Source organism: Solanum lycopersicum, chromosome 4, assembly GCF_036512215.1.
Source record: "Solanum lycopersicum chromosome 4, SLM_r2.1".
NCBI lineage: Eukaryota > Viridiplantae > Streptophyta > Magnoliopsida > Solanales > Solanaceae > Solanum > Solanum lycopersicum.
This window is the reverse complement of record NC_090803.1, coordinates 62,775,621-62,847,616: the sequence shown is the minus strand read 5'-3', so window position 1 is coordinate 62,847,616 and position 71,996 is coordinate 62,775,621. Positions and strand designations below refer to the sequence as shown.

The window sequence follows — 71,996 nt, the reverse complement described above, 5'->3', positions numbered from 1 at the left end:
TCTATGGGATTTGGTGCTATGCTTATTAAAGAAGTGTAAGTGTAGCCTGTTTCACTTTAATCCTTATCAGTATGGGACTAGTTTTATTTGGCAATGCAATGGGCACAAAAATATTCAATTTTAATAATCTTGAAAAATATATATATATACACATAACTAAAAATTTAGCCTTTTTTCTTCTTTTCTTGTTTAATTATTGTTTGATTAATTTGGTATTATATAGAATAGGACTTTACAATAAAAAGAAGGGGAAAAAAAAAGAAACACTTTCGTGGACAAACAATATACTACAATTTGTCTCAGTTAAGGCACTGCCAGAATTTCAGAAATACTGTATTTGTAAAGTTTTATCATCTTTTAGCCCTTTTAGGTTTGTGGAATATTTTTTTTCCACTTCGGTGTTCGATATTCACATTAGAGTCCAATTAAATTTGAATTCGTGCTGTCAAGTTTCACATCCTCGGATAAAACGCTCCTTATCAATACGATTTCGTATTTAAAGAGACTCAAACATAAAACTTCTGATTAAGAATGAATGAGTGTTTACCAGTTATCACTCCGCCACAACTTTGTTGGTCCTTGGGTTTGTTGTGGAATAAGTTCCCTCAACAAAAAGATATGGGGCTGACATTTAGCCAATTTTCATATAATCAGCCTTGCAAAAGAGTAATAATATTAACTAGGGAAACTTACTTAAATGTATCGATCGATCATCTAGTTTAATCATATGATCGAAATATGTATTACTATATACTCTGACTGTATATATAGAGTATAATATATGTATATTTTGTGTAAATTACAACATGTAGATGCAAAAATGTTAAATGGTATTTGACTCAAATTTTCTTTTAAATTATATTATATGTACTTAGAAGTGTAATGAAACTTAACATAATACTACAATTTTACTTATTAGTTTGTTGTGTTAAAAGAAATAATGAGGTTCCCTTTTAATTTATATTAAATTTGGGGTATCTCAAGCTCTTAATATATATAAAATAACAAATTATGAACAGTTAAAAAAATTGAAAAAGGTGCATAATTATCGACAATTATGGCAGCATTCTTGTACCATACATGTGTTACTGATGAAAAATATAAATTATAAAAGACAAATAGACAATAATAATATTCTTGACCCTTTTTGAAAAAATAATAATTATAATAATTAAAATTTCAGAATGTTAAGTCTTAATCAATAACAAGTATTTATTAATCTTTCAATTTACTATCATTGTCATCTCTGGCTGCTATTAGGTGTAAACTCTCTTAGCAAATTCCACTACTTAGATTTTTAATGGAGGAAATTTATCATTAAAGTAGGCGTTTAATCATGTTTTATCATGTTTTATTCTGAAAATAGAAAAGAAAGAATTATTTTTGAAGTAAAATTAATATTTGAAAATTGGAGTCGTAGTATTAGGCCAAGAAATAAATCAAAAAGTTGTTTTTTTTTTAATTTTCTTTAAAAGTAATTTGGAGTGAAAACATATAAATTGAAAATAGAGAATAAATAAGGGTAATGTAGTTAGATTACTCTCTTTTAGTCATTCTTTTTTTCTTTAGTTTATGACCAAAAATAGAAAAGGTTCATTTAAATTTCATTAGTCGAAAAAATCACATCGTATATGTATTATCTATAATTGAATATTTATTTTGTATTTGGTGAAAATTTTGCGCCTGTCTACTCATGAAAATTAATGAAAATGTTGCTTGTTAGGTTGAGAAAACTTTGGTGATTCGACTCCTTCGATGCTTTTTTCGCCGTATATTTTCATTCATTCAACCAAAAAGTACATCAATTTTAAAATACATTGTAGGACCAATTTTTATTTTTATTTTTATATTATTATTTAGTTCAAAGGAGTAAATGCTCTTTTTTCATAGTTAATGTAATGCAGTAAGTTCTGTGATATAAATGCTTGATTTGTCCCATGGTAGGTCCAAGCCCAATAGCAGTAAGTAGATTTTACAGTTTCTTCTATAATTATTTATGCTTCAATTATTATGTATTTACTGTGCATGACTACTATTCATAGTTGAAATGAAATGAAATTCTTTCATTTAATTAACCATGAAAAGTCCTACAAAAGAACTTCTTGGATTCTATACTTTTATAATGGTACAATAGTTCCGTATAATAGTCTGATGCATGAAATATTACGTAAAAACATTTTTTAATAAAGGCGGATGCACGATTTGAATTTATTGAACTGAATTTTAGTTATCTGAATTATTAGATTCTAATTCCTATCGCATTTATAATTCTTATTTTACTTCTTACACCAACAACTTATTCCAAAATTTATATTTAAATATCTATAATTATATCGTAAATTATAGTTTTACGGTATTTATTTTATTTTTACCAGTGTAACATGTAATTATAACTTTGATTATCCGAGGTAATTAAGCACTAATTAATTTATGTTAAAGTGCAGTAGCACTAACGTACGTAACACGTAATAATGATTAATATGTCCAATTGTCAATTCAAGTTAATTATTCCATAGCGCAGGCTGGTTATTATATAAAAATGTTGCACGTTTAATTATATCTTTCATATTAGTACATTTTTTTCCATTTCATATTATTGCAAAAAATTCCTTAAACTAAGACAATTTACAATATAATATTAAAACAGAAATCACCCAAAAAAAGGAAGTCTAAAATAGTACTTACAAATTAATAAACTTTTAGATAAAATAATTATTATATCAATTTTTGTAAATATGTTCTTTGATTCATAAATTCACACTGACTCAAATATATGAACTACAAAATCAGGACCACATGTGTGGATGAATGTTAAAAAATCGAGATTCTCTCATCCAATATATGAAGGTATCCAAAATGTCTTTATAAGAGCCATAAACCTCGAGTATTTTAATCGTTTAAATTTTCAGACGAGATGATTTATATTGATTTCAAACGGTATATACATGTATTAAATAAAAAAACTACTGATAGTATAAAGAAGTACATAAAGATAAGTTCCAAAGTACAATAATAAATGCATGTATACATGTATAGAACAAGTGTATATAGAGAGCATCAAATTATGATTGTGAATGTTCAAAACAGTCTTTAAATTTTGTCACGGAAATTGAGTGCCTTGAGACTTGAGACTGTTCAGATAGTAATAATATGCCAGCCTCATCCATTCATTTTATTTGTGTCAAATAATAGTAATAAATGTACTCGATTATGGGATGGAGTTAGGTAGAATCAAAAGATTTATATATCATTCGATTTTTGAGATTATATATAGTAGATGTTTAACTTTTTTAGACTTTTTCATGTGTCTACTTTTTTATATTCTAAATTCTGATAGAAAAATTCTGGCTCCGCCACTGCTCGATTGGACCCCTACCCCCAACCCCATTTTGTTTTTTCACTTTGGGAAGCTTCGTTTAAAGTGAATTATTTCAGAAGGAGCGTTTAGTTTTAGAAATGAAAATGGTGGATCATATTACATCACAATCAATGAGTAATATATGGCTTTAATTTACTCATGTGGGACTACTTCATTTTGCCCCTATTCTATTTCCTATTTGATAACAAAAAAGTTAAGATTGTTTTGTTTGTTAATATTACAAAAAATCACATTTCTAACTATTTTATATTCCTTTTGTTTTTCTTTGTTTCTCCTAGGGATTAGCGCTTATCTTACGGGAAAAAATCGAGTATCCTAACTTAAAACCTTTCAATAACTGATAAAATAGCTTATGATCATGATTTAAAAAATTACGTTAATATTGAAATAGAGATTGAGATACACACAAACTAAAATGTGATTATATAGTTGTATATATCTAGAAAATTATATTACGTACATAAAATTATATATGCTTTTTATTTAAATATATAGAGTTTGAGTACTCATGTATCATACTATGTAATGACATTTTTTAGTTATTTCTTTTGTTTTACATTATGTTGATGATTGGCATGTTGACTTTTAATTTAGTCATTTTTAATACAATTACTATAATATAAAAAATGTTGAATATCTTGGTAGGGAAAAAGGAAAAAAAGAAAAGAGAGACTCACTAAGATTTTGTATTATAAGTGCAAGGAACATATATCGATGAGCTTAGCTATCATTTCTTCCTTTATTCATTTACTTGATAGTTTTATTATAAAAAATGAACATTTTAGCACATCAAATCCTCAAGCATTGGGCCATGTCCTCAAGTATTGAAATATAAACTTGGGAGACTCTATATGAAATTAGGGATAAATTATTCAAAGAAATAGCCCACTTACTTATGGTAAAGAGATGGAAAAAAAACATGCTTAATATCATTTAATTGAATAGTTGAGTTAGATCATTGTTATTTCAGTTAGTATTTTTTTTCCTTCGAAAAATAATAGAAGTTTTAAACTCAAGCTAGTCTATGACAATCAAATAATTAACAATTTCAAACTGGTTCGATCAAATTTCACTCCAAAGTTATAACACTTAGTATGAGCATACATATTTCGACTTTTGATGTTCAAAATTAATATCTCGAACAAACTACATGTAATTAATAACTAAACCTAGTTCATACATCACGAGCAACTAAGCTAGGGCCAAAAGGGGGATCACTCAAATCTCCTTTCCTATAAACGCGTAGATAATAAATATTGAACACTAGTTATAAATCAAGCATGGTGCATATAGGGTAGGAAAAATAAATGGTGAAGGGATGTAGGTGGGGGGTTATTTAATTTACAAGACAATGAAATATGGTAGTGATGAATAATTGAAATGAGAAGAATATAGGGCCATTTGAAGGAGCGTAAAATATAGCAAGCATGGTTGTAAATGGGGTTAAGAGGTCAGAGACAAAAGGCCAAAGGGGGTCTATATATATATATATTTATATTATATGAATATTTGATTATAAAACCTTATGATGGAAAATGTTGCAGCGTCTGTGAGATGCTTGTTACAATTTTGCTTTTGAGTCTTACAAAAGAAAATTATTATTTATAGTCTACCTCTCTTTTATCTATGGAAAAAAAAAATCATCATAGCTTTTACTATTACCAACTATACTTTTTATATACTAGCCTTGGGAAGGATGGATACCATTCTTTAATTAAATTCTTATATATATATATATATATATATATATATATATATATATATATATATATATTTGATCTTTGGGAAGTATTGTGTAACGCTAATATTATACGTATGGTAAGGTCTATGAGGGGATATATTGCGCTTGTTTGGTGGGCGAAGTTAAGGGAAAAAAAATTATGTTTTTGCTATCAGTTATGATTTTTGACATGATAATTAGTCGTCTGATTCTAACAAAAAGCTACAAATAGATACTTCTACAATGTCTTTTCGTGAAAAGCCACACTTACCCTCCTACTAGCAACGCTTCTGTTTACTCAATAATTTATTTAAAAACGTAGGCTTTTAACTACATTTTGTTTTATATTTTCAATGTTTAAATTGTGTTTGAGTTAGAGTTTGAATATTATATACTTGATAATATGTATTTTATCGTATAGGACTTTTGATTTTGGAGTTTAAACGAATGAAATGGAGATTTGACATCTTAATAGAAGCCTAACAAAACTATCTTGAGTCAAGACCCACTCATCTTGCTACTTCAAAAAAATTCTAATGATTATGTTTTTGGTGCTTGATATAGGAAGTGTGTTTACATTTGGGCTATATTTAGAACTATATAGTACTATTAAATATTGAAATGACAATACAAAGTTAACATAAAATGTGGCTATTTAAGTGGTGGAACAATTGGTAATCATGAGCAAAATTGTCAAAAATGTCATTTCAATTAATTATAAGTCAACTAAAATTTGAGAGACCAAAACTACTAGTACAACCTTTGTAAAATAGGACTGTCCATTTTGAAACAATGTTGTTTTGAATTGGGCCTTAATTTTGGGAATAAGGCCTCAAGCCCATCAAGATCCATATTTTATCCAAGTCCAACCTAGATCTGCAATGGGTTCACCGATTATGTAAGTTTCATGGGCTCATAACTTTTGAACAAACCACGGGCTCACCAATTTTTCATTATTTTGAAAAAAAAAAAGATTTTTTTTTTGGTAATCATGTATATGATTTAGTATCAACATAGCGAAATTATCAGCCTTGATAGTAATACAGTACTATATGATGTTGATTTAATATCAAAATTATCAGCCTTAATAAATGGGAGTTATGGGCTATAATATTTTTTTGAGAGAATAAGTATTTCTTGAATTACTTTGTAAATGGGTATGAACATGCAATTAATTTGAGTTTTATGACCCATTTATATAGTTTTTTCATAAGAAAGTCGTACTTCGCGATTATAATTTCTCCAAATATCGTTATATTCTGATTTTTTTAAATTCAAAATTCATAAAATTCGTTTTCTGACTATATAAATCTAGAATGTTGTATATGCTTACCCAAGCTATTTGTATATGATTTATGAAAAAAAATCATACTATATTATCCTTTTGGTATATTGGCAAGCGAAATATAAAACGGAGTTTCAAAAAATTCAATGTATAGATACAAAATTTATCTATATTTACTTTATCTGTATATATCGCAAGCAAAATATACAAACTATAACCTCCATAGAAAATGAACTATAGCTATAAAATGTAATTATCGAAATTATAACTACAGAGCGTTATAATATTAGGTAAGTATGTTGTAGTTCATATACTTTTGCTAGATCAATATTTTAGTTCAAGCCCTATCATGGGCTCACCTATGTTTCTCCATATTCTAGTTCGGTTTCATATAAATTCTCGTAGAATAAAGAATGAAAGTTGTATGGGCTCTTAATTTGGGTCCAAGCCCTAGTATTTTCTCACCAATTTTGCTCTGTCCATAAAGTTTGTGGGCTTTTAATTTCTCCAATCAAGCCAGGCCCAACACTTATCAAAGTTATTTTTCGAACGGGCCGGCATGTGTCGAGCCCACGCAGAAGCCTATAAAAATGGTCCATGTAATATTTTCTGATTGTGCTATTGTATTTCCTTTTTTTTAGTAAATAAAAAAAAGAGAAAATTGTATATAATAGCAAACTAATAACCTAAATTAAATGGAATAGCTAGGGTTTGATTTAATTGTGCTCCATAGCAAACATTAGCTAAAATTCTCTCTCCCAAAAATCTCGCTCGTCACTCTCCATTCTCGCTCGCCTCTCTCACTTTATACACAGAAGTGTATAATTCTGTTTCTGTTTTGTATAAAGCGAGAGAAAATTGTATATACACGTGCAGAAATGTATATCTTCGTGATATACACTTAATTATACAATTTACAAACATTTTACTTCAAATATTGCAGAGAAAAAGGCCAACGAATTATACAATTGTGAATTATACAATTGCAGTGAAATACAATTTTCTCTAGCTTTACAACAGAAGTGTATATATTGTGTTTCTGTTTTTGTATAAAGCGAGAAAATCATATATCTTCTTGCTATACACTTACAATTATGCAATATACATACATTTTAATTCGATTCAACTGTATGCAAAATAAATTATACAATTGCAGCGAAATAGGCCATCGAATTATACAATTTAGGCCAGCGAATTATACAATTGTATATGTATAGCAAATTATATAGTTTTATGTTTTTTATGGAGCGCAATTATGCAAAGTTTGCTATAGCATACAAATATGAATTTTTTGTTTGCTATATGTGAAAGTTGCCCTAAAAATAATACTTTATTGGTCCACTTCTAATTGTTATTGTTCTTTTCGAAAGTCAATTTGAATAATTTTTAAAATTAAATTAGATTTCATTAATTCAATTTTTTAAACTAGAAAATTTAAATATTCAAAAACTATACGAGAAATATTATAAAATTGTATTTTTATAAATATAAATATGATGATCATAAAATTTAGTCAAAATTCTTATAATTTGACTCTAAAAAAAATATATTACAATTAAAAGCAAAAATAGACTATATTAGTTTAACTTAATATGTATCATTACATATATAGAAGTGACATAACAGCTTGTCTTAGGATTGTTCTTGGGCTAATATTTTCAACATTTATTTATTATGTTCTTCAATTCTAATAAGATTTTAAAAGATTATGAAAAAAAAATCATAAATTAAACAAGAACATGACAAATTCGATCGAATTGGTCAATGTAATCAATTTCTTATTAGAATTTCATATCTGCAATAAAAGAATATATAATCATATAGTATAAAAGAAGACAAATTAAGAGCAGTGTACAAAATTAATGGGGTCATTTTTGCAATAATGCTGCTACCATAAGAGATTCTTTTCTTACCTTTACAAGTAACCTTGTACTAAAATATTAAATTATTTGATTTCCATTATGATATTTGATTAGCTATTTCCATAAATAGGGGTTAAAGGAAGATATATGAGGCCTCTGCAATATAAATTTTAGTCAAAAAAGTGGAGATGGTCAAGTACCATGCATCATATTGCTATTGTATTCATGATGGGTAGAAAGATTCTTTTATTTACCTATTTAAATGATCAGAAAATTTGATCAGAATTTAGCCAGAAAATTTTAAGAAATATAATAAATTTATTTATTTTAAAATAAATTGATCTTTTTCTCCATTTTTTAGTAAAAGAATTAAAGATAAAACGGTAAAAATATTTTTAAAATTCTCATTCAAGCCAAATTTTCTGGTCAAAAATATTTTCCCTTACCTATACAACTTATTATTTAAATATGAGAAAAAAAAACATAAAATCACCATTAAAGTATAATAGGATGATGACACGTGTTATAAATTAATAGTCCGTTAACGATAACGTTATATATATAGCACTTTTTGGACGGTAGGAATATACGTGTACGCATTATATAACGGAAGGTATATACGCACCTTTTATTAAAGTTCAGGAGTAAATCCGTTCCTTCTCCCTAAAAAGAAATAAAAATCTCTACACCAAACACAACTTTAGTGAAGAATGAAAGTGTTACATATATAGTTGTTTGAGGTAGGAAGCCTCATGTATGCAATTGGTTATTAAAATGTAAGATTCGATTTTGAGATAGAACAATATGTTTGATAATTGAATGATGATAATAATATATACTTATTACTTAAATAATAAGTTAATTGATAAATTCTTTTTTAGTACAAAACTCAGTTTTGTCAAGGTTTTGGACATGAAAAATGTGTATATTTATAGGGATCCTTATAATCTAGAGAAAAGACGAGACTTTCAAACAGTAGTCGTCCATTCATGTATTGAAAATTATTCGTCTATTAATTCGGCCTCGTTGTTCTAATTTTAGCCTTAGAACTAAAATTTGACTTGTTTAAAGATCAAAATAAAAAATATTTACTATCTCAACAACTCGCTCTTGTTATTTGTGCATATAATATATTTCTAAAATGTTTTTGTTGTGCATTATTTTTATCCATGATAAGAAATAGTCAACATCGTTCTAGTGATTGCTGCACTGAAAAGGTTTGACTTTTTTTGTTTTTTTTTTGCAGAAATCGAAAGTTAGGCCATGCTAACGTTTAAAGAGCTTTTGTGTTTCATCAGACTTATAAATAACGCGTGATGCAACTGTAAAATATATGTAAAAATCACTGCAACATCGCAGAAATGTTTCCCTTGCCTTTCCAAAAAATATGGAAAAAAATAATTTTGTTGTTTTGATATTTTATTTATACACAGAATTGAATAGTAAAATTTAAAATTTATGAGCTCTTGCGATATACGTAGTATACAACAAATCAAGATATTTTTAGGCTTATCAAAGTTGCATTTAACTGAAGTATATGTATTAATTTGAATTCGTGTCAGATATACTCACTATAAAGGATAAAATGTTTTAGATAAAACATTTTCTATTTTTAATCTTGGGTACTTAATTGTAGAAAAATTTCAAGTATTTCAATGTGACCGACGTGAATTGTGGTGAGATAGTTAAGTATGATCAAAATTTCCTCTTTCTTAATAAGAAATTCAAAAAAAATTGAATTCTTAAGAATGATCACTCATATAAATGAATTATATAATATATGAATTCAAATTTAATTGAATCATAATACTCGGTATCTAACATGTTGGTAATATCGTTGGGAAAAGGCAGTGCAACAAGTAACAAGACAAAGAGTTGACCATGCGCAATGCTTTGAAAAACTACAAAAGACATTTTTGTTTGCTCTTATTTATTGCCTACATTCGTACAAAAATTTTATTTACGCAGGCACCAATTTCTATATTATTTATTAAGTTTAACTTAATTTAAATTTTTGATAATTATTAGTTCACTTTTTAATTTATAGTTATTTCTAACTATTTGTTTATTTTAATAAATAAAAAAAGAATAATTTTTAAATTTTATTATACGCTTAATTTATTAATTTGAAAAAGGTTTTATTGAAAATGTTAAGTTTTTACTTCATCTGCTTCATAATTAATAGGAGTAATTATTTTCTTTAAAAGGTGTATCAATTTAAAAATAGACAAGTAATTAGGAACAGAGAAACTGAAAAAGTAATATTAAATAACAAGCGTAAAATATGATATAACATGATAAGTTGTTCATTAATTTTATAAATAGATAAATATTATTTGATGTATAGTACTTCCTTATCTACATTTGAACCTTGAAAATAGGTTTAAATGTTTTTTCAAGTTTGTGTTTCGCCATAAAATAAAATAAAAATTAATTCTAAATTAGTATATCATTAAATGCACATAATTTTTTTTCTTAATATAAAAGTTGGGTAAAGGCAAAGTTTTCCCGCTGTCAATTGCGGCTGATGTTTCTCGCGGGGGTTTTTATCGTTCTCTTTTTTGAACTATCGTTTTAATTTAATATAATTATTAATTTAAAATTTTAAAATTAAATTAAATATAATCTTTTTAATCATATTATTTATACTAAAGATACAATTCCTTTAATTATTTTTAAATATCTATAACTAAAGTTAATTTGGTAAATTAATTTTTTTTTAAGTGAACGTGAAAAAAACTAAAGTGAAAATTAAAATTTGAATTTATTCGAAAAGGCCAATTAGGTGTCGGCCGTGACTTTTGCAATATATTAGGGCTGCCGATTAATTAATTTATATTGCCAACGTCGAATTATTTTAATTGAAGTAATTTTTGTCTCATATATTTTTATGTTGTTTTTGACTTCAAAGCTTTGACTAACTTAGATTTTATTGTCTCTTTTAAGTCAAACAAATTTAACAAAGTAAAGATTGTGTAGTCTCTTCTTCTCCCGAGAAAAAATAATCGACTTACCGACCACTTTATTGGGTAAAAATTTTATTAGACTCATTAAATTTGAATTAGCGGAAAGTCGTAAGGTAAACTGCTTCTTAATAAAATGATTTTACACTCAAAAAAATTGAATTTAAACTTTTTGATTAAGAGTAAAGAAATATTTAGCCGTTTCTTTTCTTTCTTTCCTATGCCTTTGAGTAGTTTTTAGTTGACTATTGAAGGAAATTTAAAGGTAAATAATAATAAGATGTGTACCTTGTACGTTATTACAAAAATATTTATTATTTATTCATAAAATAAATTGTTTCAGATCACTCTTTGAATCTCAAGTAAATAAAGATCGATTTTTGTTCATAAATTAAAAATCTTCTTTGAGTGTTTGATTGATTTTCAGTTTCACATGTTTTCTTATCCACTTTTTTTCAGTTTTTTACTCCCACTAGGACTGTTTTAAGAAGAGGTTGAATTAACTATTCTTCTTTATCCTTTTAAAAGAAATTGTTCAATTTAATTAATTAATAATTGAATAGCGTATAAAATAGATCGAATCAAATTGGTCACATGGATGATCCACGTTTCAAAACTCACGACCATGCAGTAAGCAAGGGTGAACGTTCGAATTATATATAAAGTTTTTGATGTAAGTTAAAATTATGATTTAAATCAAATTCAAATAAATGTAAATTGAATTAGATTTTTAAGTTTAATTTTGATTTAACGTCTGAATTGATATTTTAATTTTTTTTTTATCTCAAACTTTTAAATCTTTAAGGTAGGTCATAACAATAATAACTTTAATATTTCTTAGAATGTACAACTCTCTTCTATTAACAAAAAAAAAACAAACAAGGATTTCTTAGAATGTGTAACTTTCTGCTCTTAACGAGGATTGAGGCTAACTTGTTCTTCATGAGGTGAAATTTCATACAGGGTCATAAAATACTAATTTATTGAATCTTTGGAAATCGAATTTATATTTAATAACTGTGATATTATGTTAGCTTTCGCACACCTTAATTAGTTTCATAGATATAATAAGTATACATCACACATATAACATCATCCATAAATTTGATTATTCCTTGCCATGATTAAATTCAGCTCTGAACCTCCAGGATCAATTCAACCACCAAAGCAGCAAATCCCAATTTTAATTATTCTTGCGTAAGAATATGATTTTATATTTTTTGTTGATAGCCTTTGTGCTTTAATTTGTGTATTCATTTTTTTTCAAATGAAAACATAATTACATAACAGTAATTAGGTGTTGTTCTGTGACTTTTATTTTTCCAACAAAAAACTAAACCATGTTCGAACTTATGATGAAAGAATAAGATGTCATATCCAATATCTAAACTCCAATTAAACTTTATTGCACTTTAGAAATTATTAGTGGAGACATGTTTTTTTATGATTATATGTATCGACTTATAAAAGTAGTAAACAAATTTTATAATCGACACACGGTGGTGCCCCCTTAAAATCCGCATGACTTTTGCATAGTACCTTGATTTTATATTTAAACCTTTTTACTAATATTTTCTTTCGTTCGTTTCATATTATTTGATTCAAGTTGATCTCATTTATAATAAATAGCGGCATAGCCTCAACCCTTCCAAAGTGTCCAATTAGACAACCTTCGTCGAAAAATTACGTCACACACACACACATATATATATATATATATATATATATATATATATATATATATATATATATATATATATATATATATATGTTAAATTTATACATTTAGAAGATATATATTATTGGACACTATTGAATAAAGCTATGCCTTTGACGCGGTGCTAATGTGTGTGCATTTGAATAAAGGAGTTTTGAGTTCAAATCACAAATTATACACTATTTTTAAAAAAAAATTATTTTGACACCCACAAATCATAAAGATATCTTTTAATTTATTAAAATAAATAAATAAATATATATTAATTTTTAATATAAAATCAAATGAAATAAAGATGAAATAGTCAAATTCTTCTACTCTTATGTTCTAATTTCATTTATTTTCATAGGAAATAGCATTAGCATGATATTTGATCTATGGACATACTTTGTGCGAAGTACTTATTTGTTGTAAGAATATATGTAAACGTCAACTCATTCGAGGTAGTTATTGCTAAAAATTTATTTGCATCGAATGTTTAAATATGACTAATAGATATCTTATTTATGTTTACTTATAGATTTTATCAGTTAATTAGGATTAACTAGTTTATATTTTTATTTTAAATCACTGAATCATCTTTAAGTTAAAATGATTTATTTAGATCCTATTGATAAATTACATTGTGTTATTATTTTTATACTCGTACAAATAAGTAATTACAATATATACTTCCTAGTATAGTATATTTATATCATACCATGTTAACTAACTCGTTTAGTTCACAATTAAATGAGGTGAAAATATGCATATAAATCAATTATGATTAAATGCTATAACGCGCAAACATATATATACCATACAAATATTGTTTTTATCATCTATTTGAGTTAAATATATTTATCCAATAATATAGAAATAAAAAAATTACACTGGCAGAGATATTTATTTATCGATAAGACTCTTTATAAATATGGCAATTTTAAAATTTTGAAATAAGACGGATTACCTGACCTTAACATATATTGAGACATGTTTCTAACAAAAAAGGAATAAATAAAAATGTGTTGTCATGTCAAGAAAAGAAATAATTAGTGTGAACCATCAAGGGTATAAATAATTAATAAAACAATTGGACAAGACCAATCAAAAATGATATTATTAAGTTTTACTGTTGACTTTGCTTTTTGTGTAATGAAATTCTTGCACGCCAGAATCTCATCAATTTTTTTTATTTTTTTTTTTTAGTTTTTCTGTCTATTTGATATTCACTTAGAATCGCTTCACATTAATTTTTTTTTTTGTCAATCTTAATATAAAAAAGATATGGACATTAGAATAATAATAAATAAATATAAGACTAGGACTTACTGAACAAATTATTGAGACAAATATAATTTTTTTTTGTGTTTACTGCAAATTGCAGGTACTTAAGATCCTGTGGTCGGAATAAAGATTCTTCTTTGTTTATTTTGTACTTTTATTCTTAATTAATCAAATACCACATTATTTAAATATATTACATAGAGGAAATGAGCTTGTTGTTTTCTTTTATGATCTGATTAAACGATGGTTCAAGCTTTTAAAGTTGAATTATATATTTTTTGGATACATCTGAAAGACAATTATCTAATTTATCGATATTCGTAGAATTTTGAGTTACTCGATATTAAATTTTTATGTGTTTATATGTCGTTGATGTTTCTAATAACTAGTATTAGTTATACCAGGAGATATATAAGAGTTAAAGCAGATGCAACATACAAATACTGAGTTAATTTAAATAATTATTTTTAACGCAATATATAAATTCATAGTTAGTAAAATACTAAAGTAATAATACAACTAGTAATAGATTTGAACTCATACTTTTAAAAATGTAATATATTTAATATTACAAACCCTAAAAATGAAACGGATAATAAATATTAAATTTGGGTACATAACACTATATAAGAGGTAATTTATGGGCAAGCTGCCAAAGAGACATCGTGTTATGTACTCATCGAGGGATATACACAAAATGAAACTTTGTTTTATTTTATTTATAAGTTTTACATATTTGGTTAACACAAAGATCACATGCATATTTGTATCATAATTTTAATTTATAATAAAGTTTCCGGTGATGTTTGAATTCTGAAGTTATATTTGAGAAAAACTGATGTGACAAAATCATTAATTAAAAATATATTGACAATTTGACATGAAGCAAACTGAATGATGGAGATCCATGAATTTTCAAATTTTATGATTGAGGAATTGAACCTTAGTTATGAGTGTTGAAAAATAAAAGTACTTTAATTATATGACTAACAAAATTCCATTGTGTCGAAAATTATTGTCTAAGTTCAAAATATCGTTCGAGCAAGAGCAAGTGATTTATCTTCTGATGCGAGTTCATCATATTAAATTTATCTAGTACGATTTATTTCTCTTATGTAATTCTTGATTTATTACATAGTTTTATCTATGCGTATTGTGATAATAATCTCCCTTGTAACAAAAATAATATACAAAAATATATCGCTTTATTACGTTAGCAGCTTAATCTATTATCGACATTTATATAAATATTCATCTAACAGTAATAAATGTTTTTTGATTTTTTTTAAAGGTCGAATATTTGAAAAAGTTTTGTTCCCATTTATATACATGCTGCATAAAATTATTTTTTAGGTTGATTTAGACCTACAAAGCTATTCAAAATTATTTAACTAGGTTTGACTTCACTCTTCTAACTAGGTTTAACTTTATAATTCTATTTTTTCTCGCGATTTTCAATATATATCTATTTTTTTTTAAGACAAATCAGGTTAGGAAAAGGAAAATGGGAAATATTGAGAATTCAAACCCTCATGTAATTATTTTATATAATATCAATTAATAGAGCTAGAAAGATTTTCCTGATTTCTAATATTAATGTCCTTAATCTTGTAATTACTCTAAATGTCATGACAAAGTCGATTGATTTACATATAATGCACCTTTACTCAACCTTAAATATCAAATTAAAGTATTGATATCACTTCAACAACATGTCATTATTATTTTGTAAGAAATGTGATTTAATTAATTTCTTTAATAGCTATTGTCACTTCATTTTTCAAATCAAAACATAATTACTTAACAGCTACATATTGACTTATTTTATTTTACTACCCAATAAAACTATGTGAAAACTAAACCATGTTCAACACCTAATGGTAAAAAGGTTGAAAAATGACTCAAAAAACATGATGTCTAATCCAAACTTTGTTGGACTTAGAAACCAATTGTAGTGATTAGTTTTAATTAGTGGAAGCGTGTTAATAAGTGATATTTATTTAATATTATTAAACAAATTACTACTTTTTTTCCATAATTACTTAGACAATTAATGGACACACACGATGGTGTTCCTTAATATCCGCCCAACTTTCATATCTAGCCTTCATTTTTTAATTTAATACTCCGATGCGTTTGTACATCTATCGCATGATAAATCACCGTCTTTCAGATTTTTGACTGATTTTATCATAGAGATCAACGATAAATAGTAACTATCCCACCTTCCAAACATAGCTTACAATTTTCATCTTACCGTTTGGTGTTGAGTTGGAGTTCCATTCATATGATGATTTTTTTTTGGATCCCGGAGAATTCAACTAAAAGATAACTAGGACTTTTGCTTTTATTTAACTTTGCACAGTTTTTAAGAAAATAATAAGTTATACAATTGATTGATCAATCAATTGAATCGAAAATATTTAATTGAAATACCTTATTGAAATCATGATATGCAATTAGTGAGATGGATCGATGTTGAAATTCGATCAATCTTACCAAATGAACAAAAGTATAATTCCACTATCACAAAGTTATTATTCTAAAAAGTTTTACAATATTTATTGGTCGAACTTTAGTTCAATAAAACCCTGAAATTGAATATGATCTAAGTTGACGAAAGAGAGTTATTCGGACGGTAAACAACCCTCTCTTTCAATTCAAAAATAGCGAGTTCGAATCACTAAGGGAGCAAAAGGAGTGGGAGCTCCTAGGAGAGGGTTAAAAAGAATGATCTGAGTTATAGTATACTATAATTATTGAAGTGTTTGTTAGTCAATATCATTAGTAACTCATCTTTATATTCAATAAATATTCCATCACTCTTTTTGTATTCTTGACAAAAGAAATATGTAGAGATAAAACGATGATCTTCTTTTTTTTTTTTACAGAAAATTATAAAATTGTGGGTGACTTTTAACTATGGTGCATGTCTACATGGAAATTACAAAAGTCCAAATGCAAGCACGTTGTCAAAATGGACAAGGCATGCAAATGTATTTGCATGCTATGTGATGACAACCAATATTTCATTCAACTTTCATATACTCTTATTAATTTTTTAAAAATTATTTTTGTCAATGTGAGGAAGCACAACATGAGAAACACTATGCAAATTGACTTTTAGTGGAAAATAGTGGCATTGCTTTATTTTCCACCTAAATACTATCTGATTGAACCCATAATGTATATAGTTGGGTTGACACAAGCGAAACTAGATTAATTTATTTTTCCTTTCCCATCGTATCTCTTTCGTTCACTAAATAGAACGCAACGGATTCAACTCTTCAGATATATCGAGAACTTAATAATTTTTACATGTATTTTGTATATGTATTAAATTTTTTAAAATATTTTTTAAATATTTGATCGTGAACTATATTACCATTTGAAATTACTATAAAAATCATAAATATTAAATTCTCAATGGAGCAAAAACTTTTTTGAGTTAAAATCCTTGTATGTTTCTTTAATGGTACGTGCATTGCATCTTACAATTTTCTCACTTTTTTCTCATTGTGGAAAGTAAAATAATATCAAGTTCCACACATAACACATTATACATATTATAATATTATTAATATGCACATCTTATTAAAGACTTGAACATCACATCTTGGGAATACCATAATGAGAAAGTTCCTATTTTCTTGTCATCTAAAGGAAACAAACATGTAAAACCCTAATTAGCTATATATTTCCAAAATGAGTTATAAAATATATATATATATACATTGTTAATATCACTTTTTACAACATTAAATTATATTTTATGTATGCTTATATAAAAAAAATTTAAATATTTATAGATATTTTTCAAGTGATCTGATAATCGTAATTCTCAAAAGGTATTATGATGTTTCCATAACTCTTGTAATCACCTTTCTTTCTTTTTCACCCACATGAGTGCATCTACGTGTGAGTTAAGTATAATTGATATATATACATACCTTGAGAAAATGGCAAAGAGAAAGTAGAAATAATTAAATAAAATTATTTTATATCTACTTTTCAATCAATAGCTTATATATGTATTTATATGGCGTCTTAAACAAGTTGTACAACACGTGTATGATGATGAAAATTCAAACCTAACCCATCTTAATTATAAAAGTAATCAATCTTAATGTCTCATTAGCTAGCTTCATTAGGTAAATTAGCACTAGCTATAGGTAAATTAGCTTAGGTCTAAAGAAGTGGTTGACACTTACTAATGGTGACATTTTTTTTACTTTTTTTTTTTGTATATAAAAAAATTATAAAATAAACTTAGTTGTCTAAGCTAGTAATGGGGGTGGGGTGATAAAAGTCTAAGATAGTGGGTATTATTAATATTAATTAATTAATATATAAAATATATATTAAGGAGGAAAAGTGGGTAATATGAAGCATGGAAGAGACTTCCCCCTTTTGCGATGCACTTTTTTTGTATTGGGTGGGATTTGTAATTTGTAGATAATAACATATCAGTTAACATTCTTAATCAGAAGTTTCGAGATTTGAATTTTTTAAGAATGAAAAATAATATTATTTCGAAAAATAAATCAACATAACATCTGAATTTAAATATAATCAAATTTTAATTTAAATAAATAATATTGGATAATTTTTTTTAAAAAAATATATATTTATTTTTATAAAAGTATTGTTTATAGTGGGGGATAGGGTAGAGGGAGGGGGGGGGGGGGTTAGTTTAGCTTTCCAAGCGTGGATGTTATTGTTGGAGAATCCACAAACCAAATTGGCTCCATATATGGGGTCTCATGTCTCACTTATTATCTTTAAATTACATTTTATCTTCTTAATGCCATCTCCATACGGCATTTCTAATTAATTATAAATTAATTTATAAGTATTGATAATGTAAGTTATATTTTTATAGTTATCAATATAATTTAATAAATTTTTTACTGACGTTTTATTGAAATATACCACATGCATTAGTAAAGAATTTTTTCATTAGAAGCGTAACATATGAATCAAACTCCCACGGGGTCGATAAAATTATCGATTTTTTAGTAGTAACTCTTCTACTTATTACCGATAATTTACTTGAGGTGACGTTTAAGTAATTCGATATATATTTTGTATATTATTAAAGTATATAAATATTAACTCTATTTTTATAAGGTAAAGGTAAGAATTCGTATATATTACCTTCTTCATACACTCCTCATAAGATAACATTGATTATATTATTGTTATTACAGTAAATATAGAAAATTACCAGCCAGAAATGTTGAAAATTATGAAGTCAAAAGTAAAATTGTTGCAGCATTATTGATGAAAAGTGAAATCCTTCACTACTAAGACATAAATTAGCACTATGGATTATTGAAAAACCTATGAAATATTTTTTTTATGAATTGTTGAGGAGCCAACGTATATGTAAATTGATTGTTTGATCATGACATAAAGAATATTGAACATTAGTGCCCACATGTGTGCCTCATTTACCTTTTATTTTTGTAGGTTTGTTTTGAGATAAATCTACACTTATGTAAAATAATAAACTAAACATGTTATATCTCCCTCATTCCTGTTGGGTTATGGGTCTTTTTTCCCTTCCTATTTGGATAAATAAAAGCCCAATTTGGACCAACCCATTTTTGTCCATAAGCCCATTCTTATGAGGCAAATATAAGCCTATTTTAGGTCTTATTTTCAGATTTTTTAGAGAGTTTTTCAGCAGCCAAAAGAGAGAAAAAAGAGAGAAATTCGCAGTCAAAAATCCAGCCATAACAACCAACTTCAAATTGCGATTCCCGCTTCGTTTCTTGTCCGATTGAGCTGATTTTTGGACAACATATTATCTTCATCTCAATCTTTGATTAGGAACTGACAGAGTTGGATTTGGTGGTCTGCAGCTTCAGTTTTGCTGTCGTGAACAGTAGCTGCGAAATTGGTGATTTTGCTCTTTTAATTCTCTAGATTTGGTGCAATCTTATTTTGTTGTTGCTCGTTGTTTGGCACTTGTTTTGTGGCCAATTTTGGAGAACAATATTGTAACTCTTGGTGATTATAGTGGAGCTTTTGGTCCCGTGGTTTTTTACTCTTCACATCGAAGGGTTTTCCACGTAAATCTTGGTGTCTTGTGTGATTGGTTTATTATTGTCTTGTTATATTTGTTTGGTTGAATTACTTGCTGCCTTACTATCATATTGCTTGTGGTTGTTTGTCTTCTCTTGGTTCAAATCGAAAAGGGAAAGTATAGACTTGGGTATTCTTCCGCTGTTATCCTGTCAGGCATTCTTTGTTAGTGCCTTGTCTTTCCCAACAATTCCTAGACCTTAAATCTTAATCGAGTTGAAGTTTGAGGTTCGACTTAGGCTTAAAAGAGACTTTTTAAGTTTGAAAATTTGAGTTATCATATTTTTATATGATGGTATAAAGAAAATATTCATAAGAAAATAATATATTTTCAAATTTCTTCGACGATTTAAAATAAAGATTGTAAAATATTTCATTACACTTGAGTGGAAGTGCTGTTGATTACGTATCATCGATCACTTTAATTGATAATTTATATTTTCATCATAATTTCTTAGGAATAGGTAAAAAAGTAATCTTGTATAATAAAAATTACCGGAATATACATATATAATTTAATTCTTTTTTTTTTCTGTTTTTATAAAAAAAACAATAAATTCAAAATACACCAAGATCATATCTAATGGTGGGTGGGTAAGCTACTAAAGTCAATAAACTTCATAAAAAATTATGACTTCAAATTAACTGGTCAATCCACATCCACCAATCTTGTATAATTGCTTCTTGACGCTTATCAAATTATAATGTACTAATCACGATACATTAAGCTTATGCTAGGTACAGAGTTCGTAAAAAAATTGAATTATAATGTTTCATTATGTTCTTTTCTTACATTTTAATAAGTAATTATTTTAACTATTCGAATTTATAATTTCCTAATTACATAACATTAATTTTATTAGTTACGATAAGACTTTTCTTTTTTCACACACGAACAGTAATCATAATTATATATTATGCAAAATAGAAAGAAAAAAAATATTAATTTAATTACTGACTGTTGGACAAAAGGATTACTAAAGCTGGTAGTGTGCTATATGGAGGATAATTAAATTAGGGTAAAGACGTGACTAAGGGAATTCTTAACTTTACATCTCATTTACAATTATATATTACATAAAAATATAGACTATTACATTTTTTTTGTTTGTTTGGTAACAAGCAGAGACAAATAAATAATATCAATTACAGATTCAGTTAAACTCGATAATTTTAATTCAGATATATCACGTATGAATTCAAAAATCTATTTAACATATATTAAAGTAATTTTATTTTGAGTCTTAAAAAATTTAAATTCTGAATCTTGTATCTGCGTGTCACGAAAAGAGAAGATGAAATGAACTTGATTGGGCGTGTGATTATTGTTCCCCCCACTCCAAACAATAGGGTATTTGATTTATCAATTTATCCATCTGTTGTTAATGTTATCCATAATTTTTCTCTTTGTTTTTTATAAATAATTAGCTTCAATGGATCTTCTCATCTGTACACAAGATTTGTTTCAGGTGATTAAATCATGGTCTTCACATTATTTAATTATTTTTCTTTTTTTCCCCTGTCTAACCATGCTTCATTAGACACTAATTAATATATAGTACATCCACTTTCATTTCTTTCATTAATTTAATAATAATATAATTATTTCTTTATTCATCTTTGCTTTGTCTTGCTCTTTCTCAATATTTAATTAATTAATCAAGGTTTGGTTTAGTAAGCAGTATTCTCATAATTAACAACCAAATCCAATTTTTTTTGGAGAAAAAATTAATAAGATGGGGTATTATATGTACGTCATGTATAGAGTAATTAAAATTAAATTTAGGTATGATTAGAGCAATAGTCAAAGAACCAATAGGTTGAGGATTTGACTGTCGTTATCAAATAATCACCTAATCAAATTAATTAATTAGAATGCTAATAAATATGAGCTAAGCTAAATGAAATAAAATACGTATTAGAAAATTAAAAAAAAAATTCAATCAAGAAAGAATATATTCGCTTCACATACAAATTAATTATTATGCACTAAGCAAGTGACAAATATAATTTTAGTTCTAGAGTTTTACATAAGGACAATTTTAATTAATATTATTGTAGTTTATGCCACGAAATGGGTGATGTATCTAGAATAAAAAAAAATGAAGTGATGTTGATGCAAATTTTGTTGTCATTAATTGTTTAGAACTAAAATATTAAAGAAGAAATTTAATCAAGCTGATATATAGGATAATGAAATGTGTTTTCACAATAATAGAAACCAACTAGCTAGTCAAAGGTTTATATATAGTGAATGTTAATAATTAGAGTTATATATAGTTGTATAATACTGCATAACTAATTAATAATAATATATCCAGTGAAATTTTATAATTGAAGTATGAAGAAGTCAGATATCCAAACTTTACAATAAGCTCTATCCTAATTAACAATAACATACTCAGTAAAATTTTACAACTGAAGTATGAAAAAGACAGATATCCAAACTTTACAATAAACTCGATTAAGAAAAGGGTTTTGAAAAACAAGTCTGACAAATACAAAAATAACAAACCATAGTGCAAATATTATAGAAAAAATATGTACTGCCAAAACAAAAACATTCAAATAAAGCAACCAAAAATTGTGTATGCGTGATAATTATTCATCTATTTTTAATTATGATCTACTAATTAATTAAATTCTTGAAATGTAGTTATCTTTGATAAAGAATACTTCGCCTTCTTTAATTCAGATTAGTCATGATCTAAATTAGATATCGAAAAATAAAATGAAAAAAATATAGTTTTATCCCTATAATCATGTATTTCACCACTTGAATATTTCAAAAACAAAAAGTATTAGTAAAAGAAAAGGGGGGGGGGGGGGGGGAGGGGGGAAAATAAAGGATAATAAAAAGTTGATAAAGAGTAAAGTGAAGAATATCAGTATTGATTAAATACTTGGTTGTGCAAAGTGCATTAGTATGCTAGAATAAAGTTGTTTCTTTTATAATTTTTATGATATAAAAAGGGAGTCTTTATCCCTGTTTTTGGGGGTACCCCAATTGATGGCTCTCTTGATGGATCAAATAAAGCCATAAATCACATCAATGAAAAGTAATATTGTACTCTTTAGTAGGCCATATTTTCACCCATTCTCTTTTTTCTCCTCTTCTTCATGCCTTTTAACCTCAGTCTTAAAGTAGAGTTATTGATGGTTTGAACTATGAAAGTGAAGTCCATATCTAATTGGATAAATAGTGACTGCATTCATTAGGTTTTTTTGCATCATAATTTCACGAGTGAAAACTAAAGAGGATGATGTATAACAATTTTTTCTCATATATTCTGATAGACTTTATGTTCACCGATAATGTATAGAATCTTTTATATATATGTCAAATAATGATGATGTTAGATTTATTTATTAAGAGATGAAAAAGAAAGTATTTAAAAGATAAAACAACACAATTACAAAAAAAGCGAAGGGAGTTTTTTTTTATTTCCCACCTAGTGACTGGTATCCACATTGAAGATCAATTAAATTTGGATTAGCGTCGAGAAGCCACGCATTGGTGGTAAAACGATTCCTAACAGAGGTGACTCCATACCAAGGAGAACTCAAACTCAAGACATTTTGATTAAGAATTAAAAGTATTTCTCACTCCACAAACCTTTGTTGATGCAGAGGGGAATCAACATATACTAAATAATGTAATTTTCTAATGAATTGTATATATGTAGTTTCATCACTACTGTTAAATTTATCCGTATATTAAGTACTATATGATAACTAAAAAATATAGTAAATTTTTTATTGCTAAAACTGTTAGAATTATTTAATTTATGACGATGTTTAAATGAATTTCGAATTTAGAAATATAACTTGTTAGAAAAGATATTTTGATGGAATCAATTAGAAAATTTTCGATGAAGAATTGTGTTGATAGCGCAAATTTTTTTTTATACCATCGGTGTATATATATATAATTATTTTTTCTTTTTATTGTGTGTATATTGTAAATTTTGGTATGAAGTTGCAATAGGTGGTTAGATGGGGCCATATAGAGTTTGTGTGATTCATGGTTTGAATGGTCAATCTTCAAATGATTGGGTGGTTCTTGTAACACATAGGATACCATCCCCTTTATGTGCTTCTATATTTTCTTTTCCCTTTTTTGAAAATTCAAAAGTTTTGGTCTTAGAGTTGATATAATTAGGGCTTGACCAATGACCACCTTAACATTTACCCAAAATATGGTCTAAGAAAGAAATTGCATATTAATTCAAATAAGAGAATATTAAAAAATTTATATTAATAGATTTTCATGAAAAAAAAGGAGCTTCATGTGATATAATTTCCTTATAAAAACTTAAATGAAAAAAAAGAAGAGAAAGATAGAAGATTAATGCTGGAAATTAAATTAGTAATTGAAAACCATAACTCTTTTGACTTAATAAGCTACAAACCATAAATGTGAATGAGGAACTTTGTTAAAAGTTAGAAAGAGTAATTCAAGACATTCGAAATGGGTAAGGATGATTGAGTTTGTTGAATAGAGGATCTTTTAAATGAGGTTGAGTTTTTGATTTGATATTTTTTGCGTACTTTTTCAGTCGAGCTCATCGTACAAGACTTGCTTGGTGCGATTTATTTTTTTTAGTATGACTTGCACCTTATTATACTGGAGCGAAATTTACTTTGTGCGCATCCTAAGAATAACGATCCCTTCTAATATAACAAATGCAATTCAAAAGAGAAGAGAGTGAAAATTAACCAACATGATTTTATTTTTCTAAACTATCTTTTTACAAAACTTTAATGGAGAAGAATTCAATCTCAACACCAAGAACATTCTGAAAACCATCACTCTTTGGCTTAATACAAACCATAAAATGTAGGATAATTGTCAATATTATGTAAATGAACCACATTCTATTAGTAAGTGTGTTGAACATTAAAGAGTATGTGGGGAACTTTATAAAAAGTAAAAATATTTGTTGCATTAGAATGAAGTGAAAAACCATGAAAGTTACTAAAAGTAAAGAAAATAATGAAATTCCTAAAATGAATCACTACTTATACTAAAAATAAAAGATCAAAATGTAGAAATCAACTTGGTCCTTTTCATTGTTATTGCTCTTGCCAATAACAGAGAAATGATGTTCTTTTTTTCTTTCTTTTGAAGTAGGGTATGAAAAAAATAAAATAAAATAAATATAATAAAGAAAATATAGAAAATTAAACCATACTGATACGGGTCAACAAATCCTAACCCAAACCCACAAAGAAAAAATAGAGAGAATAATTGGGGAAATCATGACCCAACTATTCACGGATCCAACCCACACCCACCCTGTCGTAAGAAATGAACAACGGATTTAAATGAGTTAAGTTAATAAATGATTGAATTATTGATTTGTTCAAAAGTTAAATGAATTAAATATGAATTATAATTTAACCCGTTTAATTAAATTCTATTTATTCTTTCTACAATGATTTTAAGTAGTTGATAACATTATTTTTCTCTTTATAATATGTATGTTAATTTTTTTCTTTAACATGCATATTTTAAGGATGTTTTTTCTCATTAAGGAAAAACATACAATTTTTCTCATTAATTAATTTGTTGTATATTAGAGTAAAATTTTAATGAGCCGAAATGGATCGTATAGTAATTGCATGAATATTGGCATGACAAGTGAATCTATACCACCTTTATAATATTATTATTGTAATTGAAATGTTTTTTTTTTTCTATCTCAAATTTATATTAAATTATAATAAATTTATATGCTTCTTTTGCGTGCGCGCACTAATAATTTATTTCCTGAAATAATATATAATACATAGATTTTTATTAGAATTATTTCTATTAAATTCAAATTTTAAATAAAGCGTATTCAGTGATAAATTAAAAATCTCGGCATTGTTTTCCTGGAATAATAATATTTATATAATACATAGATAACCATTAGCAACAAATTTTTCCACATCTCAATTTTGCTTTTCTCTTAGCATGTATGAATTTTGTTTAGAGTAATATTATATTTCACTTTATAAGTATAGAGGGAGGTATTAGGTCTCCTTTAAATTTAAATTTGATTTCTATATTTGATTTATTTTGAATAAATAACAATTTTTTAATTTTTTTTTTCTTTTCTAAATAAGTGTCGTTATGTCGCTTTAACTTATTTCATGTTAATAAAAAAAATAATAAACCAAAATATTCCTATCATGAGATATTTTTGAAGAATTAGAACAATATTAAGAAGAAAAAAATTTTACGAGGATAAAGTTGGATAAAATTATTCCATATGCTCATGTTACTTGTTCAATTTTAATTTTGCACGCTTCTTAGGAAACAACGATTGACATGAGTATTTTCTCACAATCATTCATATTAATTATTAATGTAATAGTTCTTGAAAATAATCTGAAGGATAAATAATTATTATTAAAAGGTAAAGTATAAAAAAATTATCTTTTTTATTTTGATATATTAAAATGACAAATAAAAATAAAAACGAATGAAGAAAACATTACTTTTGTTTAGAATTTCTGAAATGACACTTATTAGGATAGAATTAATTAAAAAAATTTCTCATACAAATAAAAAATATTCATTTAATATAAACAACTAATATGAGACGTAAAAAATAATATTTATTTTGTAACGGAATATCGATCGATATACACACCTTGTACACAAAAAATCAAGCGTGCGCTTAGCACGTACAAGAAGCAATTAATCGTTGCCCAACAAATAAAAAAGATGATTTTTTTTTTCTTTTTCGGTTCTATATAGTCTCATCCTCCGTGCACTCCCCTCATCTTTGACTGTATTCATTCTTCTTATCTCTCTCTTGCAATATACACACAGCAAAAAAAATAATCAAATTATTTACCTTCAGCTCTCTATCTTCTTCAACTACTTCATTCAATTTCTTCAATTATTTTGAGTTTCTAAGGGTAATAAACACACTTTCACTACTGTGGTAAGTCTCTGTTTCTCATTCTTTTTTGTGATTCATTTTTTTGCTTTCTCTTTTAATTCATGTTGTATATCAGTTTTGATGAAATGGGGTGTCTTTGTTTTCTTGTTTTGTGTTGTTAAATTGTTTTTTTTGGTTATAAAGTTAGGATCTTTTTGTTGTTTTTTGGCATTCTTGAATGGGGTTTTTTAGTGAGATCTAGTAAAAAGACTATCTTTTTTTACTTTTTGAGATGTAGAAGGATATTGATTGACTATTATGCTATGAGATTTTTAGCTTCAATTTCTGTAATGCTGTGTTTGTTAAGCTAGGAAGAAAAAGAAATATAGTTACTGTAGTTTTACCCTTTGACAAAGAAATTGTATGGTTTGGAGAGGACTGTGATTCTAAAGCTTTTGAGCTAAAGGAAAAAAAACAACAAGAAAGAATGACTTTATAAATATTTGTAATAATACACAACACCCCACGCCTTATTAGTTTTTTCTGTGATCAAATCTTCTTTGATAAGATTTCTCTTTTTCATTTGGTGTTTATGGGTTTAAAAGCTGATGTTGATTGTGGAAATCTCATTCCAGGAGCTTAGGATTGGTGAAGAACAAGAACAAACAGTTGTGGCAATAGAGCAAAGTAAAGAACAGCATGCTGTGGTGTAGTTTATCTGTTGACGTATATCGGAAAGTTATCTCCTTGAACTTGTATTGCCGTGTGATTCTGTAAAATACCCAAATAAGTTCTTTGTAGCCTCTGGATAGATTACTGGTTCTTTTTTGTTTCTCACCTTAGAAGTCAAGTATTCATTTTAATCTCTTTCCATGGGATCTACACGTTTCGTCGTCATACCTTGTTACGTTCGTATGATTAGCTGAGTATTTAATCACTTTCATCTTAGTCTTGGTGAGAATTGTCTTTGTTAGTTAGGTTTCAGCCTTACTGTTTCTTTCATCCTGAGTCTTTGTGAGAATCATCTTTGTTAATTAGCATTCAGCCTTACAGTTTCTTTCATATTGAGTCTTTGTGAGAATATTTCTTTAGTATTCAATCTTTCTGTTTTGTTGTGAGTGATTTTCCTCTGTCATTTCTATTGGAACAATTTCGTTGTGGTGATTGTTCAATCATTTTCTTGAGGGGATTGTTTGGAATTCTTTTGTTAGTTGATTGTTGTGCTGGAAGATTGAGGTGTTTTATTGAGTGAAACGGTTGGGAACAAGTAGTTATGGTGTGCCAAGCAGCTAGTCAGACGAGATTTCGGGCATTGAAACATGAAAATGGAATTGATGGGTCTGCCACCATAATAGTTAGAGTAATAGCATGCTTTCAACCTCTCCAAGATTGCCAGGTCAGTGATGGGCATTTGGTATTCTTGAATAAGATTCTTTATCTTTTTTGTCTTGTGGAATCCTTGCTTATAGAATAACTTTTACATGATGAGATGCTTTGTTCTTCCTTTGCTTGTTGGAACACACCTAATTTCCTTCTTTTTTTTGTTTGAGTATTTCAGGCTGAATACTTCCGTCATTTGCTTAAACCTGTCACGTAGATCGATCTTTCTTTACCGCGTTCAAGTTAAGCTGGAGTTTTTAGTTTTTCTTTATTTAGCAAGAGTGCAAGAAATAATCAGCAATTTGTAGTTTCACAGTTGTTTCAAACTGGTAAGATTTGTAACCTTAACTTTTTTATCGTTTTCTAGATCAATTTTTGCTTGAATTCATCTGATAAGTTTATCGGGTTCTTTTATCTGATCTTCAGGTGATTGTTAAGGTTGAATGGAAAAAGACTTGGTCTCTTCATTCCATCACCAACATTCAGATCTGCAGTCAGCCCATTTGAATTTTTCTTATCCACGATTTGATATAGGGCAGCAGAATTCTTTTCCTACTTACATGACTCCTCAGTCAAATGAGATTCCTATAAATGGGGATTCTCCATATTTCACATTTCCTGGGCTGCCAGAGTCGAATGCAAGCTGGCCAGCAGAAACTTGCAATTGGTTATATTATCCGCCTCTGTTTTATCAGGGCTTTAATCCTGTTTCGACCACTTTACCTAAAGAGAAGTTTGCTCCTGGAGCACTTGAAAATCTGGAAGGTAGCAAACATCCTAATGGAGGCACCACATCTACTCAGAAGAGATTCCTTGTGTTTGATCAATCTGGTGATCAGACAACTTTGATCTATAATTCTGCTAATGGTACTCACGTACAATGCCCGGCTTCTCTGAATCCAAAAGCCCCAGCCCTTTATAAGGAAGATCCAGAGATCAAAAGAAATGAAACTTCTCCATTTGGGCATTTCTTCGGTGATGAATATTATGAAGAAAACAACAGAGATGATGTTGAAAGTGAAATGCATGAGGATACTGAAGAACTGAATGCCCTACTCTACTCTGATGATGATTACAATTATTCCGAGGATGATGAAGAAACAAGCACTGGTCACTCGCCTAGTACTATGACCACTCATGACATGCGAGAGTGTTTTGACGGAAGGGGTGAAGAAGTTGCTAGTTCTGCTGGGGTGACTAAAAGGCATAAACTGCTAGATGGTAGCTACGATGCACCAGAGCTCAGGGATACTGCAACCTCCGCAAAAGCCTATACGTGCTCCGACTTAGAGGATGATGCACAATCCAGTTGTGGCAATGGTCTCGAACAAGACTCAGGAGCACCAGATTCTCCATCTGGGAAAAAGAGGCTAAGAAAAGATAAAATCCGCGAGACAATAAGCATTTTGCAGGAAATAATCCCCGGAGGGAAAGGAAAAGACTCAATGGTTGTTATTGATGATGCAATCCATTACTTGAGATCCCTGAAGATGAAAGCCAAGTCCCTAGGACTTGATTCTCTTTGAGCTTCAGCTTGTCACTGGTCATCATATTGAGTTACTAATGGTATTTTTCTTGTAGCTTCTCGCTGGTTGGAAGTACGTATTAAAGGTTATAATTAAATAAAGCTGAATTAGAGTTTAAATGGAGGTATGGCAATGCGTGGCTGATCAGAATACGCCATAAACAAAGTAAACCAGATTGGAGAATCCCTTTTAGAGTCTTTATTCCATCATTCTTGTTGATAACCATTGGCTATGGCTTTGAAAATCAGTGGTCATGTCTTCTTTTTAGATAAGGAGGGAACTTCTTGTCATGCTTCCATAAAGGGTGGTAAATCATGAGTTCACATCTTGACCCCCAAGAGAAAAAAAAAGTTGATTCTGCCCTTTGGAAATGTGTTTAGCTTGCCTACATAATTGTTCGTTGTCTGTGTGAACGATATAAGGTGATATGTTACCTCAGTAGGACCCTGGAAAAGTTCTAGTGCACGCTTGGTGGCGAATTTGGGTCCCAAATCTCACTTTCATGATCTTTTTTTGTTCATTGTTCCTGTCATATTAACCCCTCTTGAGCATTTCCTTTTCTTATCTGTAAGGCGCGGGGGCAAGCAATTGCATGGCGATGCGTCTCTCTTTTGGTTACATCAGGTATACGTTGTGCTCAATGTATCTTGACCCTCTTGTGTTGTATCAAGCCAATCCTGTCTTCAAGAAACTGGCTGCTGCTGCTACTGTTTGACACATGACTAGTTTGAGCTTCTTGGTTATGTAAAAAAATTGTAGTACTATTGTGTGTTTGTGTAAGTAAGTTCATTTTTTTTTTGTGTTGTGAGAATATTTATTAACTATGTTTGGTGTTGTTGTTGTCTTTATGCCTATGTATTTACGTAGCATGCACGCATTTTGCCTCAGTGTGATAGAAAGTGATGTGTTTAATTTTTTTCTTGATTTATATGATTCCTTTGTAAATTAATTGCAATGGCTAAAGGGGACCACATTTTTGCATTATTTGGGTGATGAAATTTCAACACTTACAACTGCATGCGAGGGGCCCCTCTATTGGTTCTCCTTTTCCATTATTAATTAAAATCCGCTTGACGCGTGCGAGAGGCGGAGTCAAAATTTGAAAGTTATAGGCTTGAGATTCTTTTAGTTCTTTTGAGTTCGTGCCTTATAGTCTAATGTTATCTCATATTTCCTCCGACTCTAATTACTTGTTCATTTTTTATTTTTTAGTTATTCTTAATAACTTGTTCATTTTGACAAATCAAGAAAAAATATTTTTTTTACCTATTATATCCTCAGTTAATTACTTTGAAAATGTTTGAAAATCTTGAAATTTTAATTCATCAACTTCATATTTAATAGGAATAAAATGATAAATTTATTATATTTATAATTATTTTTTTAATAGATATGTCAATTAAAAAATGGACAAGTAATAAAGACAAACGGAGTACATAATAAGGTGTGAGTTTTAATTGTTGTTGTTATTTGTCTTCCTCTTCGATGATACCAAAACATTATTTGAATAATTAAATAGATAAAAATGATTTATGTAGATGATTCTAATTAATTTGTAATCGAGTTGCGATTGATTGATTGTTCATACTTGAGGAATCTTATTTGGTGAAATAGTTGAGGTATGTGGTGATTGGTGTGGACACCACTTTTTGTTGTAAATGAGAACGTGATTCTCGTGATACTTTCTCTGTTTCTAATTACTTGTTCACTGTTAAATTAATATTCTAATTAAAAAAATAAAATAATATTAGTGAGTTTATCATTTCATCTCTATTAATTATGAAGTATACGGACAAAAAAAACTTAAGATTTTCACGAAATTCTATACTTTTCAAAGTAATATATTGAAGATATAATAAAGATTTTTTTGTGTTGTTCATTAATTTATCAAAAAGGATAAATAATTCTGCAATAGCTTTTAAAAAGATGAAGTTGATTGACTAATTAGATAACAAAAAGACACGACTTGAGCATACTATAGTTTTGTGTTTTCAAAGTATAAAAAGTGGGAAATTCCAAGAGCTAAATGGGCCTATAATCGAACGTCAAAAACATTGAAAATTGGGGAGACGTACCTAATTTTGATTAAAATTTTAAAAATAGACCCTGGTAGGTAGTAGTAATTGATATGTGCAATTAAACAGATTGAGTGCGTACAAGTCTCATATTATACGATTAATAATTGATAAGTATTTGAATTATGAGCATCGATGTTTTAATGCAATTATTTTAAAAAATTAATTACTCCTTCATTGCTATAACTAAAATTAAATATTTTAAATTGTTCCAATTATGTTGATTTTTAAAAAGGTGATGTCTAGTGTATTATGTTAAATTAAAATAACTATTAGTTTAATATAACATATAATATACAATTTGATTTTTCTCTATTAGGACTGCATATCGGTTGGTTCGATTTTGAAGTTTATCGGTGTCTTATTGGTTATCGGTTTGTAGAGATGCTAAACTGTTATAAAACCATTAAGATATTGACTTATCGATTTTTCATTGTTATCGGTTCGTTTATCGGTTTAACCATTAAGATTTGACACAAAAGAGAAAACATTAAAAATCACTTAGAAATAAGGTGACAAATCAAATAAACCATGCAGTTGAGTTCACATGTTACATCTTGGTCAAAAGCAAACACTTTTACATTGTTGAATAACCAAGTGTTTGAGACAATCAAAAATTAAAGTAGGAAATCAAACTCTAAGTCGAGGACTTTCTATACAAAATGGTATAAATATAATTATTTAATTTAGTAGCGGGTTATCGGTTAACCCGTTAAGAAAAAACTTCAAACCGTTAAGAATCGATAACCCGATAACAAAAATAATCAAAACCGTTATTAAAATCACTAAATCAATAATCCAATATTATAAACTAATAACTTTTTTATTGATTCGACTTATTGATTTCGGTTCGATTTTAAACAACGTATATGTTATTTAGCGTCAATTTCCATTTGGGTTTGTGTTAAAAGGCTTGTGAGTTGCGAGAAGCCTAGCAAAATATGGGCCTATCTTTTATCCAAACGGATCTGTCTGGATTTTTGATGTCAAATGCACATGAAATCAATATTCAGATACAAAAATGAAAATAATTTGTGATACATGTGAATGTCAATTTCTCCAAAAGATAAAAGTTATTCTTATTTCTCAACAGTGCAACTTTATTAGAAATAATCATTTTAGTTAGCGTTATCGGATTGAATTTTAAGAATTTATTTTTATATATCTATTTGATTATCAAATTCTGATCAAATTTTAAAAATCTGTTCTTCAAATATTTTCAAATTTTCAAAAATTGATGATTATGAATGAGAAACTTCATTTTCAATCACAAAAATTCTTTTCGTGTCATACTTTTTAATTTGACATTAAAATTTTAAATAGTCATGTGTAAATTACAATAATTTATATTTAGAATAGTCATAATTCACTAATATGAGCCTTAACTTGGTGTAAGTTCATAACTATGACCCTTAATTTTAGATGTAGACACTTAAACTTGTATAAAATTGAACAAATTTGACATATTCGTCTTATATGACACTCTATATGAAATTTTTGTGTCGCATGTGTATTACGCCACGTAGGACACATGTTTCTACTTGTTTAATTCTATTAAGTGCATACTTATACATATTTAAAATTAATGGTCATACTTAGGGCCCGTTTGGATGGGCTTGATAAAAGCAGCTTTAAAAAAGTACTTTTAAAAGTGCTGAAACTTATTTTTAAAATAAGCAGTCATGCGTTTGGATAAAAGTGCTGAAGTTGTTATGTCAAACGTGAAAAGGGAAAAATGGAAGAAAGAAATGTTAGGGTTATATGGGTAATTTGGAGATTGTATAAAAATATTAAGAGCAAAAAGATAAAAATGTGATCAATTTAAAACAGCTTATAAGCTAAAAAAAAAAAAGCACCCCTACCCCAACTTTTGGCTTAAAATAAGTTTTTTTTTTTAACTTAAAATAAGTTATTTTGATTATTGCCAAACAGCTAAATAAGTCAAAAATTAGCTTTTAAGTCAGTTTGACCAGCTTTTAAGCTGAGCCAAAGAGGCTCTTACTAACCGACATCTAATTAAAAATCATATTTATGTATTATGTAATATTATATCAGAAGGCGAGGATGAAAATGGAAATTGACATTGACAACAGAAAAAACTCAGTGACATAATCAAAGTGGTTCGTGGGTGAGACGTGGAGATAAACGTCGTCGTTTAACAAGAACCGACTCATCTCTTCTCTTGTGTTCCTTTTGCTTCGTTTCGTTGGAAACTGCTTTCTGATGATCGCTACTACATACACACACTCGTCATTTTCATCTCCTCCAACTTAGGGTTTCTCGATTCTCTGCAAAAAATGGAATCACTCTGTTTTCACGACGGCAACATCAGTAACTTGATCAATAAACGATACCTCGACGTTCGCCATGTAAGTCAAATTCTAATTACCTGCTTTATTAAATTTGTATTCTCATCAGTTTGCTTAAATTTTCTTCGAATTGGTATGTTATGTGAGCCTTTTGTTCTATGTAAATGATGGCATATGCTGTAATTTTTCGTTATAGTTTCAGTTGCTCTAGTGAATTATAGAGTTGTGTATACTCGGTGAGGTTAGGTTAGTTAGCTAGGAGAATTGTTCCTTGAAGATGCTACATTTATTCTGAATGTAATTCAATTGGGCCTCCATATTTGCAACTTCATTAGTTGAGAAACAGTGACTCGTTCTCCGGTTAAAATGAAGTCCAGAGATGGATAATCAGGATAATTCTCAACATTATCAGTTGTTCCACCCCTACTTCACAGAAAATTAAGGTATCATCAGCATGCTGAAAATGTGTGATCAAAGGAACCTCAAAGGCTTTAATCCACTCATTTTGCTTAGCAATTTTAATCATGTTGTTCAAACCTTCCATGAAAATTATGAAAAAAAAAATGGGACAAAGGATCATCCTGCTTGAGACTTCTGTGAGTTGGGACATAACCTTTTGTGCGAACCTTGATGATGACTGAGAATATGACAATAGACATATAAGCTTCCATCAATCAAAACCTATTGATCGTAACATGTTTAGGAAGAAGTTCCAGTGCACATGGCCATAGGATTTCTCAATATCTAATTGGCAAAGAATACATGCTTCTTCTGTTTCTATCTTGACCCCACTGCTTCGTTGGCTATTAGTGTAACATCCATTATTTCTGTTCCTTTTATGAATGCCATCATCTATTGAGAGTAACAGTTTTTTCATTATCCTTTTAAGCCTCTCTCTCTCGACTTCTGCAATAAATTTGTAAATGTTTGTTGCCTATTAAACATATAGGTCTAAAATGCCTAAGCTCCTTTGCACCATTCTTCTTAGGGATCAAGGCAATGCATGGCATTGAGACTCTTGTAAAAAAACCGAGAGTAAAAATTGTGAAAAGCTCCCATGATATCCTGTTTAAGCATCTCCCATGTACGTCATACTTTCTAGCACAAAAGTATTTCACTAGTCTGTCCTTATTTTTCCATCTTATCATGTTTTGCTGATCAGTTTAAGCCTCTTTGAGAGCAAAGCAGACCCATTCAATAGTTGTTTTGCTTTGCGTCGGAGGTCTCATCATGTTACGACTTCTTTTAACCCAATGGAGCCATGTATCATTGTTGGGTGTCCACCGGGTAGTACGCAAGACTTAAAACCGGTGTTGAAGTAAACTCTGTTTTCTCCCATGTGTGTAATCTAAAAAGGAAGCCAAGGTTCTATGAAGTTAGTTCACAGTGGGTGAACTCTGGAATAAAGGAAGAGACGGGGTTTTCTGGGAGAAGTGCCTGGGTACTTTTTTTTGTATAATTGACGTTTTTTCTATTTGCTTTTCTTACTCCAACCAATCTTGTTTGAGAAATCCAAGCCAAAACCATCACAAGTGCTTACGAATAGCGGCTTTCATTTGACTTGGGCAGCTACACATTTGTCAGTCTTCTCAAAAATTTATCAAATGCTTTTACAGCCACCGGAAATTTATTTCTTCATTGGTTCCTCTATGTGAGACCAGCAAAGCTTGAGTCACTTAATGACTTGGATTACTAATTAGGTTCTGTGTGGTGTTTTTAAGCTTATTACTGTCCGCTTATTTCTGTCTCACAAATTATACTTGGGTTTCTATTCTTTACAGGACTCTGTTCATGAATTGCAAATGCATTCCTCTTTGGTGAAAAGAATGGCTTTAGAAAGAGAACTAGAGGTGAGTGCCTTAATGAGTCCAATCTTATTGTGCATATTGTTAAGATGTTAATCTCACAGTATCTTTAATCTGACTGATTATTTTACCAAGTTGGGCATCTGTCTGCTGAGAGATAAGACACTCATCCTATGCCTTGATTGGAGAACATCTAGTTCAGGGTGTCAACGATTTACCTTTTTTTTCAAGTGCAGCTCATGAAAGTGGTATTCTTTTCGTTTGCATCAATAGGTACATTGCCTGGTTCTCCTTTCTGCATGTAACACCTGAGCAGAATACAAATATTAATTATTTCAAGATGCCCGAACAATATATGAGATGATTTTGGTGAAAGATGGAAAATTTACCTTACTTGCATTTTCATCAAAAAGATGCCTCACTTTGATGCAGTGTTTTGGACGGCGAAAGGCGATAAAAGGCGACAAGGGTCCGCCTCGCCGCTCGCCTTTTTGAAGTGCGGTGCCATTTAATACCAAAAAATTAAAATATTTAATTGCATATGTAAGTAATCAAACAATAACATGTTAGCAATTTTTTCAATTCAGAATCTAAAAATAAATAGTACATACTAAAAGTCTAGAACTTGAATGAGAAAAAAAAGAACAAAAGTCAAAACAAAGGTAGAAGTGATTCTAAAGTCTGAAGAAGAAGAAGATGAAGGAAAAAGAAAAGAAGAAATATGTATTGGTTAGATTTTAGAGTTGCCAGAAAAGTCTGGCTAGTTGCCGGAGGAGTCTAGTCGAAAATTCTAAAACCATCTTTTAACTTTTATAACCCTAAATTGGTTGCCTTTTTTTTTTTTTAAGAAAATACAAAAGGCAACCCCTTTCTAGCCTTTCTCGCCTCTTGCCTCTCGCCTTTCGCCTTTTTCGTCATGGCGTCGCCTTTTGAAGATCGCCTTGCCACAAAGCTAAAATGAGATGAAGGGTCGCCTCGCCTCCTGCAATTGGCGACGAGGCGATCGCGTTTCACAACACTGCTTTGATGTGTTAGAGTTGGTTAAGGAGTAGTTTAATTAATTTTTTGAAGTGGGATAAACTGACACTGTGAGTTGAAAGAGTTGGCTTGTTAAGTTGGAATGTGTATAAAGTAGAAAGTGATGGACAGGGAAATTAGGATGTGCCATGAATGGTCCTAGTTTTGCAGATGTTTTTAAAGAAACACATTTTAATAAGAAAATCATTAAGCATCTGTATTGTAATTTCTTCTAAACTTCAGCAATAAAGTTCTGATCCTCTATATGTTTCATCCTTTCTTTTTCAAGTTACACAACCAACATAAATTGTATAATGATAAATCTAACATTCAATTTCGCCGTAAAAAGGGGTATCTGGATCCTATGTTGCTCAGACTCTTCAAAAATGTTAAATGGGTGCATGTCTGATTCTCTAAAAGTAGTTTAAATATCGAAAGTGAAGACCCCGTGCAATTTAGTCTAGATCTAGACTTGCGCACATGAAAACGAATTATCTGCTTCTTGCTCTCAATATATGTGCCAGTCGAAAACAACAACTAAGCCTCAATCCCAAACAAATTGGGGTCGACTATATGAATCTTCACTATCTATGCTTATCGAGTTAAATTCATCTCGGGCCAACATTATGCTATATTATAGAAATAAAAAGCAGTAGAAGTTCTCTATATCTTTAACAACTTTAAAATCTATTTTAGGGTTAAAAGACTCCTAGCGAACAGATCTATTGTAATCATTTTAGTAAAGACTCCTAGCGAACAGATCTATTGTAATCATTTTAGCACAACGACTAAAATATGATCTCACCTAATTGATATCGCTTATATACCTAGATCTTTTTCTTTCTTGATCTCCAATTTTTCGCAAAGTTCCAACAGATTGTAGATCATTCAACACACATGTGATTTCAAGTCTACCTCGTCCATTTTTAACACCTTCACTCACTATCAGTACACATCTTTAAACCGTTGCATCTGGAGGTCGATGCCAGATATGACCAAACTATCTCAAGCGACCTTTTACATGCTTGTGTGTGTGCTGCGCCCACTTGCACTTTGTGGTTGTTTGAATCCTAGGAATATTCTATAGTATATGTGTAAATATAGTAGGTAGCTTGATTCACTCCTATTTTAACTAGGTATTGATTTGTAAGTGATTATGTATTGATTTCCTTTCCTTTTTAGGACATATATACTTAGCTATTTAAACCCCAATAGCTTGTTACTCAAGCTGGGTTCTCTCTCAAAATCTTGTACTCTCACAATGGTGAATGGGATCATTTTAGATCTCGTCTAATTTGCATATCATCTTGCAGTTGTATCGCCACGATAGTCATCTTGTGTGGATGTGTTGGATTGTAGAGCTCAATATTCCTTCTCATATAGCATCCAGCTCATGAAGTTCCGCGTCAACCTTTTGGTGCACCCATAAAGTTCCTTGTTGTATATAAGAACGAGTGGAGTTTGTAGAGAATCATATCTTTGCGTCGGTCCTTTACCTTTTGGTATACTCGTTGTATACGACCAAATTTGTGGCCATATTAATGAATGAAAACAGTTGCCTGATATAAAAGAATAACATCTGGCTTGCACTGTTCTATAGAACGTATCTTTCAACTTGTAAGCATCATTTTATCCCGTGACTCCCGTTAACTCTTTACCATTTCAACTATTCGATTTGATCCTATGTAACATCCTACAGGACTAGATATCTGAATTGTTTGCGTTTAGACACCACAACCTCATCTAGTCTCACGTCAGATTCACTTTTCTTATGCTGACTAAATGTGCAGAACTGTACATTAATTTTCTTTTATACTGTCAATTAAATTCTTTTTTATGTTCACATGTTTACTTTACTAAGAAAGTAAGACCACTGAAGTCACAAACCTTTTTATGGTTTCTTTTATGAACTCCACTGGTCATCCATGGATTATATGGGCTTTCTGTTATACAAATAAACTTCGCAGTGTACATATTTTGTTTTACTTCTATTTATCCTAAGGCCCTTGGTCTCTGGAGTGATTCTCCATATTTCAGGCTCTTGGTACAGGCCATCACTGGTTTCATCAATCAGTACAGAATCGCCTGCAAATAACTTAGACCATGGGGCCTCATCATGTATTTTGTTTCTAAATTGAAGACATTAGCAGTCATTTCCAGAAGATTAGGATGAACTGTCTTAGGCCTTATTTGTTTGCACTTAATGAAGGTCTGAATATAGACCATTCAGATTCAGCCCATTAAGTACATCTGATTTTTAGGTCTGAATCTGAATCATACAGAATCAGTCCATTAAGTTCATTTGTTTTATTTAGAAAAAACCTCTTAATGGGTTCTGAAATAATCAAATCTATAGGAGACTCTTAACAACATTCAGACTCATTTGATTAGTTATCAAATAATAAATCATTACTACTCTGCTTTGGAGTGTCTTTTTATCTCATAATTAAAAACTTCTTTTTCTCTTTTCTCAATCAAACACCATTTTTTCCCTGTTGAATTGGTAAGTTTTCATAAATCCTTTCAAGTATTTTTTTCATATTAGTAATTTTCCTGTATTGACGTGTGTCAAGAATACTGGTTGCAATAATATTTTTGGTGTATTATTGTTTATCAAGGTTTTTGAATGAAAAAATAGTTTTTATATTAAGAATTTTCTTGTAGTGACGTGTGTCAAGAACACTAGTTGCAATAATATTATTGGTGTATTGTTGTTTATTAAGGTTTTTGAAAATGAAAAAAATATTACTCCAAATCATGATTATTACAACTTTTAATTTTTTTTTTTATCAAAAGTGATATTTTGTTGATATGAAAATTTTATAATATTTTATTATTAATATAATGTTTAATTTCACTTGCACATTCAGATATTGAAAACAAACGTCATTAATTATTTAGTGTTCAGATTTAGAGACCACATCTTAATGTTCAGATGTGTATTCGGATCAAAACACCCAGATCTTAATGCAAATCTTAATATTCAGATTCAGACCTCTTAATCTTAATGAAAACAAATGAGGCCTTAGTCTACTCCTTTTTAGGTGTAAACAGAATAGGTGGGGTGTATAGGAGAATTAGTAGATTTAATTGGCAATATATAATTTTTCATCTTTTCAATAGGGGCTCCTGTTTTGGCTGTAAGTATATCTTTGTGAAGTTCTTAACTTAGCATTTTTTCATGTGCTAAGTTATGGTTTTAATACAATCGGCTTTGACTCAAAAAAAAAAATCATCGGTACAAAAGTGTAGTCGACCCCGATCAGTGTTGTGTAAACACGTGACTATGAGAAACTCTGTTGTGTCTCCTATTATGTTCTAATGCCAATGATGTCTCCTACTTACATGTCTTTTATGACATTTATTGTATGGATTCCTTTCTTATCTGACATCTATCCACCAAAAGACCTTTCGTGGTGCTACCATACACTTTCTTCAGGTCAACAAACACTCTTGTGTAGATTTATTAACCTTTTAAGAAATACTGTTAGTTGCTCCATTGGACTTCTGTTTGTTGATGGATATATTTGTATGTGCTTACAGTCTCAAGGGTTTGTTCACTATTAGTTGCTCCATTGGTATTTTTTTCTTGAAACTGAAGTTGCTCCATTGGATTTCTGTTTGATAGTATTTTGATGGACATATATGTATGTGCTTACAGTCTCAAGAGTTTGTTCATTGCTTAACAGGGGCATCAGGGTTGCGTGAATGCAATAGCTTGGAACTCAAAAGGCTCCCTTTTGATATCTGGATCAGATGATACAAGAGTATGATACTCTCTACGCTTCATTGCTCCTTTATTCTTCTGTTTTAGATGAACTAAGCTTCTCAATGTGAATATGTGATAGTTGGGTTTGCTTCTAGAACCTGCAAGATAGCCAGATATAAGAGCTCTCATGGACGTGTGTGTGTATATATGTGTGTATGTGTGTTCATCATACTTTTTTCATCTGTCTTGGCGAAATTGTCTATTAGTAGTCATTTGAAGCTCGAGTATGTTTTATATTGATCAGCTTTTGTAGTTTTCTTGTGGGAGCCCGGAGCCTTAAGTCTATTGCCATTCTTTTCCAAAGTGTGAAAACATTGGTGACTGACTTGGACAGACAGAATTTCTATTTAGTCTTGGCGAAATTGTCTATTAGTAGTCATTTGCCATCCATAACTTGCAAATGGCACTCATAATGAGAAGCAAGATTTGAAGTACTGCACATCAAGTTTTTCTCCTTATGACCCGTGGATACTGGATGCATCTTTGAAATTGAAGACCGCCATGAATGCACAGCAAAAAAAGGCCACTGGAAGGTGGCAGTTCGCTGGCTGCTTCTTTGCCATGCGCTTTGCTGCACTTTATTTTATATAATTATATAAGAAAGAAACCAAATGAGAGTGAAAGGCAAGGGAAAGCGATAGAAATCGCTGTTTGAATTTTTCAAACCTAGCAAACTGAAACATCTTAGTAGCTAAAGGAAGGGAAATCAACCGAGATCCCATTAATAGTGGCGAGTGAGAGCAGTTTGGAGTGTGAAGAAAAACAGAGACAAATCTTCATTCTCCCCACAAATAGGCTGATTTTTTCGGAACATGGTTCGAGATAACCCTAACCGTGTAGGTTTTACCCTGTGCACACCCAAAGGGAAAGGGTAGCGGCTGCGGGTTTCCCTTGTCATTAAAAAAGAAAAAGATAACTGTAACCGTGTATATATAGAAATATATCTTCGACGCTGTCCTTTTGATTTGTCTGCTTAACTGCTCTCTGACCCCCCAAAGAGCAAAGTTGTCTTGATGAGCTCATATGAGGAAGCCGGAGCTCATATGAGAAATACTTTTGCTATTGAGAAAGTGAACGGTCAGCGCGAAAGTTCTAGATTTAGCCGAGCATTAACGAAGATAGATTCTCATAGCGAGGCACTTCGAGCTAGCGAAGCGCTGTAGAAGCGCTGTAGTAGCGCCGATGCGTGAGGTAATTCCATATTGATTCGAATTAATCCCTAGTCTCCCATTTTTAATAAGATCTGTCCAGAAATATACAAGTACTGTAATGTGCTTCTCCATGGTATTATCTGGTAACCATTTATATAGGATGGATAATGGGCGATTTGACAGCAAAAGCAGTATAAAATCCAATATAGAAGATTATTTCTATTGTACTGTAACAGTTATCTTGAGTTGTGCTCATGCATGAAAGAGTTAACACAAATAGATTCCTGAGTAAGGAGGGCTTAAGTACCAGCATCAATCTATCAGTAAAATGATATGATTTGAGATTGAGATAGTTTAATATTCTGTTCTTCAATTCTGACCACAGAGATGTCTGAATAAAAGAAAGTTCCATTATAAACTTAAAACTTAAGATGAAACATAATCTTCAGAGATGCTTTGTTACATCTAGAGTGAAATGAAGAGCTATTATTGATACACAAGAAATTAAAGCAAAGGCTACCACTGGGGTCTGCAGGGAGTACTCTGGGAACAGCTCTTAAACGTGACCTGATGATGGAACAGTTTTTCAGAGAGCTGGGGGATTATATTCTGAGCATTTTTTAGAGTTCCTTTTGCACTTTGGATGTTAATTTTGGGTCCATCTTTATTTATATTCCGTATCTGTGGTTACTGTATCTGTATTGCATTGCTGGCTTCAGCTGATATTTGAAGTCCTGGATTTTGTGTTTTATGCACTTAAGTACAATATTTATTTGGTGCAGATGAATATCTGGAGTTACTCAGGCCACAAACTTTTGCATTCCATTGAGACTGGTCACAGTGCCAACATATTTTGCACGAAGTTTATTCCAGAAACTTCTGATGAGCTAGTTGTTTCTGGAGCAGGAGATGCTGAAGTATATCTTGATGCACCAAATTTTGTGTGTTTGTTCAATGATGCTGTTCACTTTGCTTTGACTGGTTTCTCTACAAAAATTTATGCTCTCTTCACATTTTCTTTCACTGGCAGGTTCGTCTTTTTCATTTGTCTCATCAAAAGGGAAGAGGACAAGACAATACTGTGACTCCAGCAGCACTCTTTCAGTGTCATACCAGGAGGGTCAAAAAATTAGCTGTAGGTGTTCAGGCAACAGTGATGTTTTTTTAGTGATAATCTAGTATCTGTGTGGATCTGATTTTCTCTCTTCATATTATATACTGCTTTTTGTGACTTTAGGTTGAAGTTGGGAATCCTCATGTAGTATGGAGTGCTAGTGAAGATGGGACTGTGAGACAGCATGATCTTCGGGAGGGTGCGACTTGTCCCCCAGCTGGTTCTTCTCGTCAAGAATGCCGTAATATACTTGTTAGTCTTAACTCACTCTACATTGTGATTAATATATTGCTGCTTCATCGAAAGGCTAAAAGTCTTCTATCTCTTCTATAAGAAGATCGAGTTATGATTTCTTCAGTTACTTTGATAAGGAAAGAAGTGTTTAACCTTTTACCTCAGGATAAGCTAATTAAACTGCTTCATCAAAATTGTGTTTTTCCTTTGTCTATGACATTATCGTAATGTGCTTTAAGTATGCCTTTTTGCAATTTTGGCATAAGCAATTGTTGTGTATATGCGCTACTAATTTTTTCTTGGCTGACCCAAAGGCTTAGGTATCAACTCAATAAGTTTTATATGATGAGGATTGGTTTTTATGTTTGTTCTATAACCATAATTTCTCCTTTTGAAGACTTCGATTTTTTCTCGTGTGGTTGATGTCTATGTTTCTAAGTGCTCGATCTTTTGTTGTAGTCAAGTGAAAATTGATAAGAACGTTTAGAACTTTGTCTTAACCTGTGACGTATTTAAGCAGTTCACGTTTCAATTTGTTTGGTCCATGATGGCAGCTTGACTTACGCTGCGGAGCTAAGAAATCATTAGCTGATCCTCCTAAACAGTTGTTTGCTCTGAAGTCTTGTGATATTAGCTCCACGAGGCCTCATTTGCTTATTGTTGGTGGAAGGTATAGTTGTTTTTACGATGTCTATAGCAGTAAGGGTATATTTCAGGTGATACTGTCCGTTTTCTGATCTGGAATTTAATATTTTGCAGTGATGCGTTTGCTCGGTTGTATGATAGGAGAATGCTACCTCCATTATCCTCGAGTCAGAAAAAGCTTCCACCTCCACCTTGTGTCAGCTACTTCTGCCCAATGCATCTTTCTGATCGTGTTAGTTTTGACTCCGTTTCTGCTTTATCTTACTTTAGAGTCTGCTAATAGTTTTACTGGCTATAAGTTCTATTATTTCTTTATCATAGAGGTGCAGTGGTTATAGTAGATCATAGGGAGCATCTCACCTCATTCTTACACTTGAAACGCACTGCTGCTTGCACTGAAGATGTCCTCCTTGTGACCTTTTCTCTTGACTTCATAAAACAAGAAATCACTGAGTTCTTTCAAAGCACTTGTCTAGTATAGTCCTCAACATGCTTTATTGTCAATGAGTTCTTTGTTATCATTGTTTTGGTACAGGGAGTAAAAGGGGGAGGGGTTGGAGGAGAGGGAGTCCGGAATAGGATTTCATTCTTTATTCTGCAGAACTTGACTATATTAAAATTTGATCAATCTGAATAGGTCATCCACTTCTGATAGACACGTTTTTTTTTGTTGTCAACCATCTTAAAATTTGATTATGGTTGTGGAGTAAAAGGGGGAGGGGTTGGACAGAGGGAGTTCGGAATAGGATCACATTCTTTATTCTGCAGAACTTGACTATAATAAAATTTGATTAATCTGAAGAGGTAATCCACTTCTGATAGACACATTTTTTTTTGCTGTCAACCATCTTAAAATTTGATTATGGTTGTGGTTCTTTCTTCTTTTTTGTGGGCCGCCTCCTTACAAATGGGGGTAAAGGTCCTCTATCGAAGATGATTAAAATGGGGAAGGGGGTAACTTCAATGCAGGCTAGTCTTCCCTTAGGAATAGGATGAAGAAAATATAAAAAAGGTAATATATCTCTGCGTAAAGTGCAATGCACTGCACTCAAGGGGTACGACCTAGTGTTAAATGAAGTGGGGTGAGATGAGCTATTGGGTTCAAAACACTTGGTGGTTTCTTCCCCAACTGTCCAAGCAATGTGTGGACAGAGTCAGGGGTGGAGCCACATTTACTAAATATATATATTCATACTATGTGTAAAGCTATAAATTTAATAAGATGACACTACTTTACAGAAGTAACCTAATGGCGCGTTGGTTCTATGTTCGCTTTGGGTGCTTGAGCTTGGGGATTCAAACCTAATCTTAAGTGTTTCTTTTGCAAAATATTTTTTTTTGATGACAGGTTTCTTTTGCAAAATATGTAAAAATGTGGTTTATAAGCATTTCTTTTGCAAAATATATAAAAATGTGGTTTGTTAGTATTGAGCTCAAGGTTTAAAACTAATCTAAGCCAATGAGACAAGGATGCAACTTACTTTAAAATTCAATAGTTAAACTTTAACTTTTCTTCTACACTGCTTACGAAAAAATCTGCTTACGCCACTAGACAGAGTCACCCGGTACTTGTGCTGGTGGGAGGTAGCACATGCCCATGGAGTAATCCAGATGAGTGCAAGATGGCTCGAACACCATAGTAGCATACGAAGTAGGCGCATCTACTTGTCTGCATCTATTAGTGAAGATCTATTTCTGCAGAATTTCTTACCAAGCAAAGTTACTTTGTATCCATTTAATAGCAACAGTTGATAGTTCTGTGTATGTATATATGTATAGCATATCAGTCTTTGCTTTGATTGAATGGTCACTTGGCTTGTCACCAAGAATGAGCTATTTACTTTTCATGATCGTGGCTATGACGTGGCTTCGGAAAGGGAAGCTGCTGAATTTTCTCTCCTTTTCCTCAGGGACGTTCTAACTTGCATATGACCCATGTCGCATTTAGTCCCAATGGTGAAGAGGTTTTGCTTAGCTATAGTGGAGAACATGTGTACTTGATGGATGTGAATCCTGGTATGTGCCTTTGGTTATATTCTTTCTTGTAACATATATACTTTTGTTATTAATTATGTTTCCGCTGCTACCTATGTGGGTTGTGTCTTCAGTTTTTGAAATCCCGATATGTGTGATGAATGTAACATATGCCTTAATGCTATGGATAAAGCTTTTCTTTCAACCAAATGAAACTGTCTAAGGTTAGAATCCAAGACTGATGGGTACAAAGCCTTTCATTATTAGCTAAATAAATGGGTTCGAGTACTTCAAGAATTTTGTTAGACATTTCACTTATTCTATATGTCAATTATTATACTGTGTTCCTCTGGTGCTCTTCTCCTCTTGTTGAAGCTAACTTCAATTAAAAATTTAACAAGATTAAAAGACTTTGGGGAAAGAAGAGAAGATGTGTAGTATTATAAAATAAGCATGTGACATGTCTGGATCATCTTACGTTATTGATGCTATTTTACGTTTGTGCTGCACTTGAGTGGGGAGGACAGAGCACTTTGTGATGGGAAGCATGAATTTATATGAGTGACCCCTGTAAGATACTCTTTAAGTTGCTCATCATCCTTGTCAAGGCGGCAACTTCGTTGAGGAGAGCAAACTTAATTATATTTTTCTTCTTTTGGTTGTTGTTGAATGTGGTCTTTCTTTTGGTAAATGGTACACTGCCTCGGGATCAATTACTCATATTTTGATACCATGTTGGTTCATGTAAGTATCTAATTTTTCTTACAAAAACTCAAAAGAGCAACAGTTTGTGCATGAGCATGCACTCATGCCAGTTATTCTGGGTCATTCAAGGGTTAATTGACAGATAATTTTAACCCTGTCCACTTGCATTAGATATCTGGAAGTGACTGAGTTGAAAGTAACTTCATTCTCTGCTACCTTCTGTTATATTACATTCTGTGTGCTTGAAAGTTTAAGATAAGTCGTACTTGAAGTTCTGGTTATGTTATTGACTTATGATTTAGGAAGCTTTTGATTTGTTGTAGCACATGGAAATTCTATCTCATATACCTCTGGAGATGTGTCAAACCTGATGAATTTTGCTCCCTCGGTCAATGGAATCGAATTACAATCATCAGTTAGTGGAATCTTCTTAAATGGTTCTTCATCAAAAAGAATTCCAGCTTCCAAGGTTATTCCTTATCCTCTGCTTCCTGGTCGAAATTGATAAAAACTGCATTTTACTTTCTCTTGCTTTAAAGTGACATATCTTAATCATCCTTGTTTCCTTCTTTCTTCAGCTAGAAAAATGCAAAAGATTGATTCAGATGGCACTGAATTCTTTGAAAGAGGACTCCAACTATTATTATGAGATAGAAGCTTGTAATGAAGTCTTAGACGGTTGCAGGGATGAGATTGGTCCCCTTCTATCCTTCGAATGCTTATGCACTCGTGCAGCAATATTGCTGAAGGTATCTGAAGGACAATTTCCTGTTGTACTGTAATTGGTAGGTCTTAAGGATAGTATACCTAATTTAAAATATTTTTCTGCTTTTACTAGAGGAAGTGGAAAAATGATGCACATATGGCTATAAGAGACTGTCATAGAGCTAGAAAGTTCAATTCATCCTCCTTTAGGCCTCTTATTTTGATCGCTGATGCTCTTTCACAGGTATGTTATTCAGTGTTTGTGAGAACTTTGTGGCTAAAATTTCTTGTTCATAGGCTAGATAGATTAGTGAAGATTACCAAGTGGGTTTTCACGCTCATCCTCTCTTTCTTGTTGTGGCCCTCTTAGCCGTATGGTTTTTCTTGCCCGGTTTGATCTTGCTTCTCTGCCTTTCTATCTTTGCCAAAGTTCCCGTTGGAGTATCAATTGTCAGTGAGAAATTCCAAAGGTGATTGTGCATCATATTTATGATGTACTAAAAAATATAAGGCGATTCATGTGTTAGTCGTACAATGATATAGGGTATCAAAATCATTAAAAGTTTCTGGATTCTCTCTAGATGAAGTTTTCTTCTCAGTCATGGTATAGCATTGGAAAGGTCAAATTTACTAATCACTCTTATTAGGAAGCCTTGTAAATGGTTTAGATACTTTTGCTTTCGTTAAGTTGGTTAAACTTTATGATTGATCTTCCTTGGTTTGCTTTCTAATATGCACGAATCCTCCATATTGTATAACCTTTGATCTAATTATGTAGTGTTTGCAGTTATAACTGCATAAAATATATTTCTAGACAAGGATAATCCATAAAATGATTGAGATTATTTGTCTGATTTTCATTTATCTCTCAATTCTGTAAGCTGTCACTAATATTATCTGCAGTTAGGTAAACACAAAGAAGCTTTGGAGTTTGCTATTGGTGCACGATCCTTGGCTACATCTAATTCTGAAGTTGCATCAAAGGTGGAAAGTATAAAAGAGCAAATTGCTGCAGGTAAGTAGCTTACATTGCGCCTGCAATTGTATTTTTTAGCCTAAAATATACAACGTTTTGTTGCTAATAGTGCCAGCTCTAAAAAATCCTATGGGAACACTAGATTACCACTGAATATTTTTTACTTTGTAAATTTTTTAGTTCCCTTTTGCTATTTAGAGAGGGGGTTTCAGGGGAATGGAATAGATGTTGAGACTAGATACTTCTGTAGTCTTGTTTGTATTTTCTGTGCGTGACTAGCTGATGAGTTATCGGAGACCCTGAGCAGCACAAGTTAATGGGATTTTACTCGTTATGTTGTTTTTGTGGCCACCATAAGGACCATCTTCATGATTTCCGGTATGCTCTATTATTTTTTGGTCTGTTTGGAAGCACTGCTTCTTCACCTCGATGCCAATATAATTCTTGTGTGCCCGATATTTGCATTTCTGTGCATGAAAATTGTTGAGGATGTAAATTTTATTTCATTTGAGCTTGTTCTTGCCCAGAACTAAATTTTAATTCATATTTATGCTTTAGTTTGTACCAACAATATGCCTGGTTTTACAGCTGAAGCAGACAAAACAAATAGGGCAAATGGTGGAGAATCAAGGTCTGATCCACGGGCAGGAAGAGTATTATCCCTAAGTGACATATTGTATCGTTCAGACGCAAACAGTGATGCATCGCAAGATGGTCACAGGTCTGAAAGAGATGATTCTGATGATGATGAAGAGTTAGAGTTGGCTTTTGAAACATCAATGTCTGGTGATGAAGGACAAGATGTTGATCCTAATGTCCTTCATGGAAGTTTGAACTTGAGAATCCACAGGAGAGGTGATTCCACTGGGGAGACTGGACAGGCAAATGGTTCATGTGGTTCGCCAGCCTCTTGTCAAAAAGAGAAAACAGCTTACCAGGTTTGGCTTGAATGTGTGTTCCTGTTCTGTGAAGTTGTTTGGTCTCCCTTTTATTCTCTGGGTTCGAAAAGATCTTCATTTTTCTATCCTTTTTTCGGTGTTGTGCTTGCTTTGTCTTTTCAGGTCATGACTGATAGAATGGTTATGCGTATGATTTTAGATCTGTATATCTCAAATGTCTGTTAGGTTATTTTATCCCTGATCAGTTTCTCTTTCTCGGTGTTACCACAAAGTTAATCTAATCCAAAGTCTCTAATATCTAAATATCATCTTGAGTCTCTTCCCAAAATCTGTTTTTAAACTTGGATTTGTATTCCGACTAAAAGCATATAGCTTCTCTTGGTGGCTGGTCTGAGTAGTTGTGAGTGGCGACTTGCTGGTTTCTGTTGCTGATGAATCCCCTGCCTCAGGACTTGTTTATGTCGTAGAGATGGCTCACATAATTTGCCCATTTTCATATGAACATATTTTTTTGCTCACTTGACCAACAGTTGAGTGATTTTATGTAAATCTCAAAGGTTATCATAGGTGTTAGAAGGTGAGATGAACTGCTGCTTCATAAAAAAAAAAGGTGAGCTACACTGTGAAAAGTGAAACGAATAATCAGATGCATGCAATTGATCGTAATAATTTTCTTTGACATACCATCCTGTAAATTGTTTACAGAATTACAGGAGTTGTTCTTGGGAGAAACGAGTTTCATTTGTTAAAAAGTGTCAAAATGTTCATCCTGCTGACTGACTAATAATTTGCAGAATAGTAGGCAGTGATAGATTTCATCTGTTAAAAGATATTAAAATGTTCAGGAAGCCATAATATTAAAACTTGAACATGTCTTTCTCAGTGAAGTTTCTTTCCCTTGTTATATAGATGCATGTATATCTTGTCTTCCAATATCAAGCTTGTTTCCTTGCTTAAACAGTGTCCTTTTTTTGTTTCTCTCAAATTGTATTGCAGCCTGAAACAGTGATAGATATGAAGCAAAGATATGTTGGTCATTGCAACGTAGGCACTGACATTAAACAGGCGAGCTTTCTTGGTGAACGAGGTATTCAACATCTTAATGGTCTCCATGTTCATATTTATGCTGACACATTATCTGGTCATTATACTTGAAAAATATAGATGAGCAGAACAACTGCCTTTCACCTTCTTTCTCACCTTTAATCTCTCAGAAGGATTTATTGAAGTAAGAAATTAAACCTACTTAAACATCAAAGTCAATTGGTATGTATGTGTGACATTATGATGGTTGTAGGTGTTAAAAGAGGATACACGTAAAAGGAAATTTGTCTCAAAAGATTTATCTCCAAGAATCCACAGACTTTTTCAAAAACAGAACAAAAGGAAGCAAAAGATCCATATTGATGATGAGAGTTGAGGCTTAGTGAAGTTAATGTAATTTTTTTTTTTATTAAGTAATAGATCTTAGGTATTAATGTTTGAGGGAAAAACAGAAGCCCGTACACATGAGCTATACCAAAGGATAGAAAATCTACCAAAAAATAAACGATACCTGATCTTCCATACCTATGAGGATCTCATGGGTACACCAAAAAGAAATAAGCATAAGAGGCTACTCCTCAACGGTATAAAATTCATATCTACTCCTTCAAAACTCTCCTATTTATTTCTTTCGAAGCAATGCACATAAGTGCTAGTGGGGAATATTCCAAGACCTGTGCCTTCTCTTCCCCCTTCCACATCTCCAACTAAACAATGCCTCGTTCATAGTGCCTGGCATCATCCAATAAATCCAAAGTAATATTATCAAAATTTCCCACATAAACCCGAAACAACCTGGCAATGAAGGAGATGGTCATTCGAGTGATGTTAATTATATTATGTTAGTGTTTACGAGGAGTTCTTTATTCTGTTTTGAGTTTTGTAAGCAAGTAATTTCTTTATTCTGTTATTAGTTCTGTAAGCGGGTAGTAAATGTGGAGAATCTTAAGTTTGCTGGGAGTTCTTTAGTTTGCTTAGAGATTTATAAAACATAGCAAATATAGAGAGCCTCAAGTGTTAGATGTTACATATTGTCATAAAACCCAACTATTGAGTATTGAAATTGAATAATTGGTGTAGTCAACCCTATTGAAACAGCCTATCTACCCCACAAAGGTAGGGATAAGGTCTGAGTATATCCTACACTCTTCATACCGCACTTGTGGGGTATGTTGTTGGTATAGTCAACCCTATTAGTTAAGTTTGAGACACTTATCGTTTTGTTGCATGTTTTAGACTATATATTTATCCTTGGTTCACTTTGGTTATGTCTCACCATTCTCTAGCTCATGTGTTTTTAATCTATGTAGAGACTCTGATTCTCTTACTATCTTGGTTAACTTCCCTTCTTCTTTTTTGTGGTGGGGTGGGGGGTGGTGCTTGTGCCTGGTCTGGAAGAAAAGGGGGTTACTCTTTTTACAAGCAATAATGATGGTGAGTGGAATTTGAATGTTTTCTGGCCACTTTCAAATTCGAAATGTGTCAAATTGATCCATTATATTCCTGTGCTGATCGTCGTATGACTTTGTTATGCACACTTGCCATTTATTATAAGGATTTTAGTGGATCTATGGTAAAAATCATTGTGCAGGTGAATATATTGCTAGTGGAAGTGATGATGGCAGATGGTTTATATGGGAGAAACGAACTGGTAGATTGATAAAAATGCTTCATGGAGATGAAGCTGGTATTTTTCTCGGTTCTCATTAATTTGTTATAATTTTATTACTTTAACCTGTCGTACCTTGTCTAACATCTTGCCCTTCACCCCTGTTCAGTTGTAAATTGTGTACAGTGCCACCCATATGATTGCGTTGTGGCTACCAGTGGAATTGATAACACCATTAAGGTTAGAGAAATGTTACAAGTACTTGGGAGTAGTTGTCACTATGTTAACGACAAATCTTATCAGTATACATGTATCTTTTTCAGATTTGGACTCCGACTGCTTCTGTCCCTTCCCTTGTGGCTGGTGGAGCTGCAGGACCAGAGACTTCCAATGTGTTGGATGCAATGGAAAGCAATCAACGCAGATTGTGCCGCACTCGTGAAGCTGTCTTGTAAGACTTAACAGGCTTATCATCTTTCCTCTAAATTAATTTTAAAGATGCATTGAGACATTAACTCCTATTGTAAACCCATCAAACTCCAATAGGGAATTGAGAAGCAGACTCTGCTTAGTTTCTTCTTGGGGTGATATCATTATTCATGATCTGTTTTTTATGTGCAAAGTCCCCTATTCCTTCTCTGTTGTTAGTACCTGCTTTAAGCTCAAACCCGTCTTCCTCCAGTACCGTTTGAACATGGGAGGTATCTACAGGGCTATCACCTTCTTTGGTCAGATCTTCCAATCTCTCTCTAATCACAGCTCACTATGCCCGCTCCTTTAAACGCGGAAGCCTTTGCTTCATTCTGGTTGTAAGGCACCTTAACAAATATAATAACCATGTAAATCTTGATGATATTGTAGTGTAACTAATGAAAGAAGAATACACTTTCACAGTGACTGATAGATGTGAAATGGATGTTTCTCCTGTTTTAAACTATTTATTCTAGTTATTGACAACTGCGAGCTATCCGTTTTGTTCTCTTGTAGGCCTTTTGAGTTTTTGGAGCGATTTAGGATGCATGAGTTTACAGAAGGCAGCTTACATCCATTTGAATGCACACAAAGCTGAGAATGTTAACATGATTCTCTTCTGGTATGACACGTTTTATCTAACCCTTGTAATTTTTTATTTTATTTAAGGAAAAATGCTTAGTTGATATACCTGAAAGTTCCACTGAGACTTAAGTATTGATGTGTGAGCCTTTCGATGACCTTCTCCTGATACCTAACGAACTCTAGCATCACTACTTTTCTGACAACTTCTTGTTTGAGGAAAAGCATACCAATATGTAACAAGTCATAATTCCTCTACTTACTTGCAATTTTAACCTGACAAGGTTTAATCAATAAAGGCTAGAATGACAAAAGTGATGCATGGTGAAATTTTCCTCAACTATTAGAGATTGAGAAAGTGATTTATATGACTACTACTGCAGTGGAGTTGGACGGACATATCACATATATGCTCATGTGACTGATTGTAAAAGGAATGGTTATACATTATTTGTAAGTAGTTCTTTACATTTGAATATTGTAATGAAATGGGTCCATATCTGAGCAAAATGGATTTTGAAGATTCATATAGCTGACCTCAGATTAGCTTGGGATTGGGTCAAAGCAGTTATATAATTTTTGTGAAGATCAAAAGAGGTGGTTTGGTAGGACGTATTAGATAAAGTATTGGTATTAGATTTGGTATTTTAATCCCTTGTTTCGAAGTGTTTTCAACCTATGTAAAACTAAGTTATACCCCCTATTTAGTACTAATATTTGACATAGCAAACCATAGCATCAGAAATATTAGGATTCCTAATACATGGATAGCATGGTTAAAGACAGAACTGCCTTGAAGTCATTCAAAAGTATACAATGCTCAAGAATATGGAGGGTATTTTTGTAAACAAACAATATCTTTTTGAAATTATGCAATACATGTTATTTGTATTACATCAAACCAAACACTAGATTCCAATGGAGAGGATGTCAAAGAGTGTTATAGAAATGTTGTACCTGCGCTTAGAGTTGTTAACTGTACCATTTGTTATTGTTAAAGGTTCTCTTCATTTGATCGTGTTGCTTTAGTTTCTGGAATGTGGTGGCACGACGGTATTGCTTGTTTTGTATTTACATTTGTGTTTAACTACAGATGCCTGGATATGAAGTTCATCTGTTGGACAAGCTGGTTTGGGACAGAGGAAAAGTGTGTCATGTATAGTTATCGAAGTCTATTGAAAATTTTGGATCCCAGACCAGCTGAAAAGTTGTCAAGTTGTAATTTACATTTTAGTTTTACTGTATCATATCCTTATTCTTCTCAACTGTCCTCTCTTCCTGCTAGGTTTCTGTAAATATATGTGTACCGTTCTCTTATGTAATATATATATAGTAATAAATTTAAGGTAAAAGTGGTGCATCATCCTCACATTTGATGGATCGAGGCTTAGGTTAATGATTTGTTGGCTTCAACTGTTTAATGTTGATGGAGAATATCGGCTAATAGTCTTATACCGTGGCAGAAAATCCTTCACTTGGTGAAAGGTTTTTTTAGTGTTTGGTTATTTTGATTCGTTGCAACTGCTTCTCTAACGAAAATATTTTCCACTGAAGGCGTGTTTGTACATATATCTATCGCAAAATTATTCCAGACTTACTTTTTGAGGGTTTGTTTTAAGGCTCTGAATCTTAGAAATGACTTCTGGAATGGGAAAAAGAACTGATCGACCGATTTTGTTTCAGTTCAAACCTAAAACAAAAAGGTGTGGAAAAAAAATCTAAACAAAAGGACAAGGGGAAAGTCTAATTTGTCGAAAAGAATATAGATTTGAATATTTGTTAGAATTTAATGTTGTGAACAATTTGGTGAACCTGGCTTCTATTAAAGATATGAATAAGATATTAAAAAAAGAAGAAAATTATCACGATTTGGTTGTTTTTATAAGGAAATGGTTTTGAATATTCAAGGAAATGATTGTTAAATAGTCAATTTATATGGTATTGTGAATAAATTATTTTCATACGTGATGACCACACTGATGGTGATTAGCGAGATTAATTTGATTCCATAAGATGCAAAAGAAAAAAAAAATACAAACTTACTAATCCTGACTTACGTAGGAAGCACATCAGATTCCATAAATCAAATGAAATTAATTTTCTAAATTTGGTATTAAATGTTATACAATGGAGTCTGATTGTCGTCTGCACACAATTTTATTTATACCTCAAAATGATATAAATACTCTCTCCGTCAAGAATTATTTGTCATGGTTTTTATTTTTAGAGTCAAACTATAAAAACTTTGACTAACATTTTAAGATGTATTTTTTCATCATATTAATATGTAAAAAATTGTAATTTATAGTACTTTTCATGTAGTTTTAGAATATCTCATTTTTTGTTTAACATTTCGAATTAATGTGATCTAATTTATCTTTAAAAATTAGTAAAATAAATTTTCAATAAGCGCAACATGACAAATAATTCTGAACGGAGAGAATAGTATTTTTATAGATCTTCGAATTCACGTTCAACTATATTAAATAGCATAAAATGACAAGATTATTGTTGTTGTACTATACGATTAATTTTGTTAAGAATTTTGAAATTACGTTATCATTTTTTCTTTGTTTTCTACGTGTGGGCCACTTATTGTCTTGCTATGTCACCAAAGAATCCTCTTCCTTCTGTTCAATTGAACTCATATATTCGACAAACTATACTGTATTAGTTACTCGTAGAAGTTATTTAAGATTTTGAAAGATTAGTAACAAAGTATGGTGAAAACTAAACTTATCAAATTTAAATCTTAAACCTATCTCTATTTCTTGTCACCCACAACCCTTTTGTTTATTCTATTGCATTGAAAACAAACAAGAAATTTGTTGAATTAAGAACACGTCTTTAATATGGCATTGGAGTCCGGAGCCTAAAAGATATAAAATATTAACAAAAATTCTAAAACGGTATATAAAATTTTATATTAACTAAAACAGCGAAATCGCTGGAACAACAGCGATTTACTCCACCGGAAAAAACATAATCGCTGTTACTGCAGCGAGTTTGCAAAATGTGATTTTTTTTAAAAAAAAAAATTCAAATCGCTACCTAGGTAACGATTTTCAATTTTATTTTTAAAAAAGAAAAAAAAAATTTGAAAATCGCTGCTTAGGCAGCGATATCCATTTTTTAAAAAAAATTAAAGAAAATCGCTGCATTTTCAATTATTTTTTTAAAAAAAGGCAGCGATTTTCAACTTTTTTTAAATTTACTTTTTTTTTGTTTGAAAATCGCTGCCTTTGGAAGCGACTTACATTTTTTTTTTTAAAAAAAAATCACAGTTTGCAAAATCGCTGCAGTAGCAGCGATTTTGCTTTTTCCGGTGGAGTAAATCGCTGTTGTTCCAGCGATTTTGCCGTTTTAGTTAATATAAAATTTTATATACCATTTTAAAATTTTTATTAATATTTTATACATTTAGGCTCCGAACTCACATTTACTATGTCACTCCACGATCCACTAACTCAAAATATGATATCTTTTAGGGAAGTGTATCAATTTATTGTGAATACACTTCTTTAGAATTGAGTATACGCTTAAGCATTCCATTTTTGCCGTGCTCAACAAGTCATCCAAGACTTTTTAATGGCCAAAAGAGATGGTTAAATCGACTATGTTGTATGAATTAAAGTATTGGTTAGTCAACAAGTTTTACGTTTAGAAGAAAACTTCCCACTAGAAAAAAATTGAAAGATTCTTTATTTCTTTTGGATAATTCTTTATTTTTTTTCGCTCAAACCTCCCAAAATCTTCTAAGGGAACAATTGCTGTCAATTTGTTTTTATGATTTTAACTGATACGGACTAAGGTGATTAAGAAAGAAAAGAAGATCTTTTTTATTCTAATGGTGTTAAATAAACTAAAGATAGTCTTTTAATTTTGTAGTTTCAAACATGTCATGTGAATAGTTGAAATTAAAGAATCGTCAAAGATGAAAAAATTCTTTTTAAAGAAAATGAACTAAAAAGAAACATGAAACAAATAAATTGAAACGCAAGAAATGGTACCATCTTACCAAATGAGCAGTCGAATGAAATTTTGTAAATAGTAATACACATCATGTATGTATATACAAATTAATTACTATAATTATTCTTTGGAGGAGTAAATCATAATACTTAAAAATTAAAATTAAACTATAATAAATGGACTAAAATGAACTTTTTTTTCTCCACCACTTAAGGCCTAAAGAACGGAGAAAAGAAGCAAAACAAAGAGTACCTTTTCCTCAAATTGCTAATCTGTGCATTAATCATGTTCGGCAAACCAAAATAATTTACTATACAATTTGGATAAATTAATCTTGGTTATCAACTATTAATTATTTTTTCAATAAAAATTATCATATGATACATGTCAAATCAACTTTATTGATCATAGACTTCTATACTTCTCTTTTTATTTCTTAGTCAAGTCATCTTAATTAATAAAAAAATGAAAACGAGTGAACAATGAAAAAATGTCCACTCAAATAAACTTTAAATTCTAACGAAATAAACAAAATAAAATTAAAAAAAATTAGCTACGTGCCCCACAGTTCCATCATAGCAACTAATTGGCTAATTACAATAAATTAAATTAAATACATACTTGACACTCACGGGGCCCTTGAAAATGATATGATGATTCATTTCTAACGTTCATACGCAATTCTAAGAAAGAAAACAAGAAATCATAATTAATAGTCTAATTGCCCCCTAGATATCGATAAATCATACTTGTGATTCAATATATTTAACTTTTAATTATTTAAAATGTCTGATTTTAGATACTTTGCATTAAAAAATTTGATCCTAAATTTTGGATGTAAATTTTAAAAAATTATCTTTGAATATCTGATCTTCAAACTTTTTCACTCAAAAACTTCATTCCCCAAATAAAAATATGTTCAAAAACTACTTCAAAGACTCAAATTTTAGATCTCAACTTTAAAATTTATGATTAAACGAAAGCTATATTAACAATACAAACTTAACATATTACATGATAATTAACTCTACTCTTTAGGCCAACAACTTTGCTCAATATTTTTTACGTCACACATATACTAAAATCAAAATTTATAAATAAACTAAAGAATCAAAATGTGCTATTACAATAAAGAGGTGGGGCAAATAAGATAAAACTTTACCCTTCTATTATGGTACTATCTTTTTCTTTTCTTGTGTGGCAGACAATCCTCTTCAACACCCCATACCCCACCCCCACCCCCCACCCCCACCCCTACACCCCCAAACACACGCATACATATACATCTATACACATATATTTGTACATATTATAACATATATAAAATCCCTTAGGGGAAAATTTTTTAGTTTATTTTAATAAGAGAAATGATACATAAATATGACAATCAACAGAGGAAGAGGAGCCATTGAGTGTTGCATGTGTGGAGACTATGGTTTATCATCTGAGCTTTTCAAATGCAGAATATGTCAATTTAGATCTCAACACAGGTACCCTTTTCAAATCTTTTTCCAAAAATAAAATATCTTATGATTATGCTATTTAATTTATTTATTTCCCTCTTGAAGAGCGTTGGAGATTAGTTTCGTGACATATCTGACTAGATGTTTTGTATTTCTAATAAGTTGTTTAATAGTTGACGTATATTTATATATTGTATACATAATATGATGGAGTGATATAAATTGATCATAACATAATCTAATTTCGCTACTAAATTTATTCTCTTGGATTTTCTTGAAAATATAGTGATTAAAAGGCCTTTTTCTTTTTGTGCAGATATTGTAGCAATTTGTATCCAAAAGCTGAGTCTTATAAAATTTGCAACTGGTGCTTGAGTCCAAAAGATATTTCTGGAGAAAAAACACAAAATTCATCAAATTCTTCATCATCATGTAAAAATACCACAAGTGATCATAATAATATTCAAGATGGTCCAAAGTTGAAGAAAAAATTGATCATTCGAAATGAAAATAATGATATTATTGGAAGAACAAGTTCAAAGGGGAAAATAAAGGGTTCTAATTGTAATTTGAAGGTTCAACTTATCAACAAAAATCCCATCAAATTACAAAAGTCTCCTTTATTGGCTGCTAGAAAAAGGGTCATAATTGATAAGGTAAATATCGAAGAAAAGATAAGGAGGACAAAATCAGAAGAAATGTCAAATAGAGGGATTACAAGAAAGGTATTTAAAAATAGGGTAAGAAGATATAAGCTCTTGGATGAAGTTTCAAGTTAATTATTTTTCAAGAGTTTATAATTTGTAGATTTTTATGTTTTTTTTTTTTTTTGGATGTGTGGTAGTTTTGTTGGTTCTGAAATTTCACACATACAAATTTATGTAGAGCAAAAAAAAAAAGAGGTTGATTTATTGGAACCCTTTGATTATGATTTGAGAAATTTACAATGTAAAAATAGTGTTAGTGGAGTACTTTTTTGATCTTGAGTTCTATTTTTCTTCTTGTTCTTAATTTGCTTGTTCATTGGGAAGAACAAAGAGAAAAAAGAAAGTGATTATGATGATCCTTTTTTATCATGAATCCGCATTATTAACTAGTATTATTATGGACAGTAAAATTAGTTTATAAAAATATATATTTATTTAATCTGAATAAATTTGGATAGGTTGATTATTTGTCTATTTATTAATTCAATTCATTTTGATCCGTTCAATTCAATACATACATAGTAAATTGATTCATAATAAATCTTGTCAAATTTTTAAAAAGACTTTTTAAATTTCAATATAACATATATATAATCATTAAAAAAATATATTTTTTAGATAATTAAATAAATGATAACAAACAAATAATGAAATTTAAAGTAGATAAAAGGTGGTCGGGTTGAGGTATTATGACCTATTACACTTATTTTTGACTTAGTTCTTATTTCAAGTTATCTTTGGGCCAAATAATGAAAAATGACCTGCTATGTATTGATTTGTTCAAATTTAACTAGAGATAAAGTAATAAAAAATTGTTTTTTCAGTTCTAATCACAATTTTTTAATTTAATTATTGGGTTTTAAATAGATTTTATATACACATCAATTAAAATTCTTAACATAAATAATATATTTGATTAACGGCAAGAAATTCTCTCGAATCCACAATTAGCATTGCTACCCATTTTTTAGGGTATATATACAAGTAAAATTTACGAGATTACAACATTAATAACATACTCAACGTAATATCGTAAATAAATTATTTAAAGAGTAAAATGTACGATAAATAAAAGAAATGAGAGTGCAATTAATGGATGTAACAACCAGTGAGGCAGCATTATTTTATTGGTAGAAAATTGTGTTATCCCAATAAGCTAGTGACAACACACAATATGGAAGCAATGATTAATTTTTTTCCTTTCATTTTTAGCCTCAAAAAAGTTTGCAAGTAAAATGTGTCATTATTGAAACACTGAAATTAATTTCAAAATCATGTGACTGACTAGCTACTAGCTTGGTGCCACGTAAAATAACAGAGATAGTGCAATAATGAAGTAAGGAAATGAACACAAGGCAAATCACATTCCTCTCTTGTTTGGTTGAGGGACTAGATAGTCTTTAATGAAAATATTAGTACAACTTACTCGAGTTCATGTTTATATCAAATCAAAAAATATTTAAGTTATATAAAATGAGTAGTTTACTTATTCAATTTCTTTATCAGCGTAACAATGTGTTTATATTTATAAATTGAGAATATATTTTGATTAATGAATCATGATTAGCTATTAGAAAAATTGAAATTAACCACCAACTTTATTATTGCTAATCTATAGCTATTTAACACATAGCAAATGAAAATCAGTAGTTAAATAGGATTAGTGACAGATAGTAGTTAGTTACAAATATTATCCATGGCTAAAGCTAGTTTTTTAATAATACTAATTCTCTACTTTAATCTTCGACCTCAATTTTTTTTTAATTCAGTATCATGTCCTCAGTTAGGTGAAAATATGTTGTGTTTTTTTCCAATCACCTCCTCAAGGTTATTTTTTGGCATACCTCTACTTCTTTTCATTTATGTTTTACCCAACCTCTCACGTACCTGCTTTCTGACGCATCAATTATTCCTCCTTTTACATGTTCGGATTTATCTGAATTTTGCCTTTTTTCATCTTATCCACTGTGGATGTCATTCTCGCCTTGCCTAGTATAACTTTGTTTCTAATTATATATCTTGTAATATGTCCACGTATCCATATTACTTAAATATCTTCAATTTAATATTGTAAATCCTTTTTATAAGTTGATCAATTCTGTGATCAGTGGATTAGTTGAGGATTAGCTCAATTCCTGTTTGATGGATGTTTGCAGCACCTTATTTAACAATACATAAAATATAAAACAAAACATTTAAGTCATTTTGATTTAATGAAAAAAGAAAAAGGTATATTAGATTACGTGCACCCCATATATTATACAAAAAGTAGAATGAATAAAATTTGATCATTTAATTAAAGTGGACTAAAATATTATGTTGTCTAAGCAATTATAGTATGAACACTATTAAGACTTCCCAAAATTTGATGGGACATTTGAACCAATTCTTATTTAGTGGACAACATTTTCATTGTCTCTAGAATTGGATTCTCTCTAGAAACTTCCTTGACTTTTTTTTCTTTTGTTATAATTTTGGCATGTTATTATTAGACCTTTTTAAAAATCTTCAAGATTAATTTTGAAGGTAGAATTTTTATTTTATTTTTCAAATTTGAAGGAAGACTCATGTCCATGAAAAGAAGAAAAGGAAAAGGAAAAAGGACTAAAGAAATAAAATTTTTTCAAGTGTTACTGCAAGAATCTAAATTGAAATTAATATACTACATACAATTTTCTTCATATTAATGAATACTTTTAAAGTATTCATAAAATAAGTTATTTTTTAATATAAAGAAATTAATATGAAAGAGATAAATTTGTCAAATTATAATTAGTTTATTATATTTTAAATAGATTTAAAGAAGGACAACTTTCACATATAGCAAACAAAAAATTCATATTTGTATGCTATAACAAACTTTGCATAATTACGCTCCATAACAAACATAAAACTGTATAATTCGCTATACATATACAAGTGTATAATTCGCTGGCCTAAATTGTATAATACGCTGGCCTATTTCGCTGCAATTGTATAATTCGCTATCCTATTTCACTGCAATTGTATAATGCACAATTGTATAATTCACTGTCTATTTCTCTGCAATATTAAGTGTATAGCAAGAAGATATATGTTTTTCTCTCGCTCTATATAAAAACAGAAACACAATATATACACTTCTGTTGTATAAAGCTAGAGAAAATTGTATTTCACTGCAATTGTATAATTCGTTGACCTTTTTCTCTGCAATATTTGAATTAAAATGTTTGTAAATTGTATAATTAAGTGTATAACACGAAGATATATATTTTTGCATGTGTATATATAATTTTTCTCTCGCTTTATACAAAACAGAAACAAAATTATACACTTCTATGTATAAAGAGAGAGATGCGAGCGAGAATGGAGAGTGGCGAGCGAGATTTCTGGGAGAGAGACGCTGGTAAATTTTAGCTAACGTTTGCTATGGAGCACAATTAAATCAAACCCTAGCTATTCCATTTATTTTAGGTTATTAGTTTGCTATTATATACAATTTTCCCTTTAAAGAATGATTACAAAAAATTAAATTAAGAGAGGTAAGCGTGTATTAAAAGTCATAAAAAAAGTGAATATTATCGAGTGAAATTTCGATAGTCGCCCTCTAATATTATTCCAAAAATCAAGGTAGGTAGAACTAATATTAATAGAAAAAAAAAGGTAACAACCACACAAACGAACATATCTCCCATATAATTTTTAAAATTTATTTATACTTCAAACTATCTGAAACTAGTTCAGATGCTGATTATGCGATTAGAGCCATATGTGCAAAAATTTTGAGGGTCAAAAAGGCCACGGTTAATACTTGATTTATTACATTAACTAGAGATATGAATATGGGCTAGCACATTTCATCCAGTCTAACCCATACAGACTTCAATAATTTAGGGGACATATTGGGCTAGATCATTTTTTTGCATGAATAAAGAACGGTTCATCTAACCTATATATGCGGTTAATATTATTACTTGTTAATTAAATCCATAAATAAAATTATCTATATAATATTTATTAAGTTCTTGTTGAACTAAAAATATTAATATCTAAATAGAAATATTAATTTAGTTGTTTTGAGTTTTAATTTCAATATTATATTATATTTTTAATTAATTTTCATTAGCCACAGGCGGCCCTACCTATATTTTTCGAAACCTACAAATTAGTGGACTTATTGCGGTCGGGCTAAAAAATCATTTTCTTAAAAAGACTCTAAAATCATAGTCCAGCCCTATTAAATCACGGGTTGTGGCTAGTCCGCCCAACAAACCTATCCCATATTGAAGGCTCTACCAGCAACTACAATTTTTTTTTGTTCGAACGATCATTTTTTCTTCTGTAAAGTTGGAAAGAATTTTACCTCGTTTTTATTTGGTCAATTTAGTATTTGTAATTCCATTCAATTTTTATATCTTTTATTGTTTATTTCAATGTTCAATGGTATATCTTGCTTTATCAAAAATAAAGTCAAATCTTCTCTTGAAAATGAATTGAAGCAGAACAAGAAAAATATTTCAAGAAAGATAGAATTCTTGAAAAAAAAGATAAAATAAATAAAGGAAATAGAAATAAAAAATGAATCTGGCAAAAAAAAAAAGAATAATGGCTTGGTCTTTTGGTTAAGTAATTTAGCGTTATATTATTGTGTAAAATGTTGTATGTTGTTAATCGTGGTATTAGGATCAACAGGTATAAATTTGATTATTTTGTTGGCTACGATTTTAAATCAACTAGGCCAAATCTTTGATTAAAAATATAGCTCTCTTCTCACTTCACATTTAACCCTTTAAAATATTAAATTTTTGGCCCTTTCTATTAAATTTCAGCAATTCATTTCACCCAATTTTGGGCCAATCCAATTTCAATTTTCATTCCCAGCCCAACTTCATTTTATACCATCAGCGATTCATTCCAATTATTTCTCCGAATTGAGCAATTTCTTTTATTCTCAAAGATCCATTAGCAACGTCAACAACAGTTGTACACGTTCAAAATATACGAGACCGGAGAATTAGACTGTGTGAGTTTCACAGTAGCACTTTTCAACGTAACACACTGCACAATATCTGCCTCAATCGCTTCAAATTCACGTCTCAAACAAGACAATTCCTAAATTCGGAGTTGTCGAATATATTAGTAAAAGAATTATTGATAAAGTTAAAAATAGTCCAGAGAAGGATAAACTATCTAAAACTATTTCAGATGCTGATTATGCGATTGAACAATGTGTGCAAAAATTTTGAGGATCAAAACGGTCACGGATAATACTTGATTTATTACATTAACTAGAGATGTGAATATGGGCTAGCATATTTCCTCCGGTTTAACCTATACAGACTTCAATAATTTAGGGGACAGATTGAGCTAGATCAATTTTTTGCATGAATAAAGAACGGTTGATCTAACCTACATATGCGGTTAATATTATTACTTGTTAATCAAATCCATAAATAAAATTATCTATATAATATTTATTAAGTTCTTGTTGAACTAAAAATATTAATATCTAAATAGAAATATTAATTTAGTTGTTTTGTGTTTGGACTTTCTTTGATTTTTAATTTCAATATTATATTATATTTTTAATTAATTTTCATTAGCCACGGGTGGCCCTACCTATATTTTTCGAAACCCACAAATTAGCGGACTTATTGCGGTCGGGCTAAAAAATCATTTTCTTAAATGGACTCTAAAATCACAGTTCAAATCCTATTAGATCACGGGTTGTGGCTAATCCACCCCACAAATCTATCCCATATTGAAGTCTCTACCAGTAACTACGAATTTTTTTTGTTCAAACGATCATTTTTCCTTCTGTAATGTTGGAAAGAATTTTACCTCGTTTTTATTTGGTCAATTTAGTATTTGTAATTCCATTCAACTTTTATATCTTTTAATGTTCGGAAAAGGGCCTAAAATACCCTTAAAGTATTAGAAATGGTACAAAATTACCCTTCATCCATCTAGTGGCTCCAAAATATCCTTCCCACCCACCTATTGGGTCCAAAGTACCCTTCTCATCCACCTTTTGGTTCAAAATTGACCACTTATTTAACGATTTTATATTTAAACTATTTAAATATTTTTTAAAATACGTGGCGCTCAACTATTTCTTATAATTAAACTTATACGTATAATTTATAATTCAATCCACTACCCACCCATTACTAATTAAATTCCTCTAAATTAATAAAATAGTCACATTATTAATGCAAGCTACTGCCAATTGAGTGTTTTTAAAAATTATAGAAGTAAATTATCATACATTCAAGTGGCTAAATAAAAATCACCGATAAACTTAAAAGTCTGACTATGTTCATCTTAATTATTCTTACGTCTCAATTATATTAAAGGTTTTAAAACAAATCATAAATATTTATAAAATTATATTTAAAAAAAGTTCATGAATTAATTCGGGATGTATTACTTTTTTTACCTTTAATCATAAATTTCTAATTCAATTTTGAAAGAAAGTGTCCTCCTAAATAAGCAGCTCAACCTAAATTTAATTGGGGCTTCGATTCGGACCCGAATAATTTTGGAGGTCATTTTCAGGAATCTATAATTTCATCGTGTTTTAGTAGTGTTTATGACGATTTTGATATTATAATTGAATTATTAATTGGGTGAGGTTTAATTAGTAATGAGTGGGTAGTGTGTTGATTTATAAATTGTGTTAATAAATTAAAATTATAACCAATAGTTTAACGCCAAGTATTTTTAAAAATATTTAAAGAGTTTAATTTTAAAATAATTAAAAAAGTGGTCAATATTGATCTCAAAGGTGGATGACAAGGGTATTTTGGAGTCAATAGGGGGATGAAAAGGACATTTTGGAGCCAATAGGTGGATGAAAAGGGAATTTTGGAGCCAATAGATGGATGAAGGGTAATTTTGTACCATTTTCACTACTTCAAGGGTATTTTAGGCCCTTTTCCGTTTAATGTTTATTTCAGTGTTCAAAGGTATCATCTTGCTTTATCAAAAATAAAGTCAAATCTGCTCTTGAAAATAAACTGAAGCAGAACAAGAAAGATCGTTCAAGAAAGATAGAATTCTTGAAAAAAAGATAAAATAAATAAAGAAAATAGAAATAAAAAATGAATCCGGCAAAAAAAAAAAAGGCTTGGTCTTTTTGTTAAGTAACTCTACATTATATTATTGTGTAAAATGTTATATGTTGTTAATTGTGGTATTAGGATCAACATGTATAAATTTGATTATTTTGTTGGCTATGATTTTAAATCAACAAGACCAAATCCTTGATTTCAAAAATTTTGAGTGGTCAAAAAGACGGTTAGTTCTTGATTTATTATATTAACTAAAGATGTGAATATGGGCTAGCACATTTCATCCAGTCTAACCCATAACGACTTAAATAATTTAGGGGACAGATTGGGCTAGCTTAATTTTTTGCATGAATTAAGAACGGTTGATCCAACCTACATGTGCAGTTAATATTATTATTTGTTAATCAAATTCATAAATAAAATTATCAATATAATATTTATTAAGTTCTTGTTGAACTAAAAAATATTAAAATCTAAATAGAAATATTAATTTAGTTGTTTTGAGTTTGGATTTTCTTTGATTTTAAATTTCAATATTATATTATATTTTTAATTAATTTTCATTAGCCACAGGCAGCCCTACCTATATTTTTCGAAACCCACAAATTAGTTGACTTATTGCGGTCGTGCTAAAAAATGATTTTCTTAAATGGACTCCATAATCATAGTCATAGTCCAGACCTATCAAATCACGGGTTGTGGCTAGTCCGCCAACAAACTTATCCCATATTGAAGGCTTTAGCAGCAACAACTAATTATTATTTTTTCAAACATCATTTTTTCTACCCCTTATTTCGACGATTTTCATGTGCTATAGCAAACCATTTTTTGGGTGATCCGGATTTCGACGTCAAAAATGCCAAATTTTTTTGTGGACGTCCGTCAAGAACTTGTCTATGCATTCGGTTGGCCATCACGGTCCGTACGACCCATTTGAAAGGTCAAACGAGCCCCGAAGCGAGCATACCCCTCATTTCAACGATTTTCGTGTGCTATAGTAAACAATTTTTTGGGTGATCCGGATTCCGAAGTCAAAAATGCCAAATTTTTTTGTGGACGTCCGTCAAGACCTTGTCTATGCATCCGGTTGGCCATCACGGCCCGTACGACCCATTTAGAAGGTCAAACGAGCCCCGAAGCGAGCATACCCCTCGTTTCGATGATTTTCGTGTTCAATAGCAAACCATTTTTTGGGTGATCCGGATTTCGACGTCAAAAATGCCAAATTTTTTTGTGGATGTCCGTCAAGACCTTGTCTATGCATCCGGTTGGCCATCACGGCCCGTACGACCCATTTGGAAGGTCAAACGAGCCCCGAAGCGAGCATACCCCTATTTTCGACAATTTTCGTGTGCTATAGCAAACCATTTTTTGGGTGATCCGGATTCCAACGTCAAAAATGCCAAATTTTTTTGTGGACGTCCGTCAAGACCTTGTCTATGCATCCGATTGGCCATCACGGCCCGTACGACCCATTTGGAAGGTCAAACGAGCCCCGAAGCGAGCATACCCCTCATTTCGACGATTTTCGTGTGCTATAGTAAACCATTTTTTGGGTGATCCGGATTCTGACGTAAAAAATGCCAAATTTTTTTGTGGACGTCTGTCAAGACCTTGTCTATGCATCCGGTTGGCCATCACGGCCCGTACGACCCATTTGGAAGGTCAAACGAGCTCCGAAGCGAGCATACCCCTATTTTCGACAATTTTCGTGTGCTATAGCAAACCATTTTTTGGGTGATCCGGATTCCGACGTGAAAAATGCAAATTTTTTTTGTGGACGTCCGTCAAGACCTTGTCTATGCATCCGGTTGGCCATCACGGACCGTACGACCCATTTGGAAGGTCAAACGAGCCCCGAAGCGAGCATACCCCTCATTTCGACGATTTTCGTGTGCTATAGCAAATCATTTTTTGGCTGATCCGGATTCTGACGTCAAAAATGCCAAATTTTTTTTGGATGTCCGTCAAGACCTTGTCAATGCATCTAGTTTGCCATCACGGCCTGTACGACCCATTTGGAAGGTAAAACGAGCCCCGAAGCGAGCATACCCCACATTTCGATGATTTTCATGTGCTATAGCAAACCATTTTTTGGGTAATCCGAATTCCGACGTAAAAAATGCCAAATTTTTTTGTGGACGTACGTCAAGACCTTGTCTATGCATCCGGTTGGCCATCACGGCCAATACGACCCATTTGGAAGGTCAAATGAGCCCCGAAGTGAGTATACCCTCATTTCGACGATTTTCGTGTGCTATAGCAAACCATTTTTTGGGTGATCCGGATTCCGACGTCAAAAATGCAAATTTTTTTTGTGGACGTCCGTCAAGACCTTGTCTATGCATCCGGTTGGCCATCACGGCCCGTACGACCCATTTGGAAGGTCAAACGAGCCCCAAAGCGAGCATACCCCTCATTATGACGATTTTCGTGTGCTATAGCAAACCATTTTTTGGGTGATCCGGATTCCGACGTAAAAAATGCCAAATTTTTTTGTGGACGTCCGTCAAGACCTTGTCTATGCATCTGGTTTGCCATCACGGCCCGTACGACCCATTTGGAAGGTCAAACGAGCTCTGAAGCGAGCATACCCCTCATTTCGACGATTTTCGTGTGCTATAGCAAACCATTTTTTAGGTGATCTGGATTCCGACGTCAAAAATGCCAAATTTTTTTTGTGGATGTCCGTCAAGACCTTGTCTATGCATCCGGTTGGTCATCACGGCCCGTACGACCCATTTGGAAGGTCAAACGAGCCCCAAAGCGAGCCTACCCCTCATTTCGAAGATTTTCATTTGCTATAGCAAACCATTTTTTGGGTGATCCGGATTCCGACATAAAAAATGCCAATTTTTTTTTGTGGACGTCCGTCAAGACCTTGTCTATGCATCGGGTTGGTCATCACGGCCCGTACGACCCATTTGGAAGGTCAAACGAGCCCCAAAGCGAGCATACCCCTCATTTCGATGATTTTCGTGTGCTATAGCAAACCATTTTTTGGGTGATCCGGATTCCGACGTCAAAAATGCCAAATTTATTTGTGGACGTCCTTCAAGACCTTGTTTATGCATCCGGTTTGCCATCACGGCCCGTACGACCCATTTGGAAGGTTAAACGAGCCCCGAAGCGAGCATACCCTTTATTTCGACAATTTTTGTGTGTTATAATAAACCATTTTTTGGGTGATCCGGATTCTGACGTCGAAAATGCCAAATTTTTTTATGGACGTCCGTCAAGACCTTGTCTATGCATCCGGTTGGCCATCACGGCCCGTACGACCCATTTGGAAGGTCAAACGAGCCCCGAAGCGAGCATACCTCTCATTTCGATGATTTTCGTGTGCTATAGTAAACCATTTTTTGGGTGATCCGAATTCCGACGTCAAAAATGCCAAATTTTTTGTGAATGTCCGTCATGACCTTGTCTATGCATCCGGTTGGCAATCACGGTCCGTACGACCCATTTGGAAGGTCAAACGAGCCCCGAAGCGAGCATACCCCTCATTTCGATGATTTTCGTGTGCTACTGTAAACCATTTTTTGGGTGATCCGGATTCGGACGTCAAAAATGCCAAATTTTTTTGTGGACGTCTGTCAAGACCTTGTCTTTGCATCCGGTTGGCCATTACGGTCCGTACGACCCATTTGGAAGGTCAAACGAGCCCCGAAGCGAGCATACCCCTCATTTCGACTATTTTTGTTTGCTATAGTAAACTATTTTTTGGGTGATTCGGATTCCAACGTCAAAAATGCCAAATTGTTTTGTGGACGTCGGTCAAGACCCTGTCTATGCATCCGGTTGGCCATCACGGCCCGTACGACCCATTTGGAAGGTCAAACGAGCCCCGAAGCGAGCATACCCCTCATTTCGATGATTTTCGTGTGCTATAGTAAATCATTTTTTGGGTGATCCGGATTCCGACGTCATAAATGCCAAATTTTTTTGTGGACATCCGTCAAGACCTTGTCTATGCATCCGATTGGCCATCACGGCCCGTACGACCCATTTGGAAGGTCAAACGAGCCCCGAAGCGAGCATACCCCTCATTTCGATGATTTTCATGTGCAATAACATACTATTTTTTGGATGATCCAGGTTCCAACATAAAAAATGCCAAATTTTTTTATGGACGTCCGTCAAGACCTTGTCTATGCATCCGGTTGGTCATCACGGTCCGTACGACCCATTTGGAAGGTTAAACGAGCCCCGAAGCCAGCATACCCCTCATTTCGATGATTTTTGTGTGCTATAGTAAACCATTTTTTGGGTGATCCATATTCTGACGTCAAAAATACCAAATTTTTTTGTGGACGTCCGTCAAGACCTTGTCTATGCATCTGATTGGCCATTACGGCCCGTACGACCCATTTGGAAGGTCAAATGATCCCCGAAGCGAGCATACCCCTCATTTCGATGATTTTCGTGTGTAGCAAACCTTTTTTTGGGTGATCCGGATTCCGAAGTCAAAAATGCCAAATTTTTTTGTGGACGTCTGTCAAGACCTTATCTATGCATCTGGTTGGCCAACACGGCCCGTACGACACATTTGGAAGGTCAAACGAGCCCCGAAGCGAGCATACCCTTCATTTCGATGATTTTCGTGTGCTATAGCAAACTATTTTTTGGGTGATCCGGATTCCGACGGCAAAAACGCCAAATTTTTTTGTGGACGTCCTTCAAGACCTTCTCTATGCATCCGGTTGGCCATCACAGCCCGTACGACCCATTTGGTAGGTCAAACGAGCCCCAAAGCGAGCATACCCCTCATTTCGATGATTTTTGTGCCATAGTAAACCATTTTTTGGGTGATCCGGATTCCGACGTCAAAAATGCCAAAAATTTTTTGTGGACGTCCGTCAAGACCTTGTCTATGCATCCGATTGGCCATCACGGCCCGTACGACCCATTTGGTAGGTCAAACGAGCCCCGAAGCGAGCATACCCCTCATTTCGATGATTTCTGTGCCATAGTAAACCATTTTTTGGGTGATCCAGATTCTGACGTCAAAAATGCCAAATTTTTTTGTGGACGTCCTTCAAGACCTTGTCTATGCATCCGGTTGGCCATCACGGTCCGTACAATTCATTTGGAAGCTCAAACGAGCCCCGAAGCGAGCATACCCCTCATTTCAACGATTTTCGTGTGCTATAGAAAATCATTTTTGGATGATCCGGATTTCGCGTCAAAAATGCCAATTTTTTTTGTGGACGTCCGTCAAGACCATGTCTATGCATACGGTTGGCCATCACGGCTTGTCCGACCAATTTGGAAGGTCAAACGAGCCCAAAGCGAACATACCTCTCATTTCGACGATTTTCGTGTGCTATAGCACACCATTTTTTGGGTGATCCGGATTCCGACGTGAAAAATGCCAAATTTTTTCAGGGACGTCCGTCAACACTTTGTGTATGTATACAATTGGCCATCACGGCTTGTCCGACCCATTTGGAAGGTCAAAAGAGCCCTGAAGCGAGCATACCCCTCATTTCGACGATTTTCGTGTGCTATAGCACACCATTTTTCGGGTGATCCGTATTCCGACATCAAAAATGCCACATTTTTTCGTGGACGTCCGTCAAGACCTTGTCTATGCATCCGATTGGCCATCACGGTCCGTACGACCCATTTGGAAGGTCAAACGTGCCCCGA

The 71,996-nt window shown here is 31.4% G+C and overlaps 2 protein-coding genes and 1 long non-coding RNA gene across 4 annotated transcripts; all 3 read left to right on the top strand.

Annotated features, from left to right (window-relative positions):
- The first annotated feature begins 26,943 nt into the window (after positions 1-26,943).
- Positions 26,944-31,050, top strand: LOC101248477 (transcription factor bHLH143-like). Its single transcript, XM_004237926.5, has 4 exons — positions 26,944-27,223; positions 27,796-28,556; positions 28,719-28,869; positions 28,967-31,050. The coding sequence occupies exon 4, from the start codon at positions 28,984-28,986 to the stop codon at positions 30,064-30,066; it is 1,083 nt and encodes a 360-aa protein (XP_004237974.2). The 5' UTR covers positions 26,944-27,223; positions 27,796-28,556; positions 28,719-28,869; positions 28,967-28,983; the 3' UTR covers positions 30,067-31,050.
- A 3,170-nt stretch (positions 31,051-34,220) lies between these two features.
- LOC101248191 (protein ALTERED SEED GERMINATION 2) lies at positions 34,221-54,502 on the top strand. Of its 2 annotated transcripts, XM_069297344.1 has the most exons (21): positions 34,221-34,510; positions 36,232-36,300; positions 36,391-36,528; positions 40,962-41,039; positions 42,975-43,109; positions 43,223-43,327; positions 43,430-43,558; positions 44,095-44,210; positions 44,300-44,417; positions 46,096-46,201; positions 47,188-47,333; positions 47,443-47,613; positions 47,703-47,813; positions 48,473-48,584; positions 49,134-49,483; positions 50,441-50,531; positions 52,080-52,175; positions 52,267-52,337; positions 52,421-52,548; positions 53,085-53,190; positions 54,244-54,502. In XM_069297344.1, exons 5-20 carry the CDS (start codon positions 42,975-42,977, stop codon positions 53,164-53,166), a joined length of 2,067 nt encoding a protein of 688 aa, XP_069153445.1. In that variant the 5' UTR covers positions 34,221-34,510; positions 36,232-36,300; positions 36,391-36,528; positions 40,962-41,039; the 3' UTR covers positions 53,167-53,190; positions 54,244-54,502. The 2 variants fall into 2 exon arrangements, with proteins under 2 accessions (XP_069153445.1, XP_004237973.2); XM_004237925.5 differs by lacking the exon at positions 36,391-36,528.
- A 3,873-nt stretch (positions 54,503-58,375) lies between these two features.
- On the top strand, positions 58,376-59,556 carry LOC101247909 (uncharacterized). Its single transcript, XR_011220884.1, has 2 exons — positions 58,376-58,612; positions 58,902-59,556. It is a non-coding gene; the product is annotated as an uncharacterized lncRNA (long non-coding RNA).
- The last annotated feature ends 12,440 nt before the right edge of the window (positions 59,557-71,996 follow it).

Bases quoted from the DNA above. Each gene is read 5' to 3' on its own strand.
- LOC101248191 (XM_004237925.5), top strand. From the start codon at position 34,439: ATGGAATCACTCTGTTTTCACGACGGCAACATCAGTAACTTGATCAAT. The intron at 41,040-42,974 runs GTATGATACTCT...TATTTGGTGCAG, and splicing joins CTGGATCAGATGATACAAGA to ATGAATATCTGGAGTTACTC. The intron at 44,211-44,299 runs GTATAGTTGTTT...AATATTTTGCAG, and splicing joins TTGCTTATTGTTGGTGGAAG to TGATGCGTTTGCTCGGTTGT.
- LOC101248477 (XM_004237926.5), top strand. From the start codon at position 28,984: ATGGAAAAAGACTTGGTCTCTTCATTCCATCACCAACATTCAGATCTG.